This window comes from Setaria italica, chromosome IX, assembly GCF_000263155.2.
Source record: "Setaria italica strain Yugu1 chromosome IX, Setaria_italica_v2.0, whole genome shotgun sequence".
Classification (NCBI taxonomy): domain Eukaryota; kingdom Viridiplantae; phylum Streptophyta; class Magnoliopsida; order Poales; family Poaceae; genus Setaria; species Setaria italica.
In genome coordinates, this window is record NC_028458.1 from 34805966 (window position 1) to 34878054 (window position 72089).

General features: G+C 41.5%; 3 protein-coding genes across 4 annotated transcripts; 2 read left to right on the plus strand and 1 right to left on the minus strand.

Moving 5' to 3' along the window:
* Positions 1–22967: 22967 nt before the first annotated feature.
* On the plus strand, positions 22968–29708 carry LOC101776470 (inositol-tetrakisphosphate 1-kinase 1). Of its 2 annotated transcripts, XM_004983430.2 has the most exons (10): positions 22970–23444; positions 25469–25550; positions 25769–25801; positions 26392–26512; positions 26886–26978; positions 27742–27861; positions 27939–28115; positions 28369–28424; positions 28506–28590; positions 29174–29708. In XM_004983430.2, exons 1-10 carry the CDS (start codon positions 23269–23271, stop codon positions 29266–29268), a joined length of 1038 nt encoding a protein of 345 aa, XP_004983487.1. In that variant the 5' UTR covers positions 22970–23268; the 3' UTR covers positions 29269–29708. The 2 variants fall into 2 exon arrangements, 1 of the variants encoding a protein (XP_004983487.1); XR_002675874.1 differs by lacking the exon at positions 29174–29708 and having other exon boundaries at positions 22968–23444; positions 27939–28205.
* Positions 29709–40099: 10391 nt separating this feature from the next.
* Positions 40100–41922, plus strand: LOC101776874 (homeobox-leucine zipper protein HOX15). The gene is made up of 3 exons (XM_004983431.3): positions 40100–40692; positions 40797–40876; positions 41112–41922. Exons 1-3 carry the CDS (start codon positions 40324–40326, stop codon positions 41404–41406), a joined length of 744 nt encoding a protein of 247 aa, XP_004983488.1. The 5' UTR covers positions 40100–40323; the 3' UTR covers positions 41407–41922.
* Positions 41923–63860: 21938 nt separating this feature from the next.
* Positions 63861–69781, minus strand: LOC101777282 (calmodulin-interacting protein 111-like). The gene is given in 11 exon segments (XM_012848802.2): positions 63861–64228; positions 64317–64507; positions 64619–64693; positions 65067–65493; positions 65608–66080; positions 66675–66882; positions 67612–67801; positions 67888–68410; positions 68413–68698; positions 68784–68945; positions 69306–69781. Coding segments are annotated over 11 exon segments (2979 nt in total). The 5' UTR covers positions 69621–69781; the 3' UTR covers positions 63861–64099.
* Positions 69782–72089: the final 2308 nt, after the last annotated feature.

Below are 72089 nucleotides of genomic sequence, written 5' to 3' on the forward strand. Positions count from 1 at the left end.
GGTCTACATGCACCGCGTGCACGGAGGGAGGAGGGAGCAGGATGGACGGTGGGGTGACGACATCTGCCGAGTGGACTTGCCTGTCGGGTTGAGTGAGAGAGGGAAATAACGGTGGGAGGGACAGAGGGGAGACGACATACCGGTCGGGCGCTGGAGCAGGGCAGTGCGGCTGTGCGCACCGCCGCGGGCTCGCTGGAGTGGCATTGATTCGGCGCTTCTGGCAACCTCCGGCCTCACGATTGGCACAAGGAGAGAGGGGAGGGTGAAGGAAAGTCGCCTAGCATCCTGGGAAGGTGGCAAAAGGGGCTGGAGGTAGGGCAGCCACGGGAGCCACGAGCTCAAGCTCTTCTATGAGACTTGGCTCGGTTCTGCTGGGCAAGGGCAGAGGGTGGCGCCTTTTATAGCCTTGGGAAGGACTTGATTAGCTCAATGGAGTTCTTAATCCACGACAAAGTCCGTAATGCGATCAGGGCGGCTAGGGGTGATGTATTGCGTGGGGGGGTAGAGAAATGGAGAGGTGGAATGCTAGCAGTGGGGGAGGGAGATGCGTGGTCGCAGTGGGGGGAGGAGACAGCACATGGCCGGGGAAGGGGAGCTGCATAGGGAGAGGGGGAATGGCTCGGCGTGGTAGTGCGGTGGTGCGGCACGGCGACGCTGGGGAAGGACGTGAAGGTGGGGATGAGGATGGCAGGGGGGAGGGCTGAATGGGGGCGAGTGTTGACGCTCGTTATCGACACACTTTTAGTGCCATTTAAGTGGTGTTTTCATACATGTTCTTATACTAACCCGCCACTTGACACTTGAAATAACCTCATTTTCGCATATGCATTGTATTTTGGAGGACATTCTATTTTCGTAGTAAATTGGACTAGATTGGAGCATAATTGGACAAGGTCCTGGACAAGCAACAACCCAGAGAAAGATGAAGGCCAACGGGCCTAAAAAGGGCCTAGGCCGAGCAGCCTAGGGTCCTCACGGCCCCGATCATGCTCATTCTTGGCAAGCACTCCTCCAACATTACTTAAGGGCTAAGTTTCTGAAGATATGGCAAGAAGAGTTCGAGATCAAAGAGGATCAAGCGGAGATTTGGAAAGTTATCAAAGATCAATCTCATCCCGAAGCTATCGACGTGCCAGGCCTACATGCAAGTAAAAATAAGCTTCCATAACATCAGAGGAGACTTGGCGATGAAGAAGGGCGTGAGACGATGAAGGTGTTGGAGGTATGCCCTAGAGGCAATCAAAGAGATGATTATATTCCATTGTATCCATGTTTTATATTGTGTTCCTTGAATATCCATTAAAGGCTACTTGAATTGATTTGCAATTATGTGAATTGTGTGTGAAACTCTTTACTTGTATGGTTATTGTAAAAGTTGTGTCTGAAACTTTTTACTAGCACATGTATTAGTTGATGACTATGTTTCACAAGTCATGGACATGGAAATGTCAAACTAATAATGTGGGCACGTGTAGAGACATGTGCTAGGACTGACCCAACACGAGTTACATAGTTCTCTCTTTACACAACGTGTAGGCTTTGTCCTTAGACCTGAGACTGTCGCATGTACTCAAGATGTGGATCGACTTACTTAGAGGCTATCAAACGCTACACCGTAACTGGGTAGTTACAAAGGTAGTTTTCGGGTTTGTCAAGAAGCATGCTGTGAGGCATGGTTAGTCAAGATGGAATTTGCCCCTCTCTATTTGAGAGAGATATCTCTGGGCCCCTCGAGTGATCGGATCCGGAAATGCATGGCCATGCTACGTGAGGTTAAGAGTTAACCTAGAAAGGGATTCCGAATCACGACATCGACAAAGAGTGGTCAGCTTGGAGCTAAAACAAATATCGTGAGGCAAAGAAAATAGCATGTACGTGATGTTGTGATGGTTCGTCTGATATGATCTTCATGTGCATATAGGAGTTAGTATGTCTTGCTAGAGGCCGCTACTAACTATTGGCCGAGTAGGAGTACTCAGGCCATGTCTATACGTATATGAACCTATAGGGTCACACACTTAAAAGGCTGGAAGCCCAATTCCAATGTGATCTGAATTGGACCAGGTTTAGGAGCACTAATGGGCCTCAGACCTAGAGGCCCGTTAGGAACCCCTATATATTGAGGGTGGGAGGGCGCCCTAGGGTTTAATCCCTTTTCGCACCAGCAGTAGCCGCGCCTCCCACGCCTTCGCCTTGTTGCAACTCGCGGACCTAGTAGTCTAGCTTGCGACACTTCCTACCTGCACGTGTGGATACCTTGGAGGTGTTGCATCTGCAGCACTTGGACGAGCCGCTTTACGAGAGCTCCGACGAGGAACCTGACGAGCCGATGACGAGCCTGATGAGCCGCGGCACAAGGAGGGAGTCGCTGGACGTGGACGAGCTGCTGAGGAGCTGCTCGACATCGACATGTTCGACTACACTGCGTCGACGTGTGATCGGCTTCACTGCCCCGGCGAGTATCTACAAGTTCCGCACATGTACGTCGAGTGGTAATCCCGTGATCTGTAACGACAATTTTTTCTTGGTTTACGCGGTAGAAAATTTTATTTTGCACTAGCGTAGCCTACCTCGTATCCCAATAGTGGTATCAGAGCCGTAGTTGTTTTGTTATGGATTCGGGATGTGTGCATATGGAGATATGCGATTTTTCAGATTGATCTATGACCTGGTTTCGTGTTCTTGCTACAATGGTTGTGTAACGACATACTCCTATCGGTTGGATTTCCGCCACCGGAGTTAAGTGATACACGTAATGCCAGTTGCAGCGAGTGAAGATCAATATGATTGGTCAAATTGAAACCTAGGTTCATACGCCAGACATATATGATGCGCAGTAGTCGATTAGATCAACTACTAGATCGGATTATTCACCGAGATCATGCATTTCGGCAAAACGGCCGTATCTTTTCGGTACGATCTCAGATCGAGGTGAATTTTATATGAAAATTTATCTACAGAAAAAGTTACACATGAAATTTAACCGCTTCGCCGTTTTCGGCGAAATTAGATTTTTTCCAAATTTGGCTTGGAAGATGGAGTTTCAGGCCTTTTTAAGTTTGGAACGTTAGAACACCTAACTTTGTTTTGCAAGATTTTATGATCGGTATGGCCCCTGTGTATGTGATGCATGTGTATAACTGATTCGTGACCTACGTGTCACGCGCACGACAATACGGTTGGAACCATATGTATTGTCATATTAATGTATTTAATGGCCTGCGTGCCAATTTGTGATGATCCGAGCAACTATGTAATCTTCTTTACTAGCTATTAGATGTAAGAGCGTGTACTAGTTCTTGGAGGACTCATCACTGGAAGGATGGTGCACATGGATCATGGAGATGGAGATCATCATGGTGAACGGGTTCTATGGAGATGGAGATCACCAATAGAAATCGGGCCATACTGTGTCACAACTATGTGCATGCTATTCTGTTTTGTTTTTTACTTTTACATGTTGTGATGTTAGAAGTAGAATGATCCCTCACAAATTTTAAGTTAGTATGCTCTTCCAACTAAAACTTGCACCATCCCATGCCTTGTACAATTGGTGTTGGGTCTATGAAATTAGGGTGCCACTAGTTTTCCTTGACTAGATGGGTTTGTATCGGATACTTAGACGCATAAGGGTTGGTTTGCTTAACAAGGTCATCTTAACGGTTAAGGACCTTGAGGCATAAAGGTTGGGTGTTGAGACATGGAGATGTCACCCAACAACAGGAGTCATATGTGATATGATTAGCAAGAAGTTTGCTTACCGATCTACCTTGCATGCTAGCGGTGATGCTAAAGCTCACTAGTAGACTTGTTAGTTATGGATCCTTAATCACTAAGTATCAATAGAGGGATACTGATGTTAGTGGGAGTACATTCTATTAAATAGTTTAATGTGATCTGCTCTGTCATGGTTACGTTTGTCTTAGTATTTTGCATTATTATTTTGTTGTAGATGGCACCTAGCAACACCACACTGTTTGCTTTGCGTTCGGTCCTTGAGAAGGATAAGTTGAATGGAACAAACTACTCGGATAGGATCCGTAACCTGAGAATTGTTCTCATGGCTGAAAAAAAAGGAAGATGTTCTGGACACCACATTACCAGAAGAACCTGTTGATGATGCACCTGCTGCTATTAAGAATGCTTACAAGAAAGCATGTGATGCTAACCTCGAAGTAAGCTGCCTTATGCTTGCTTGCATGGAACCCGAGCTGCAGATGCAGTTCAAAACAAACCATGAGGCACACGATATGATCGTGGCGCTTAGAGACATGTTCCAGACACAGGCTAGGACTGAAAGGTTCAATGTGTCCAAAGCCTTTGTGGAGAGCAAGCTAGCAGAAGGCGCAGCAGTAGGACCACATGTAATCAATATGGTTGATTACACTCAATGGTTGGAGAAGCTAGGCTTCCCACTAGGCCAAGAGTTGGTCACTGATTTCATTCTTTCATCTCTTCCATCTAGCTATGGGAACTTGATCTCGAACTACCATATGCATGGGACGGAGAAAGGTCTGAATGAACAGTGTGGCATGCTTAAAATAGTAGAGGCTGATATTAAGAAAAATGCTAGTAGCAGCCATGTGATGGCTATACAGAACAAGCCTAGCTTTAAGAAGAAGGGCAATTCTTGGAAGAAGAAGGGCAAGGCTGCCAAGCCAAACCCAGCGCCCAAGGTTAAAGCTGGACCTACTCCAGACAAAGAGTGCTTTTATTATCACGAACTTGGTCACTAGAAGTGAAATTACAAGCAGTACCTAGCTTCGTTGAAGAATGGCGGAACTAAGAGTACTTCCACCTCAGGTACGCTTGTTGTTAATGTTATAGACAATATATTTCATACTGATACAATTATTAATTCTTAGGTATTTGATACCGGATCGGTTGCTCATATTTGCAATTCGATGCAGGGACTGATAACAGGTAGAAGCGTGGAAGGAGGAGAAATTGATTTCCGCGTAGGCAATAATGCAAGAGTTGCTGCGTTGACCGTCAGGACGATGCAATTCCACCTCCCATCAGGATTTATTATGGAGTTGAATAATTATTATTTTGTTCCTAGTTTAAGTTGAAACATTATGTCTCCTTCACGCTTGATAAATGATGGTTATTCTTTTGTGAGTGAAAATAATGGTTGTGTGATCTCTAAGAATGATATGTTTATGGCTTTTGCACCTATTGTGAATGGATTGTTTGTTTTAAATCTTGATGATTCACCTGTCTGTAACATAAGTGCTAAATGTCCTGGGCCTAATGATTTGAGTCCAAAGAAAGAAAAGCAAAGGCGATGGAGCCACCGCTAGTAGATCGAAGACAATTAAATTTTTTTATAAAGATATCAGAAGAAGCCAAGAAGATGCTACCACCACTATCGAACTACGACCAGGCATTAGTCAAGGCTGATGAGAGGCAAAAAAGGAAAGGAAAGTCATCTTTAAGGGGTACTATCCCCCACCTCAGCCATCTACCAGAAAAAGACGCTCAAATGATAGCAGCAATGCCCTTGGATCAATAAGAACAAGTAGTGAAATTCATACAGGAATGTCCCTTTCTGAATGTCTAGGGCAAAGTGAGATGCTAGCTGCGCAGCCAGTTGAACCAAAATGGACCTTTGAGCTAGGCAAGTCTCTGGTAAGGCCTGAGTTGGTACGGAAGCTATCAACAAAGATGTACAAATTCCATGAATGGTACATGAAGCAGTCTGCCATTGGCAAGGAAATGGTAAAACCGATAGATTTTTTAGGCAAAGACGAGAAAGTCCTGTGGTTGGAATTCAAGGATACATACGAAGTGTACCATCATGATCGATACCCTTGGCATCTCTCTCATCAGCGCCTGGGCTCTGTAAGTGTTCGTTTATCTATATGTAAATTTTGGCTCATATCATTATTTTTTATGTGTGCATCATCCTACTAACTTTGTCTTCCATTTTATGTAGGATGCTAATTCAGATGTGCCGACGAGAAACGTACTTCCATGTTGGCTTCATGGATCCACCCCTAGTTAACCAACACCAGATATAGGATTTTCCAGAGAAAACGTTGATGGAAATACACAATTTCCTGGACAAATAAAATTACAAGGAATACATACTACTTCCATACAACTTCAACTAAATGTGTGTATACCATTTAATTTCATTTTCTTTTTCCTTACCTGAATAATGTTAGTTAGCTCTAATATAAACATTTACGTACCCAGTTTCCACTGGATCCTCCTAATAATGGAGCCTGATAGAAGCCACATCATTGTCTTCGATTCGTTGAGGAAACCACCGAAGGAGTACCAAGACATTCAAGACATGCTAGACTTGTAATAATTCTGGACCTTTATCTCTATGCAAAAGTTTGTTTCCTAAATTTTCACCTAATACTGTATCATTCAATATTTTAATCCATAGCGCATGGGGACAATTCATTAGGAAACACAAAGGTCCATTCAAAGAAAAACTTACATGGAACACAGACTTCCCGGTACATATGAAGTTTGCATATTTTGTACATTCTATAGCACGAATATTTCATAACTTGTTTTTTCCCCACTGAAGTGCTTAAGATAGGAACCTGGGAATAATCTATGTGGCTACTACCAGTGGCGGGCCCACTTAGATTCAATGGTATTCAATTGAATACCCATTATTTTTGCAAAAAAAATTCATATATATAGTGTATTTTAGGTATATGTATGAAAAAAACAAAAATATAGAAGTAGCACAGATATTTCACTCAAAAAGGCCCACCGAAGGCCAACTTCGCTCTCTCTCGACTCGCCCAACTGGCCAACTGGCCCATCCGGCCCATCCATCCCACTCGACTTGCTCCCCCCCCCCACGCCTGAGCATGCACACGCCAGGCAGCCGCCGCCAGGGATTCACGGCGCGCGAACCCTAGCCTGCGGCCGCGGCAGACTGGTGGTGGCGGCCAGGCGGCGGCGCGGTGCCCGGCGGTAAGCGGCGGCTGGGGGGCGGAGGCGCGTCGGCGGCGGGCCGCGGGCAACCTGCGCGGTGCACGCAGTGCGCCTGGCGCCTGCACGCGCACGGAGCTGGAGCGGCGGGCTGGAGGCTCCGCGGCGGCCGGCGAGCAGGCGGCGGCTGGGGGGGCGGAGGCACGTCGGCGGCGGGCCGCGGGCGGCCGGCGCGGTGCGCGCGGCGCGCCTGTTGCCTACACGCGCACGGACCCCGGAGCGGTGGGCCGGCGGCTCCGCGGCGCCCGGCGAGCAGGCGGCGGCGGGCACGCTACTGCCTACTGGCCGCCGGCTGACCCGGCACGGGCATGCGGCGACCGGCGAGCTGGCACCAACAGTACTGCCCCCCCTCCCAACCCCCAAACCTGTGAATCTGTGATTCTGTGAATTGCTGATTGTTTGTGAAATTGAGGTAAGCATTTTCAATTGTTTGTCAAATTGGAGTAGCACATCAACTTGCAAAATGTGGATGCTCATGAATTTAGTTCAATGTGAAATTGTAAATATCTGATAACTTGAAATTGTGTAACTTTTAGGTTTGAACCATGAAGAGGAAGGGTAGTGCCGCTATTGATTTGAGGATTTTCATGGCAAGGGCTGCTGCAAAGAAGAGACAACCTGAACTGAAGAATGTTAATCAATCTTGCAATGAAAGTCAAATGCAAGTAGTGTTATTCCAAGGACAAAGTGGTAGTGAAACAAGCACGATACCACCTGAACCTGTGAGATCTAATCAGCCACCAGAGCATGGTACAACAGAAATTGGTGAATCCATACCCGTTGAAGAAAATGATTCTAGTGATGAAGACAAGAATGATTATGGCATTGAGCATGATCCTGGATTGAGGGCTCCGATCTCAAGCTATGATGTCAATGACCAAGATTCAATTAGAAGGGCATACAATGCATTGGAGCCATGTCAACCAAAGATGAAGAGGGCTGCTTTTCCGCAACATGATTGTGGAGGTATGCGCTGCTTCCAACATAAGTGGTTTGTTGAATTTAAGTGGATTGAGTACAGTGTGGATAAAGATGCTGCATTTTGCTTTGTTTGCTATTTGTTCAAAGATAGCTGCAAATTTTCTGGTGGAGATGCTTTTGTTGTTGAAGGGATTAGAAATTGGAATATGAAAAGGAGAATTCATAGGAATGTTGGTGCTATCGATAGTGCTCATAGTGAAGCTGAAGAGAAATATAGATTTTTCATGAGACCTAAGGCATCAATCCGTGAATTTGTTGCATCAAACACTGCACAATTCAAGGCTAAGTATCTAGCTCCCTTGACATGGTCACTTAAGTGCATAAGATTTCTATTGCGTCAAGGGTTGGCTTTTAGGGGTCATGATGAAACAAAGGATTCACTCAACAAGGGAAATTTTCGGGAACTTTTAGCATGGCTAGCAGGAAACTTTGAAGAGGTTAATCTGGTGGTATTAGAGAATGCACCACAAAACTGTCAGATGATAGATCACAAGATCCAGAAACAACTCATTGATGCTTGTGCTCATGAAACAACCAAATTTATCATAGATGAAATTGGTGATGAGTGTTTTGCAATTCTTGCTGATGAGTCAAGTGATGCATACCTACTGGAACAATTGGCTCTTTGTTTGCGTTTTGTCAATTAAAAAGGAGAACCAGTTGAGCGGTTTCTAGGTCTTGTCCAAGTTAAAGATACTACATCATTGACTCTTAAAGAAGCAATTCAGTCCTTGCTTATGAAATATCAATTGCCCCTATCCAAGGTACATGGTCAAGGGTATGATGGAGCTAGTAATATGAAGGGTCATGTTAATGGTTTGAAGAAACTAATTATGGATGAGTCCCCTTCTGCTTATTATGTTCATTGCTTTGCCCATCAACTTCAACTAACACTTGTAGCGGTTGCTAAGGAGAATACTGATTGTGATTGGTTCTTTGGGCGGGCAACTTGCTTATTTGTTGAATGTTCTAAGGATGTCTTGTAAAAAGATCCGCATGCTTCGCATTGCTCAAGCTGAATACATGATTGAAGCATTGAAATTGGGTGAAATTGAAACCGGGCAAGGATTGAATCAAGAGATGGGCTTAGCAAGGCCAGGTGATACACGATGGGGATCTCACTATAGAACTGTAATGCATGTTATGTTCTTGTATCCTTCAATCAAGAAAGTTCTTTTTAGGATTGAGAATGAAAGTAAAGGGGCTGAGGCTAATGGGGCTCAAACTATGCTCACAGTATTTAAGTCCTTTGAGTTTGTTTTCCTGCTACACTTGATGAATGAAATATTTGGATACACCAATGACTTGTGCAATGCTTTGCAAAAGAGGGAGCAAGATATCGTAAATGCAATGGATCTTCTGGAGTTCACAAAGGTAGAACTGGATGTTTTGAGACAAGATTTTGTATGGCAAGAATTTCTTACCAAGGTCACTTCCTTTTGTGAGAAGCACAATGTTAAAGTTGTTGACATGAATGGGAAGTATATTCCTATGCAAAGATCAAGGCAGTTCTACAGAGGTGCCATTAATTATCACCGGTTTCATGCTGATATGTTTTTGGGTGTCATTGATAGACAAGTTCAAGACCTCAATAATAGGTTTGATGAGGTAAACACAGAGCTACTTAGATGCATGGCATCATTCAGTCCAGCTAATTCCTTTTCTGCTTTTATTGTTGAGAACTTGGTTAAGCTTGCTGGGTTCTATCCACATGACTTTGAATTTCAAGAAATAAACCAGCTTCATTTTCAGTTGCACCACTATATCAATGATGTCAGAAATGATGAAAACTTCAAAAATTTGAGAAGTCTAGCAGAGTTGTCTATGATGCTAGTTAAAGAAGGAAAGGTTTCTCGGTATGACATTGTTTATAAACTTCTCAAATTGGTGCTTGTTCTCCCTGTTGCAACTACTGATGTTGAGAGGATCTTTTCTATAATGAATTTGATAAAGAAGAAGAGAAGAAGTAAGATGGGGTAGAAATATTTGAATGGTTGCTTGGTCACGTTGATTGAAAGGGAATTCTTCATGCAAGCTAAGGATAAGGACATCATCGCTCATTTTCAAAGCATTGCGGAACGGAAAGTTGTCCTATAGCTTGTAAGTTGTAATCTTTGTTACCATTTTACTATTTTAGCCTCTATTTATTTCACATGTTGCCACTTTGATATGTTGATCATTGGTAGCTAGACAATTTCAATTTCTGATAAATTTTATTAATCAATGATGCTACTACCACTTAATTATTATGTGTTATAAAACTATAATTTAGTCTGTCATTTTTTTCTTGCCATCTTCAATTTTGAATACCCATAGTCCAGATCCTACGCCCACCACTGGCTACTACGTCTGTGAGCACATGCACAGTTTTGTGGGACCCAAGGGACTAAAGATGACGCCGCACAACTTTAAAGTACATAAAATAAAACTATTAAAAGTTAATTATTTTTTAGATCCTTATATTTAATTGTTCATGTAACATTCACATACTTCCAAATTATAGATGTAGAATATTCAACAAAAACTCTTGGAGAAGGAAAGAATAGGGGCAATATGTGAAGGTCTCATGGGATTCCTGGTGGACGAGGCGGTAAATCCACAAGGAGAATTTTATTACGATGGACGAAAATTAGACGCACCGAGCAACACCACGACAGGAAGATCCAAGGAATGACCGGGGCAAATTTTTGTATATGTATACTAATTGTATAAATACTATGCTAAGATTTGTATAATATGCTAAGAATTGTATATATAGTAATTGTATAAATACTAGTTTGATTTTATTATAAAAAAATCTTAATCACTAAAGGGTACATGATACATGAAATTACAGACGCCATGCAGGCAGGCGCTTGTAATTTCACGCATGCACTTTAGTCCTGGTTGAAAAAACCAACCGAGATTAAAGGGCACCCTTTACTCCCGGTTGATTTAAAGGGGCCTATCATGCGCCTGGCGTGGCAGCCCCTTTAGTCCCAGTTGAGCGACCCGGGACTAAAAACCTCCCCTTTTTGTTTCGATTACTTAATCCCGGATGGATTTTCGAAAGATTTGGCCCCTACCAACCAGGACTAAAGGCGAGTTTTCTACCGGTCTGTATAATTCTGAGGAGTTGACCATTTTTTTGTTTCTTTGTTGTTACTGATGAATTATGCTATTTGTGCTAGTACACTTCTAAGTCCCATGCATTTCAGAAATTGAAGAACACACTGCCACACTGCGTCAGAATTCATCTTTGGTTTGGCCCACACTCGTTCCCGGAGAGGAAGGCTTGGGCTGGATTCCTCTCCAATTTTCTTTACTTTTCTTTCTGAAGATAAAAAAGTTCTCTATAACTTTTCTTTAAGTGGAAAAATATTATCAGTTAAATAAAAAGGATCCCACCTATCCAAGCACCGAATATATACTGCATTGAAGGAGAGGAGCAAATCAAAGTGGAAATGTGGAATCAAAATGATAAACAAATTCCTAGCCGGAAAAAAGGAGGAGATAAACAAGTGTACCCTTGCGGATCAAATAAGTTAAAAATCTCATTATCTCAATCGATCTTTTCTTTTTTTCCCCAGAAATTGGATTAGTGACAACATGTGTGGCTCGGTCCATTTTATGATATTTCTTTCTCACCCTCAATGATTATGTCTCCATAAATGCATGTCAAAGCCCCAGAAAATTAATGAAATGTCTGCTCGATTGATACTTTGCGCTCCAAATAAAGGAGTTGAAAATCACAGGTCAGGTTCCGAATGAAGTATCACCCCAAACCGAGAATCTCCACACAGCTGAAAAAGAACGGAGAATCTCAATCTAGGTCAACTCAGCTTTTCTATTCTTTTTCTAAAATAGATAGGTCAACTCAATTCCATAGTTTATGTATGATGTGATAGTGGAGGTGCGTGTTTCTTATTGCCTCCAAAAATAGATAGGATTACGTATTTAATTGACCATTTTCCACAAAATTCATGTACTGAAGAAACCAAAGGTGACCGGTCCAATTTTAAGGACACCTTCCAACAGCAAAACAGTTACCAATTAATTAAAATTAGCTACGAATATTGGAGGTAGGAACCAAATAAGAAAAAAAAGGTTTCTGGCAGCAACAAAATTCATGACAAAAATAAATAGCTCGTGCAGCAATAATTAAGAGAAGGTCTAAGAACTTCTTGTGATTGAAGTTGTAGGTCGTCATCTCCTAGCAAGGAATGGTGGCTGAGACACTGTTGCATGAGTCATAATTTGTTACTCCCTCCGTCCCCCTCCGTCCCAAATTATAAGGCGTTTTGTGTTTTCTAAATTCATACATTTTATTATACATCTAGAATAATATATATCTAGGTGTATAAGTAAAATCTACGAATCTAAAAATTCAAAATGACTTATAATTTACCACGGAAGGAGCAGTAAATAGAACAAAAGAAAACGAACGAGGCAGTCATGCATTGCAAATGGTCCATGTGGTGCAAGTCGAAACGATGGGGTCTCCCACATCTAGGCACTGAAGATGTGACCTGCATGGAAAGGATAATAAGGATAATGAGAGGCCTTTAATCAGTCTAATTTTTATCCCGGCCTGTCTCCGCAGGTTCATTGCCTGCCGCGCGCTCCCACGTACGTCTCTCCAGTCCCCACCACCCGGCTGGCCTCTGTCTCGTCGCTCTCGACCGCGTACGTGCGCGCGCGTGCTTGATGGTAACAGCGCCACATGATTTGCTCTTCATTGGACGGCTCCCAGATTGGCCAGATTTTCTACACATCTTTCGGCTGGATTCCACTTTTATCCGTGAAAGTGTTGCAGCCAGAAAGTAAACTCCAGCTTCATGATTTTTTCAACTATTTTGCATAAATTAGATTTAGATGTCTTATTCTTAGCATTATTTGCATCAATTTGATCAATTTTATGTCATTGCTCAGTACTTGGTTACATCAAATTATTCTTTCAGTGATAATTGACACACCCGTCGACACAACGAGACACCTTTTTAGATATCCTGGTCTAATCTCTTGGAGGTGCTCATAACGTCAGGGTGTTTGTCCATGCATTCTTAGAGCACATTGTGTTATGCATGTACAAAACTATCTAAAGAAATTTCTATGACGAGCATATATTTTGTGCAAATAGCTAGCCTAATTAAGAACATGTATATCAAAACATATATATACGAACAAGGTCCTGACATGTTATGTTCATTTTTTTATAAACGAATCAGGCATGAGAGCTGACGATTATATTAAAAAGAAGGTGAGAGTACAGACCATGCAGTACAACAAACGACAATAACTAACCCAACTAAGTAACTCAACAAACATGTAGTTCATGTTTTTACACATATACCAAAACATTTATATGTCCACCCCTATCAAAATTCTCTAGCTTACAAGACACACATATCGAGTTATCTGCAGAAAAAATCTCTTCAAAGCAAGCAACGGATCTTTGGCAAATCTTTCATGCACATCCACATCCCCAAGTGATGCGCGCACGTTAGCAAGTGAAAGGCCGCCGCAGCTATCAGCCACTGTTTTGAGTGGATGTGTGACTCACATTGTCAACATTTCCTGCGTAGGGACTACCTCTTTTGTTTTGCTTTCCTTTTTTGCGATGCATCACATGATCAATGAGAAGGACATATTTATAGTCAAACGGGTCCTAGTCTCAACTATATTCATTTCGAGAACATGTCACTGCTAGGGAAAATACCGTTAGTATCGGTTGGGAACCCCCTTTAGTACCGGTTTCAACCGGTACTGGTAATTTGGTAATAGAGGGGGTCCTTTAGTACCGGTTAAAATAACTAGTAATAAAGGGTACTAAAAAATTAAAAAAAAACAAAATTCCCCACCGGCCCTGCCCCCCGCGGCTGTCCCACCACCCTCCGCCATCGGGCCAGCCGCCACCCGCCCGCCCTCCACCTCCGCCTCCTCCCGCCGCCGCCAGCTGCCCTCCGCCCGTCCTTCGCCGTCCTGCCGCTCCACCCCTCCACCTGGCTCCGCTGCCTTCCTCCGCTCGCCGCCACCGCTCACCTCGCCCCACCGCTACTCCTCACTGCGCTAGTGAGGGGCGAGTGGAGGGGGGAGGGGAGGAGAGGCAATGGAAGGAGATAGAAGATAAGATAGAAGTCGGGGACGGATGAGAAATAAAAATAGCAAAAGGAGATTGGTTGGCGTATAGAAGGCTTTAGTACCAAGTCAAAATGCAACCGGTAGTGAGCTTCGGAATGAAAGATCCATTTCCTAGTAGTGTGTGTAAGTAATAAGGGCATGTTTGGAACTCTTTGGCCGTGCTTGCCTTGCCTGGCTGGGCAAGAACGGATGTTTGGATGACTTTGGTAGCTGTCTTGGTGTCCGTAAAAGCAAGCTTTTTTTTCTTGCTGGCTCAGGCAAACCGGATAAGCTCTCCGCTGCTGGCAAAGCCGCAAAGCTCGCCTTGCTTGGCGAGGCAAGGCTAAGCGAGCCGGCAATAAAACCAACGTGCCCTAAGTTTTTTTTCCTTGCTTTTGAACATGCACCATAGGAGTGTGCATGCTCACATCATACACCTTTGGAGCATATACCACCACATGGAGGCACTAAATTTGCAAAAGCACGCATCGGCGCATGTAGTATGTGTAGACTTCAATCTTTTAGCCCTGGTGGCGTTCTCCTCCAATGGCTCCATAACCCAACTATATTGATTCTACAACTTTAGTTCTTTCGTTGATGGTGTACAAAGTTACACTCCCTCCCTCCGTTTTAAAATATATAGTGTATCATAATTTTAGACAAACAATTTTTTAAGAGAAACAAATAGTTAAATTCATGTTTTGTGTAAAAAAAAGATGTATGGGTACGTTTGGATTCTCTCGCCAACGCTCGCCCGACCAACAAAGTAATTGGCATTGACCTGCTCACACTCGTCCATCTGTTTGGATTAGCCAATTGATGCCAATAGTTGATGACACAACTACAAGCCTTCTGTCACTTAAGCCCTTCAGCTTTTCTCACCAATTGTGGGCGGAACGTGGGCGCCAATTTTTTGGCGAGCCAACATATTGGCGGGGCCAGTTTGGGCTCAATCTAAACAGCCCCTATATTTCACAAAGCTTTTAACAAAATATTGGATTCGAGTAATTGATAATGCATTGTTAGAGAAATTAGTGATCAAAAGTATGCTTAGATCGACTTCCTCAAATAAAATAGAATGGGCCAGTATTCTTGCTATGGTTGGTGTTTTGTGGACAATTGTACCATAACGGAGGAAAACATGTGCCACGACCGTTAATTAAGACGTGTATTCTTAACATGCATGGGTGACTGTAAAAAATGCTACTCGCACGTAATCCCTACCGTAACAGGCAAAGCATGTGAGGTATCGTATCCCTGCCTGTTTATAACATAAAACAACAAGGATAATAAGATAAAAAAGAATCCGCCATTCATGGAGCCTCCACAACCTCATACCTCATGCAAAGCCACTTTGCCTTCCCAACTAACACTAATTACTAATAGCAATTCAATAAATTTTATTTTGCCCTTTATTGTCCAAAACTCTAGCCAATTATTTGCACATCTAAATAGCTTCAAATAAAAAATCAATTAGAAAGTTGTAGGTGTCATCGAAATCTATAATTTTCATATAAAAATTTGTCTCCGTTAGAATGCATGCGAAAAAGTTGGGAATATTGTAAACAAGTCGTAATTCAAATTATGACCGAAATACCAGCATCGATTGATTATCTGTGCCAATTTGCAATACAAGCCGGAACAAATAGTCACAAAGGGGATAACAATTCTGGTGCTCCAGCACCTTGAAGTACTCCAAAAAAAATCAAAACGTACATTAAAAATTCAACTAAAAATATGGATGGATGCAAAATTTGGGATTGAACAAAAATCTGTGCAAGGAGAAACAAAAAGACAAATCAGTGTGCGGGTTGCGCAACCACTTATCTGCTCTTCTTTCGCTTGAAAAATGGACGACGGACTGAAACACGTGCAGTTGCTTAATAAGATGCAATCACACAAGCGACCGTATCGGATCGTCTTCGAGATACACGGCCAACACACACCACTAGCCAAACTGCACTTGTGTTACGCGCGAGTGAAGCCCCGTCAACGCCTCATCAGGATACATATATACATGCCATGCATCACGGATGGACTCATGCTTAAAACATTAAAAAATATCCATGCATGTACAAATATGTTGGCACAAAGATTTTAACCTTGTTGAGGCCCTACTTGTTTTAGCTAGCAGATTGTTACAAATAGGTTGGCCCAGTTTGCTGGTTGTTACAATCTGTAATCTCTCGATCAGGTCTAATAATCAGATTGTAACAATCCACAGTCTAGATCGTGCACTCTAACAATCTGCTTCCTCCAGCTCCACCTTGCAAAAATTATAACAATGTGTAAGCTGCAATCCACAATCTGTTAACTAAAACAAACTGAACCTGATAAGTGGAGTTTTATTCTCGCAAATTCACCACCTTAGATGATGTGGTTCCATGCGGGTTAGCATTATTGCTTTTATGAATATGTTTTGATCTTGATTTTGTACCTTATTAACTTGAATTAATTCATGAAAACTAATTAGAGTGACATTTCTTTCCCGGTCAACTTTTCTTCAATATCCAATTTGAAGTATCTGCCTGTTTCACTTGGGCCTACTTTTATCTAGCTCTTCAGTTTAGCTGCCTTCCACTTGGCAATTGGGTAGTATAGTTCAAATGCACAACCTGTCCTTACATATATATCCTCCAAATATCTTACACTCATTGCCCCATAATTAGCTTTGAGTATGTTAAGAATGTTAGGTACATGTGTTCAGATAATTCAAAGGAGACCAATAGCACTATGGGAGCTGTTAGTATTCTGGTCAATGAGGAAAAATATGTAGAAAAGGTTTGCTCTAAAAGGTGCACATCTTTTTCAGTTACAAGACATGGAACCAAACAACTATTATTGCTCCCTAGTGACAATAGGGAGGAGGTCTATTTTATAAATGCATGCATGCAAGTGGCGGGTGCACTAGCAAATGGGAGTGGTAGGCACACTATTGCACGCGGCAAAAATGGTGCTCGAGTGCCTTTCTAACCTGGATCCATGCTTATCCACAAAAGCAAGAAGTTGCAAACTCAGCTTTTGTTAAAGTTGTAGGATCAGGTTCCCCATTTTTATTGTCTGTGACTTTGCATTTGATCAGGATGGATATTCACCAAAAGCAGCCATTTATCATGGGGTTGCCTTTTAGCATGCATTATCAGTATATAAAATAGTTTCAATTACCAGTCACATGAAGCTTTCTGTCTAAGTATACAAACCTTTTTATGCTCCAAAGTGGAAGAATAAATTACACCGTCGAGTGTGTGATGCTTGCCTGCTGAGGATGGTTACTGTACTGCTCCTACCGGAAAACAAGCATTTGAGAAATCATCTAGAGGGAACCTTGAAAATCATGAACTGTTTGGATCTCTTAACTTGACAAGAAATTGAGACATGTATTATCAATTTGCAGCTTTGATCAATGATAGAATAATCCCTAACTTTGGACGTTGGAACTTGGAAGAAGTTCTTAAACGGCTGTTAATATGTTGAGTGAAAGTTTCTTATACTTCTAGCTGGAAGTAGAGATATTTTTTTCTACTCCCTTTATCCATCTATGTAAGTAAGATGCATTATAAAATTTACATAATACTATATCAACATAGGGGCAGCTGCCCACCCTATGGTGTTGCTCAATCTCAACCATCAGATTGGAATAAAAAACTTTGAAAGATATATTTTCACATTCGACTTCTCTTATAATGTCAAATCTACAAAATTGGCATTATATTAAAAGCACTTTGAATTTGGAAATATGAATTTTTTTGTGAGGATTCAAATATGAATCTAATGACACTTGACACAACTTTAGGAAAATGCGCCTACATATAATACGCCTTACATAAATGGATAGAGGGAGTACCAGGCTACCAGCTAGTAGTAAAAATAATTATTAGGAAAATGCATACGGACTTAAGGGCCTATTTGATAGAGCTCCATCTGACTCTGATTCTCCATGGGAACAGATTCTCTGAGAGAAATAAATTTGTGGCTGAAAGTGATGCTCTTTGATTCTCTAGCATAAACTAATAAACTATTAAAATCAAGATGGAGAATCACTCCATTCAATCAGGAGAGCCTCTTATTTCATTTTAGATAATCACTTCACAGAATCAACAGAAAATCTCTCCCTCTCTGAAAAACTGTTTGGCAGAGCTTATGCTGAATTCAGCAGAGAATCAGCTCTGTCAGCTCCGCCAAGCATGGCCTAATTAAGTTGTCATTTTGGTGCAGACTGTGATTATGTTTTGGGCTTTTAGCAGCGGTTCATGGGCAGGGGAGTGTGAACAGTGGTGACCTCTCTCTCGCACTCACGTCAGAACCACTGAACCAGCATGTCTCTCTGTCCCTCTCTGCCGTGTGTTGATTTGGCTGGCGACAAAGGTTGCCATGCTGCACGCACTCATGCCTTCGTCGTCGTCTGGTTCCGGATGTGCGGTGGCAATGTTGGGCACAGCGAGCTTTGACATATCTTGAGGGCGATGTGTCGTTTAGGTCAACTCTGAAGCAACGTTTTTTGTCCTACAGCATACACTCTGAACTGTACCGCAACAAAATTCAGTTCAGTCACCCACGTCAAAAGGAGACCCCTCGCGTGCTTCCACGTCTCCGTGCCGTGGTGGCGTGGTGCTGCTTTCACTTGCTTTACCTTTTGACAAAATTCATGCACCAACTTTGGCATATACAGGATTTTGTGTATATCTGAGTATAAAATTCTTAATATGAACATGTACCCCACCTTTGCATTTTTATTAAAGGTCCTAGAACTCTTACATATAATGATTTCCAAATTATGCTAGTTATTATAAGATTCGATCTTACTTAAAGCAAACTCAATCTGGACTATGATGAACATGAAGAAGCATCTTATTAGTTGCTCTACTTGCAAACCGGATCGGATTCGGCCCGACTTATCAACACCACTTATTAAATCTATGGAAACCAGTTACTCCGATCTGCTTGTAGTAGTTAATCTTTGTATAATGTGCAACTAGCTTCAGCTCTCAACTTGTAAGCCAAGTCTTACAAAATACTACCTCTGTTTTAAAATATATGACACCGTCAACTTTTTACTCAAACTTTAACCACCAATATTTTAATAATTATAAATTGTGCGAAGCTAGCTGATGAGCTTGATTCATCCATCTGATTTTGACACACTTGAGAGACTACTAAATAAATGTCCGGTGAGCTATAACTATAAGAAGTTAATTTGTTTTGTCACCCAAAGTAGCATTTAACTAATTTTCTAAATTTAGTTCTTGACTTTTTTTACCGACATATTTCCATGAACATGCTAGGGTCTCAGTAACTCAGTTCCTTGAAAGTGCACATATGTCCGGTTTTTTTGTGCACATACCCATGTGGAAAAAAAACTAAGGATTTGCTTTACTTTAAATGAGATGCTTTTATAAAAAGTGGCCCTTAGACTAATGCTTATCTACACCACAATCCACAAGCTTTACAACTTTTAGAATCCACATTTTCAAAATCCACAATATCCCTATAGCTTTTAAGCTTTGGTAACAAAAGGGCAAGCTCCCATGATAACTACGGAGTTAAGAATAGTCTTGGAGAAATTTTATTATGAAAAACATGTTTTAAAAAATCATATATATATATATGATAACAATGGAGTTAAGAATCGCTTTGGTGAAATTATATCAACTTACTGCTTTCCTCGCGTAAAAGAAAAGAGAAGAAAAGAAAAAAATACACTACTAATCTAGTCTCAATAGTCACACGGCAAAAAGTATTAGCTTTAGATTAATGGGCATAATACTTGGGTAGAGAATAGGAGCGAGTGTTAGCGCATAACAAAATTAAAATAGATTCTGGATTAGCTTAATAAAGATCCTATCATGTAATTCATCATTCGTGTACCACCACACAAGCTGCTCTGCAGAACGGATGCCGCAAGAGATCAGACATGAAAGGGGGGGTCTCACGCCTGAGGAAAATCAGCAATCGGTGCGTGGGCCCTGTCTTAATCAAACGACGCGTGTACGTGGGCTGGCAAAAAAAAGCTGGTTGCTTTTTCGAAAGGCCCATGTGTCCAGCGTGCCAGCCTCTACAGTCCAGACTCCAGACCTATGTTAAATTCAGGTCAAAAAAAAGGGGACAAAATGAAGAAATAAATACTCGCGAATTGGGAGTTCCTTCTTGCATCGGCCGCCATGTCTATATTTTTGCTAATTGTTCTAATATAAGACGAGCGGCGTGTGTCGGCGGACAGCAAAATATTTATGATATTCTTTTTTATAGATGGTGGCAAAGTACAACTTTACGTAGATGCACCCTACACACCCACACCGCACGCACACCACTCCTCATACGCAAGTTAAGACCTACATTCTATGCTCACACTCATATACCCCCTTGAAGAGATGGTCTCGGATACCAATTCACAGCATGTGTGAAGGCCACTGCAGTCCCCCATTGGGGATTGAACCTGCGACCTCCAGGGGATGCCGGTGCTGCTGGGACTTCTGTTGACCAATTGGTCGCATGCCTGTTCGTAATGTTTATGATATTCTTATTAATTTTAATATTTGTAGATCCAGTCTCTTAGATATATTTATAGAGACTCATTGTGTTTCAAAAAAAAAATAGTAGTTGATAATTAAGATATATGTCCTATTATCTCACGTGTCAATATAGATGTCCAAATTACAATTCTATCTTAGAGCATCTCCAGCATAACCCCATTCCTCAATCCAACTACTATATTGGGAGGGTTGGTGAAAAATAGTGCTCCAGCAGACTTCCTATACTTTTCTTTTTTCCCAATAATTACTGGAACAAACCAATAATTCACCCAACTCTCCCTAAATAAAGGAGGAGTTGTGACTCTCCCAGTATAGTAGTTGCATTGGGATGAGATTATCGAAAAATTGCAAAATCAACTCTTCCAATGATAATGAAATAGATATTGGGATATCCCCCACTAACTAATTATTAGGAAATATTTATTGGGAGATTGCTGGAGATGTTCTTAGAATTTTATAACTTTACAGTTAGAATTAGAGACATAATTCTAAGATTGTAGTCAATAGAATATACTATATGATTCCTACGCCTTTTATGTTTACGATCCTATATGATTGCGATCTTACTTAAAGATTTCTGATTCGACTTATAAACTATGATGGCCACACTTAATTTGGCATTTACAATCTCTCTCTACATATATATATGTAATATCTATAAGAGCATCTCTATTGGTGGAGTCAACCACTATATGTAAGAGAGATGCATATATCATCAAAAGATCTCATAATAGATAACATTTTCAATGGATCAACTATAGCACATTCTTTAAAATTCGGTCTACTTATAGAATAGCGCTAATATTCGTTTTCCCCTCTCTCCATTAAAATTTCCCGCCACAAAGGAAAAATACTGATGCAAGCTACCTTACACCTAGAGGATTTGACACTGTTTCAGACGTCATCCTAATTTACAGGTTCAAATATTCATAAATTATAAGTTAGTATCAAGCTATATAACCCACTCAATCCATTAAATGGCGGGAGTAGAAAAATATCATGCTAGTTTAAAACAATGGGAAAGTAAGTACATATATTTCCAATGTAGCCTGTGGACCAGGACATGGTCCTATCAATTTCCTGTTGAATAAATGGGTTCATAAGAATTTTGGACAAAAATCTAATTAGTTAGACCTCATGAAAATTTACCTTATATCTATCTCACTACAAATCTAATATGACCCACTTCAACAAGTTTCACACACACTAACTCAAGTTGACTTTAAAATGGAAATATAGTATACATTTTCACAGAGCAGCCACAAACGCGCTGGCACGCAAACACTGTAGTACCATAGTTTTATGGATGAAAGAAATTTTCAAGAAATTTTCTGCGGTAACTACTCATGCAAAGAAAACAATGTAAGAACAATAAAGCAGCTAAATATATTACCATGGCAAATGAACTTGCAGAACATAGTTTGTGTGCATAACTTTTTTAGAATAAAATCAAATGAGTTATCTCTTGAAATAAAAATAGAATCTAAAGAGGTGTATGATTTTTTTGACCAAATTCAGCAAGGAAGCATCTACCTATTTTTTATTATTTTTTATTCTAGATCCGTTTAATTCGCTCCAACGATGAGTCGAACTCGCGCCTGCCTGCTGAGCGCTACTCAGATGCTCTAACCACTAGGCTAGAGACCCTTTCACAGAGGCGTATGCTATTAATAACCGAATCGGTACTAAATAAAAGTCCAAATGTATTGTATGCTTAATCTTATTCTCAAATGTCTCTATTTGTCAAATTTAGATACTTTTGTTTTTGCGAATCATAAATTTTAGGTACTTGATTTGGAAAATAAATAAATTGTATACTTATGCATAAAAGTCAGTGCAACTATTAATAGCAGTGCATAAAAGTGGAGAGGAATGATTCTTCCAGGAGGGAAAATTATGCCAAAGAAGATTCTTGTGCCATTATATATTTTAATATCCATAAAATACGTGAAGGAATATACCCGTGCATAAAAGACACAACTTGAGGGAGTTATTGTATTATCGTGCTAATGCAGCAATTCCTTATGTTTCTATGCAAACATATGTTTCTCAAATGCACCAAAACATATCGAAAAATACTGGTATGTTGGAAATTATGGTAGACAATAAATTGATCATTAATATGTTGCATCTTTTATTTTTTCGGAACATATAAATATGTAGATTTGATAGAAGATTTCAATTACGATTGGCCGTGCATATATGCAAGAGGATAGGTTTTCTTCCTCAGCTGGCTTACACCAAGGATGTGGCTTCCTTGCCACAATGCCACTAGTGGTAAGAGGTCAGAGTAGAGAAGAAGCCACAGGGCTGTGCACCCGCAGAGGATCCGAGCAGCAGCCTGCAGCCCCGTGCCTGCTCCCTCCGTCATCTACAAATACCGTCCTGCTCTTCCTCCGCTTGCTTCCTCTCTGCACTCCCTCCACTTTCTCTCTCTTCCCCTCTCTCCTCACTCGCCTCGCCATTAAAACGCAAAGCTCCAAAAACAGAACACTCTGCACAAGAAAATCGTCTTATCTTCTCCCTGATCCCAACCTCGAACCTTCCATCTTGAACCATCCCAGTCCGTGAATTCCTTCCCCCCGATCGCCGCCGGATTTTCCTGGATTTTTTTTCCAGATTTTTTGAGGTATTTTTGGTTGGGGGGCGGTTCCATTGCCATTCCTCGGCGGGGATAGGGTTAGGGTTTGTTGGGATGAGGGTGCACGGGGAGGTGTCGGACGACGAGGAGGCGGCGGCTGCGGCGGGGGAGCCGGTGCCGCTGACCCCGCCGCCCGCCTCCGCGGGGCAGCAGCGGCTGGTGGTGGGCTACGCCCTCACCAAGAAGAAGGTCAAGAGCTTCCTGCAGCCCAAGCTGCTCGCGCTCGCCAGGTAAACGAGGAGACATGCTGACCCTCCCGCGTCAAAGCTAGAATCTTTTGTGTGGTTGTCCCAGGAGAAGAGGCGTGTGATGTGCTGTGGTGGCCGATTTGGTTGACTGAAAGAGATGTGGTTTCTGATTAATTTGATTATTCTGGAAAAACGCAAACGAAATTGTGGATTGATGGTTGGAGGCTTAAGTGCAAGTCAATTTGAATATCCAATTTGCATTGCCTGATCGTATTATGTTGTCCCCCCTCGTTGGAAAATTCTCAACGGGGAAGTGAATTTTGTTGATTCAGTAGGTAGGAAATGGGGGAAGTGATTTGATTTTTAAGGTTTTGGATGGAATGGAATGGAATTGACTGTATTCTCTAGTACCAAGGAGTAGCCATCAGCCCATCACATTGAAGCCTTATGATCTAGTTGGAGTCAACTAGTCAAGTGGATAGTGAGAGTAGCTACTGCATGAGTTATCTTAGCTAAAAACCGGGGGTCATACTATTTTACTAGTATTGGAAGGAATCTAGGGGCTTGACTGTGAAATGTTGATCCTGACACAAGCTATCAGTGGTAGTCATTACTTTTCTGTTGCGTTGACCCTTTGCATAGCTTATTGCTTTGTTGATATGGAAATACGGTCAATTTTGTATGCACATCGCATTTGGTTGGTGTCTGAGACTCTCATATTGGAATATTCTTGTGGATAAGCACATCACATGTCTTGGGCATGCCTTTAAGATGACCACTGGGGACCAAAATAATCTGTCCAGGCTGTTGGGCAAACTCTAAACTTCCTTGAATGAAGCCTCATTCCAACTGAAACTATTATATGGATATTTTGACTTGACCAAGACTTGATACATGCTCAAATTAACAAAAGATGGTGGAAAAGGAAATAAATGAATTGAAACAGGGAATGCCTGTTTGTTAGAAGAGAATTTTTTAAAATTTATTTTGAAGCAAAGATTGTATAATTTTTGTGTGATTCTAGAAGTCTAAGCATTTAAGCTTCGAATCAACTATGATTGCTTTTCTAGATTTATTGATAGGCTGCTTTGTTTCTGAAATCATGTTCAATCAGGTGCATTTAGTGATTTGTTTCCATTTAGAGGCTTAAGCTGTTTCAAGTACCATATGAAATGTCTGTATAAGTGCGGTTGTTCTCAATGCTTTCCATGTGGTAGCTTTTAGTATGAATATTATGAATGAGCTTGAAATCGCATATTTAGCTCCAGCATAGCTAATGTTGTGAAGTAAACAAAATAAATTTTTGTGTGCTAGGTTTACTTTTGTTAGTAGAACCATTGCTTTGTATTGTGAGGTTTATTTCATGCTTTTCCTAGCTAGCAATACAGCTCCAATCTTGGCTGCATTCAGGTTTCTATCTGAAGGAAGGAATGACATGCAAAACTAGGGAACCTTGATGGTTCTGTTTGCTGATTTGTTAATTGCATTTATGATATGTTACCTCTCTTACATGAAAATAAGAAGGGCTGGATGCTATGGTGTAAGTGTACCTGTTGGCTTCCAGCACATTAAATTGTTAGGTTAGTGCGCAGCTAATGTATAGCGAAGCATATCGGTCCAATTTCATACAGCAGATAACATGCATATGAGATTCAATATACGCATTATTCTTTGCTATATTTAGAAGAACATGTAGTTTCTAAATCAACAAACCTTATAGTAAAACTTTGACGATAAAAAGCTTCATTCTGCTACCACCAGTCTATATGATTTTGTGAAGTCAACCTTGAGTTTCCTTTGAAGAGGGTTATACATTATTTCTTGGTTTCTTCACTTGAAATCAAGTTAGCCTATGTTACATCCTTGCTACTTCAATTTGTAGGTATCTATCTATTAAGGTGTGCTGTTGAAGCTGCCTCAATAAAATTTCATATGTTGCTTTGGATGTTTCTGCTCTTTTTTCTCTTTTGATGTTTGTATAAATATGACTAATATGTTCTTACCTGCCTTGTCGTTATGCTATTGATGAGTGTTTTGTACTGTTTTGCTATATTGCATTTGTTCAGGAAGAAAGGCATTCATTTCGCATCAATTGATGAGACTCGTCCTCTCTCCGAACAAGGCCCATTTGACATCATTTTGCACAAGGTCCGTCGTTTGGTCTTTATCTTGAGATGATATTGCAGTTTTGGGTATCCTTTATTTCTTACATAGGTTTTGTTGAACATCCAGATGCACTTCTCTGGGCCATACATATCTTATAACAGACTATTTCTGTGTCCTGCATCTTATTTTCAAAATCTGTCATCATGCTCTCTGCTGATATTGTTTGCTTCTAACTCAGTTTTGTGCATGCTTTTTGTCAGCTTACTAGCAAGGAGTGGCAGCAAGTTCTGGAGGTAGGCCCTGAACACCAAAGGGAAAACTTTCTGTGTGCAAAGTGTAGTTGTGTACTCCTCAAACTGGGTCTGCATATAGCGTAGCTACTAAAAAAACTTGGCCGGCGGGGGAAAGACTGCCCCCACGGTATTTCACTAAGAAGAGCTCAACCGGAGTCCGGCCGAGAAAGGTCACGAAAGCTGCCCCCCCCCCCTCCCTGCATAGGGATGCCACCCCCTATGATTCAGGCCTTAACCCATGCTTTGAGGCCCAACCCAGTGCCAACCCTACACGAGGGCCTGCCCAGGCGCCCACCATATGTCGGTTCACTCATGCCAACTAGGGAACCACCACTTTTTTTACCCAGCCTGAAATTCGCTCCCACGGGGATTCGAACCCAGGACCTGGGGTGCTACTAAGGTCACTAGCGTAGCTAGTATCATGTTTCTTGTATACCTCTTTCTGTCTGCAACATGCAATTAGGTATCATGTTTTAGTTTAAAGCCAGATTGCAGAATTGTGCTTACTGCAGTACTTTCATGCTGAACATTCTAAATGCTGAGTGTTGTGTTTTCTTTTGCATATATTCACTTCTTTCGTGTTCTTAAAGGATTATCGTGAAGAGCATCCAGAAGTGACTGTCCTTGACCCACCAAATGCTATCCAACATTTGCACAATCGCCAGTCCATGCTTCAAGAAGTTGCTGATCTGAACTTGTCCAATGGCTATGGTATTTTTTTTTGTAACAGCAATGTTGACATTCATGTATTAGCAAATAGATTTATGTGATGAGTTCTGTTTGTTTTATTATGTGTGTAAGTTAACTTGATATGTTATGGTCTAGAGTAACATAGAGATAAAGAGCAGGGGATGGAGTTAGTTGATTGCTCAAGTTATTGACAGGATAACTATGGCATGGAATCGGAGACTATGTGGGAGCTCTACTTTCTAAAATGCTCATAATGGTTCTCTGACTTGCTTATAAGTGTAATATTACAATTTTAGTAATGCCACGTGTCTGGAAATGAGTTATGCACTTTTATCCTAGGAAAATAACATGTTGATCTTTTCACTAAATTATTGCTTGTGATTAAATATTGCAGGTGAGGTTTGCACTCCACGGCAGCTGGTTATCATGAAAGATCCGTCTTCCATACCTGATGCAGTTGCCAAGGCTGGACTAACCTTGCCCTTGGGTGAGTTATTCACACATAATTGTGATCCTGCTACTCAAAGAGAAATCATGATAATAGTATGCAAAAGTTTCTCATGATAATAGTATTGCATTGAACTTCTACTCAGATATTGTACACTGGTTCATTTAAACTTTACAATAGGAGCACAATATTTATATTTTTGTTGAGTTATTGACAAAATTTATGTGTTTAGTGTTAAATGTGACCTAATATTGTGATGATCCAGAATTGGTAACTTCCGTGTCTTTGTTATTGGATTAGTCTTTTTTCCTGTATTTTTCATTGTTGGGTTTGATTGCTGTGTGCAAAATGTACCTTTCAAGGAAAAGACGCAATTATCAAATGAATTAGGAGTTTCGAATATTTTGCTCCACCTCTATGGATTTTTGTGAGTCAATGACATGTAAAATTATTCAAATATTTTGTTGAAAATGCTTTGCATACTAGCCTGTCAGTGTTTAGTAGTGTGTTACATGAGAATGAAGGTGAGACTGGTCTCCGGATCAAGTATGATAGGGATATTCGCTGTTACTGAACTTTACTCTTCCATTATTCCTTCTAGTTCAACTAATGATGAGTCAACACTAAATGGTTTGGAAATTCTCTGGTAATTCCTTTAGGTTTCACCTCATTTATTTTTCATTCTAGCATGCTGCATCTTCTATGTTTATCTATTCCTTGTTCATGTAAAGCTGTAACATGTTCAAAACAAGACATGGTCAAGTCCTGAATGTTTCTGTTGTCAACAATACCCCTTTTGCAGTTGCCAAACCATTGGTTGTTGATGGAACATCAAAATCTCATGAGCTATCCCTTGCATATGTGGAGTCATCGTTGCCTTTGCTTGATCCTCCTCTTGTTCTCCAGGAATTTGTCAACCATGGTAAACATTTAATCTTCTCCCGTATATACTTGTAAAACATCGGTCTATATTGAAACTGAATTTTGTTGTCTGTACAGGTGGGATCCTGTTTAAGGTATATATTGTTGGTGAAACTATACGTGTTGTCCGCCGGTTTTCGCTTCCTGATGTCAACACATATGACTTGGGAAACAATGATGGCATCTTTCGGTTTCCAAGAGTTTCCTGTGCTACAAATAATGCAGAAGATGCAGATGTTGACCCTTCTATTGCAGGTAAAACTTCTGCGCCGGTGAAGTCAATTAAATCTGCATTGGTTTAAGCTATTGCAATTTGCATGCTCCACCTGAGTCCTCTTGGTTCAGGTATAACTGCCCAGATGAATGACCTATATCACTATATGCCATTTTTCTATCCTTAAAGTAACTTCCACTGAAGTTGTTCAGTCTCTTAGAAGAGGTGTCAACTTATTGATTTCCCTGTTAAATATATGTTTGCAACTGGTCTAACTTATTGCTCTTATGATAGAACTTCCTCCAAAGCCACTTCTAGAAAAACTCGGCAAGGAGCTTCGACGCCGACTGGTATGAGTAAATCTCATTATGTATTAGCCCAATACAACACTTGACATTTATGTGCTCGCTTGACACTTTCAAATATACCAGGGTCTTAGACTGTTTAACATAGATATGATTAGAGAACATGGAAGAAAGGATCGGTACTATGTCATCGACATCAACTATTTTCCTGGTATGTTGCCTCTACTTCCCTCCCTGTGTGTTTGTTAAGTCTCTAGCTTTGTGTGGATTATAGCTTTTGTGCACAAGTGGGCTATAGTGGATGCAGTTTGTAAAGTCTCTAGCTTTGTGCGGATTATAGTGCCTCTGTTTCCCCCCTCAATGTATGTCTGGGGCATAAACCTTAGTTTGGATTAGATTTATGGACAGCATTTAGCCATTTTTGTGTAGCAGCTAAGCATATTGCTGTTGCTGCATTTGTAGTGGCCACAGTGCGCCATTTTATGTGCATGTTTTAGCAACAGATGCACTTCTGGGTGAAATTTAAAGACATGCAGAGTATGACCACAGCATGATGATTCAGAAGAAATTCACATGGTTGGCTTTATTTGAGATAAGATCATAACAAATTCTTTTGGGTAAACTTACACATTCCATGATGAAACTATTGCATAAGCTTCTTTTACCTTTTCAGAACTGCTCTCAAAGCATATCACATGACCATCAATAGGAACACTCACAATTTGTTGCAAAGCAAAGTGTCATATTGCTATCCTTTGTTGTGTTTTTTGATTGTTGTAGCCAAAATTCTGCAGGGTACGGCAAGATGCCAGGATATGAGCATATATTTACTGACTTCTTGCTAAGCCTCGTGCAAAGCAAGTACAAGATGCTTTTAAGCGGGAGCTGAAGCGTAGAGAAGCTTGCCAAGATGGAGACTATTGACAGATGCCAAACAGCCATGTAGCAGTGGTCGGTGGCAACTAGATAGATTTTCCATATTGTACATAGCAAGGGGATGGGGGTTAACCTTGACAGGAAGTGCATATTAGAAGTCAAAGGAGAAATGCAGCATGTGGGCGGGGATGATATGGGAAGAAATGTTCGTTGTCCTGTTGCCAACCTGTGTAAATCGTTAAACTGAGACCCTACCTTGGCTTCTTTGCAACAAGATGTTGTAGCTAGTCCTCATCAGATGCAAGGCGTGCATAATCTTTGATAACCTGATGCTCTGTTGTGGTTGTGGACACCTTGAAGCCTCGAAAATCTTTCTGAACTTAGAAGGTAAAGGCAAACAGAACTCATGGATTCAATTACCAATTGCTGCTGAAGGTTACCTTGAGACATTCATCATTGCGTTGGTTGCACATTCCTAAGCTTTTGGTCTGATTGCCAATCACGTGTAAATTGATTCGTAAACAGAGAGAGATCATGTATAGCTTTTGCAGGCACATATTGATGCAGCCACCGATCTCAGACGTCCAAATCTTACAACAGCTGTTACCAAACCAAAATGATGGCATATGTTTAATAGTAGACTATAACACGGATCATGCTACCACGTTCTACACCTGTCTCACTCATAACAGCCAGGCAAGAGGCATTTCGTCCTCCAATATGATGGTCACAGCATCACTAGTTCAGAACCCTGAACTTTTATCCTTTCCGCTCACTAGTCAGACAAAGCTGTGGATGAAACTTACCGCAAAACCTATCCTCTTTTACCGATTTTTACAATAGCTAGGTTTTTTAAGATGGCCTTACAAAAAAAAAGATTTTTTTAAGGTGGTACAGTGACAGTCAAATCATCCTTCTAGTGCGCATATATAGCATTTGATGACACCACTGATAAACCGTTTTCTTTAGTTCATCAGTTAAATCAAGATCACTATCTTGCTGATTCACCAGTGCCACTTCTTCAATTATGAGCACTGATGTGTCTGGTCTTCTAGTTCTCTGTCTCTGCCTGTCATTCGTTATTTGATCAATACTACAATGGCCTATAAACTCTCCTGGAAGGGGCTTGAGGATCAATTCAAAACTATATGCAATTGCTTGCACTAAGATATCGATACATGCACCATTGAGTTTCTATCCTGTTTCATTGAAGAATCAGTGTGTAGATGAAGCTAGTGCAGTGAAATTGCTCAGGCATGAGCGAAGAATATGAACAGAGATTCTTCAGAGATGACTACCTTGTTGCCTGCATCTGAGAATAAGACCAGAAATTTGAAAATAGGGAGTAATTTCTAGTTTGCATTGGATACTAGCTAGGTGAATCATCTAGACCTAGTTTGATTTTTGAAGAGGAAATCCCCAGTTTTCTCTGTTTTATTTACACTTATATGATGGTAGCTACGAATTGACTGTTGTATCATTTTTATACTCTGAAACATGGACACATGGAGGTTAAACACACATATTAGCCAGGACCAGTATACCTGATGCCTACTTTTGTTGAGAGATAACACAATTAATGTATGAAGTGTCAAGCAAAGATTTGCCAGCCCATGCTTTTCACATTCAAATAAATAATGATGGCTATCAGAACATTATCTTCATCGGTCAAGATCACTTACTTTATCTCACACATTACGCAATGAGCATATCACATACGAATGAAGTTAATCCGCAACCTTTAAATTTTTTGTTACTACCTACTTGATCCAATCATCAGGTTTTCACCTCACGAATCCACAACCAAGTCAACACTCAGCTTTTTCGCAAAGAGGATAAGTACACATCAACTGTTTGTTAACTTCAACGCTTTCAACTAAATGTTAGGTCACGAAATCTTTTAGGTACCAAGCGTGTGGTGTTGCATCCTTATGTCATGATTGTTAAAAACAATTTGTTGAAACAAACAGATCAACTCTATCCAAAGCCCCTTTCTGAAAACAATATTTTACGAGAACTTTCAGCATGCCCATATTATTGGTCTTAGTCATATGCTATGGCACAAATGAACAATTACATAATAATGGAAGTTGTTTTGCTCTGCTTTAAGGGCTTCTCAATTTGGACTGTACCTGATGATAGGTTGGCCACTGCGACCAGCAGACACAAGGCAAACAGCAAGATATGGTCCTAATGATAGGTTGCTATTAGCAATCATTGTCCTGTTTACTTCGTCCAAGACATAAGGAATCTGATGCCGTTTAAACTAACGGTGGATGCTAATTCAGATTTCTATCATTTTGCTCAATGGAGCATCCATCATGATTTTACAGGAAGGGTGCTTTATTCTTTGAGATAATTATTGCTGAAAAGTTAGCAGTTACAGCAAAAATATAAAAAGGACAACAATTATAGTGGGTTATTATGTTTTTTTCTTGTGCACTCAATCTCTATGGATGTTATATTGCTCAAGAGCAGACAAATGTCGTACGCCTATTGCTGCTATGTCCCTCTCTCTCTGATACAATATCTGGAAATTCTCCCTCTGCCACATCATGCTACTTGTATGTAGTATATATCTGAAAAACTATTCGTCGGCAAGGGATTCCTCAGGGCCCCATGCGATCCAGCATTTCCGTGGTAAGATTATTGCATTAATAATCAAGGCACTTTTGGGGAAAAGCACTTATCTTTTTTTTATTGATGCCTTACCACCAAGACACATTTACTTTTGAACTTGAAGAAAGACTTCAGATAAATTAAAGGGGAAAATCTATATTTTCCCCTTGATTTGATGCCTTATTGCCATACTACCTTAGTGGAATTCATGGCACTAGTTCATACCGATGACTAGGACTTTTTTCTCTTTACTTTCTCAATGCCAGGTCTTGCTTTCGAAGAAAATCGATGAACAAGCTGAACCTTTTTTTTTTGGGGGGGGGGGGGGTTATTTCTTAGTCTAGATTTATTTCTTGCTCAAAAAATAAGTCAAAATATCGGCACCAACTTATTCACTATCTTTCTTTTTGCGTTTTGAGATGTATGCATATTGACAGTGTGTAGAAAACCTTTTCTTTTTATAGAACATATATAGGATAATTTTGCGTTCCATTGCAATAAGAAAACGGAGCACAACTATCTATAATAACTCAAAATGCAGTGAGCGCTTCATCAAGTAGCCACTCGGCAGAAAGGAAAACATTAACTTGTAACGTCCATTTAATAAGTACTGTAATGGCCCAGCTCTTTGGCATAAGTTATTTTTTAACTTCAAGCACAAAAATGATATGTTGGGAAGAAGTATAATAATTAGCTCTCCATCAATAGGCAATCCTAGCAAACAAATGAAAAAACAAGTTGCATATACTACACATCTAACATCATAAGTCCAAGCAAAAAATTCTCTAGTACAATAATTGAATCTGGATCTTGTGCAAGATAGCTATAGGTATAGAATTAAAATGACTGACAGACAATTGGAGAAAGAAAGAACAATATGTCACACACAGTTACATTCCAGCTCTATCAGTTAGGCTAATGTTTATGTTCTTTTGTGCTTGTAAAAGTGAACTCTGTGGTGAAGCCATGAGTCATACATGCACTGAAGTGTTGATAATTACTAGCGCGTCATCATGGATCGAACATCTTCCAATATGTATGTTGCCAATTCGATCAGTTTCCAAGATCATTGAACTAAGCATACTCTAGTAGCAATATTGTATATATTGATCTACTGACCATTAGACTACAACAATAGATATATTAGCCACTAAATTCTTGCATGACTAAATTATCTGCACCTTAAAAGTCAAAGATCTAATAATGAAGTTTCTTTGTGTGGGTCATAAAAGAGATCTAGTTGGGGAAAAGAATTGGTTCCATCATTTTCCTCACCGGTTATCTTGGCTGGCATGGTCTGTGCCGCAACAAGATCTGTTGACCACAAGAGCTGGAAACATGGTGCTAAGGAAGGAGAGGTGGTTGCTTTGCAGTTGGATGGATCATTCGTTACACTACATTCAGGTGTTGGGTTGCAAAGACATTTTACAAGGTGGGCAAGAGGCCTCCATCACAGATTTGTGGAGGATTTGGTGATGGTGACTGCAGTGTGATTCAGATCCCATCTGAACATGGATTGGAAATTGATCTGAACCCTTGTCCTTGTCTTCCCAGCAATGTCAATTTCATCATCGTTATGAGAGAGAGAGAGAGAGTACCATGTTGATGTTTAATCTAAAGTTATTGACTAACAAGTAAAAATCTAGTTCCTGATACTTGAGGCAACTGTGTGAGTATCATGAATAATCTTCGGTCATTGTCTGTACCATGCATTGATCACAAAAATTATCAATTTTCATGGTAACTATCTCAATAATTGTTATTGAAATATATGTTATATATTTTTCATAAATTATGAAATCAACCAGTTAGGTCCCAAGAGGCATGCATGCTCTCTGGTTACATTGATGTTGAAGGCTACATGACGGGACACGTCCAATGTGATTGATTTTCAATAAAAGAGGCAACTAATGTAGTGGAGAAGCACTTCATATCAATTTCTCTCTATTAACTGTTTAGTTGATTAGCTGCTAATCCTGCACGTGATAGACTGTGGAATTGTCGGCAGATATGAATTCTGGATTACAAATCAGGGAAATTTAAAAGAATCATGACATAATGGTGAAAGTAATATTCCCTACAGATCAGGGGAATTTAATTTTCTATGCAGATTTAGTAGGTAACTTTTAAGTTAGGACATCTCATTAGATTCGTTTTTATGTCACATAAATCCCATAATCACTTCAGTTGACACAAGTAATGTTTGTTCTGTGATTTTGTAAAAGTGTTGTTCCCTAAATGGCTAGCACAATATCAAAATAAATTGGCAATTGTCCGCCAAAAAGGTTGTAATGAGCTGAAGGTTGTCCACAATGGAATGTGGGGCCAAGAAAACTTTAGGCTTTTGCAGGACACACTCATAAAGGCCCTCCACGAAGCATCCACGATGCTTCCTCCGAAAAAGAGTTTTGCGTATAAAGCACCACTTCCATCAGCACAAAACAAGGTCCAACCCCTATGTAACACCATTTTTCTTCTCCGTTCGAAGTCATTATTCTTGTAATAATTAGTTAAACATATTAGTGTCTTGCTATTTTATTTGGCACGTAAATGTTGCACTCAAGTTATTTAGAGTTGCTTCTTTGTTATTAATTCATAGTTCAGTGCAAGAAATACATAGTATAGCGAGCTTCTTCATTGATATCTGAGCACCGAATACTTATATATGCATTTAAATGATATTCAGTGAACTTGTCGCACAATATATCTTAAAGTACCAGCCAGGTCCTTCTTTAAAAAGAATTAAATAGATTTACAAATAATTAAAAGGGCATCATAATAATTTCTCACTATTTTTTACTTGGTCCCACCAATTTAGTACTTCTTTTTTAGTACTTCATTGCACTTTCTTTGTCTGCACCATTCGATTTCACCGGATGAACGACTCTCATTTTTTCAAGCATTCTAAAATTTCTCAGTATCATATATATCATAATAGGCAAAATTACAACAAATATGGAACTGTAAAACTTAAATTTTATAAACTATGAACAGTTATAAGGATGGTATATGGTTATTAAACAATTAGATCCTTATTTATATTATATTATATACTTAATCTCCCTGAACCTTTATTTAGATGCTAAAGCTTTGCACTTCTTTCATTTTTTTTTTGAAAAAATGCAGTACACAGACAGACTCAGATACATCCACCCGTCATGAGTACACAGGCATGAACATCCTGTCACTTTTTTATGCTTCATGGTACTCTGGTCACAAACATGCATACACACTCACCACTATAAATACAAACACACGCAAACCTTACCCCTATAAACACCTCCAAGAGACTGAGCTAACATGCTGTCGACGGGCACATTGACTACCCTGAAAGTACATCGCTATTAGTTCTTAGAATAAATCTAGTAAAATTTGAGCACATGTGCTGATTCAAAGACTCAAACTCGGGTGTGCATGTTCCACCATGAGAAACCTAGCCAGCTAAGCTATGTGCTTAGTTCATTGCACTTCTTTTCCTTATGAGTACATTGTGAGACTACGTCAACACTAGCGCTGCACTACCAACGAGCACATCGCCTACCACTCAAAGAATAGCATAACTAATTCCAATCAAGGAAAACATAGTCACTCCTACTAAGTCTAAGTTCTTAGTCAAATTTGACTTTTATAAAATCAAAATATGCCTTACATTACTGGACAGAAGGATTATATTATTTCCATACATTATATTTACTTAATCATATCTACTTTTCCCGTTTGATAGTCGATCTCATGATGCATGATAGAAAATTATTTTCTATATATCCCACACCACCATGATAATTGGAGAAAAAGTGATCCACAAACCTACCAAGAGTGATAAAAGAAATGGTTGAATGGTAGCTAGTGGCACTACATGATATCATCATGGTCACACATAAAAGGGGAGGTGTCCATTGTGTTTGGACTTTTGGATAGGGATATGCATGTGTGTGTAATTAGGTGTAAGTTGGTGACAAGGAGAGCACGGGAGGAGAGAGACTTTTGCAGACAACATTGGTCGGCTGAGGTTTTTTTGCTGGGGGGAGAGAGAGAGATAGCCAGATAGAGGAAGCAGCTAGGCAGCTATTGAGGGACACCATTGGATTAGACAAACATATGAAACCACCTTATCTTTGTGGTATTGGTGGTACTCACCCAAATGACCAAGATATATTCAACCTGTCTCTGTCTTTTTCATCACCATACAGAAAGTTTCATGATTGCTTACTCCTTTTACTCACAAATTCTGATCTTATGTGGATACGTACATGATAGCCACAGTTCGCTGTCAATTTTATTTACACGTTTCAATGCATATTGCAGAAACACCAATACTCAGCTGTGATTTATGTGCAAGCATGAATTTCAAAAGTACCATTTGCAACAAATTTTATTTATTTTTTGTTTTCACTGGTTCAGTCACGAGCCGGAAAAACAAAAACAACCCTTGGTAATACTTGTCCTTGAACTTCACCAGGACTAATTTTGGGATGGACAGACGAATTCTACTTTTGCTTTAGAATTCTTGATGACGATATGCGTGAACTCTAATAAAGCTTAGGTATAAAATAAAATATTAAAGTTGACAACAAACAGAGAAGTAGTATACACAACCGAAATACTATATCCATATACACATATAATTTGTCAATACAGAATAATAAACGCGTGCTTTTTTGCACAAAGAATCCCAGAGCCGAAGAGAGAGGTCGTTGTCGGTCCAAGTCATCATCCACCATCCAAAGGAGATCGAATGTTACCCAACTGCATGATGGCAAATCATTGGTAGGGCCACACCAAATCCTCGTCAGCGTGTGGACGTGTCAAAACAGCTGTAGGAGACGTCAAGCAGGATTTTCTTGCTTAGCTGAGAGGCAACCTGAGGGCATCACGCAGGACTTCCTCTCTTTACATTATCCTTTAAAAAATAGGAGAAAAACTGAAAGTCTTCATATTCTTTATTTTTCATTGACGCAGCATGCATACAATTCATATAAAGCACATCTTTACAGTTTTTATTTAAGAAAAATGTTGAAAAATGGGAGCTTTAGTTATTAAGGTTTTCTCTAATGGTGAAACCTAGCTTTCTACTGGTTCGACTCTCCTATTTAGCATAGCTACTTATATTTATGGGCTATTTTTTCAGTAATAAAAATCATGACCGTTGACATCGAGGTGGGTGTGGTGATTTTGTTAATATCAAGATTTATATGCCGACATATTCTTAAAGGTGTTTATAGTGGTAGGATGTGCGCGTAGATTTTATAGAAAATAAGCGTGCATGCATGCATGTGATCATCTGTGTTTGTTCTGTGTTTCGAGGAAAAAATATATTTTTCTAATAATTTCTTCAACTATTGTGAAGCAACTTGTCATGCGCTATATATCTCATATGGGGAACAAACAATTTAGCAGTGCTAGATTTAGTTTGATTCTCGAGTAAAGCAGTGTTCAGTTTACTTTGAAAACTCCGGTTACCTGGGGAACTCGATCCTTAACACAATTTTTTATTTGCAAAATTAAATATCTAGTGCCTTCTTATGAAGTCGATCAAATGAATTCTTAATTAAGTATTAAGGGAAAAAGGGCCAAAGCACCTTAATTAGTTTGTTAAAATATGGTTGCTTACGTACGTGCGGATGCTGAGATTATATATGAAAGAAGTTGGGAGATGGATATGTGGCATATATTATATATAATATCGTGGTCAAGAACTCGGCGAACTATATAGAATAACAGCTCAACTACTTAGCAAAGTCTATACACTAGTAGCACATTAGACGCGTGACACATGGACTTGTCGTTTTTGTGAGGCAATCAACGATAGTGGCGAATCTAGGAATACTCTCAACCACATGATTTGTACTTTGAATGATTGCATATCCATGCCCAACAAATCGATACACTGTGGACATCAGGAGTCAACATTGTAGTTATATATGATTAAGATGAGGAAGGCCGGGTTAATCATTGCACAACTTATATCAATACTGAATTTTCTAGAGGGAAATAAATAACCAACCCACGGATTGTTGCTTGCTCAAAGGAACAAGTGGATCACACTCAATCATAATGTTGGCTTGGTTGTTCCTTGGCAATAATTAATTATGATCACCACCTGACACTAATTAATTAACATCCCTCTTCACACATGCATGGCTGGACATACCAAACACATATGTATCATTGCCAAAAGTGAGGGGACACAACCAAATTCTCAAATGATATGTTCTTCCAAAATCCCTAAAACCGCACCAGCCTTTTCAGTACCGTGGCAGTTCACTGTGGAACATCAAGATCCTAATTCCTTACATGATTACATGCTACCATCACCCTTCCCATATAGCCAAGACAGTGAGGCCGTACTTCAGTGGTCACCATACCATCATGACCTCTCCCCATCCACCACAAGCTAGTATGTGTGCATAGTGTGAAGCAAAGGCCAGGCAATGGATGGGGCCCACTCAATGCTTTTCGATCCTTGTCGAGAACATGAAAACGATCAATTAAAGATTTATGTTATTTTGTTCATGTCAAAAATTGATTTTCCGCTGATTGGGGGCCATATTAACTTTCAAAACATGACCCCCCCAACCCCTCTGATTTCTGCAGGAATGGAACTATTGCTCTCGCCATCTCGCGTATTGCAGGTTATTATTGTATACTGTAGTATGTATTTTATTTATTTGTGCAATTACAATATGCAGAAGTATACAAATTGACCACTGCTTTGCTTCTGCAATTTGCATGCATATGAGACCAGTGGAAGATTATCGATATTTCTAGGAGAGAGCCAATGGAATAAAAGCTTTCCTGAATGGAATTAGGAGAAGAGCCCACCTCACTCAACCATATACACCTACATACCCTAATTGGGGAATGTTGATTGATGATATTGCAATTGTGACTTCTGAACCCCCATCATTAAAAAAGTTGTTACAAAATGAGCTAACCACCAGTGTCCCACATCAGACAGACCTTTCAACTGGCCCAAAATTCAGAGTTCCATGTGGAAAGCAAATATGTGGTGTGTAAAGAGGGCAAGCCTTACCGAGAACAAAGCGTGATGGAGCAATCTTGGCAGATGGAGTAGTATATGCTAGTACTACCAAACAAAAGTTACTTTGGAGTCACGAAGCATATCAATGTTCGTCCAGTAAATGGGCACAGAGGTCTGGTTTGGCCAGTGCAGTTATCGATGAGTGCCCATGGGCACAATCACCACCATACATACTCGTGTAAAACAAAAACTAGTATTTAATTTAATTTGCAACTAATACACGCTACTGGAGAAGTGAGCATTCATCCATGATGTTAGTATTGGAGAGCTTTTGTTCGGTACTAATGCACGGAATTAGTACCGGGTTCAAAATTTTGATCCCAGAGGCCTTTTAGTACCGAGTCACAACACCACCCGGTACTAAAAGTTACGGAGACTTTTAGTACTGGGCAATAACACCAGCCAGTACTAAAAGTACTTTTTAGTATCGGTGGTGTTATTGCCCGGTACTAAAAGTCTCCGTACAGGTTACTACTTACTTCAAAATAAATGCATATCTAACTCCATCACCAGTGCTGTATATATGAGATGGTAAGGAAGGTTTGCGTGAGTCTTGATGTCGTGGATTTGAATCTCACGGACTGCGTACGCGCATATTACGCATGAAATTCGTGTGACTTCAGATTTTTTTTATTTTTTGGCGCAAAGCCACCCACCGGTACTAAAATGTGCATTTAGTACCAGTTGAACTGCCTGGTAATAAAATGCATTGGATTTAGTACCGAATGAGTGATATGATCGGGTACCTGGTACCAAAGAGGATTCTCCACCGGTACTTAGAGGTCGATCGTCCATAAAAATAATCAAGGGACCTTTTGTTTACAAACACTAGAAAAAACCCTGATGTGCAGATCCTATATATATCATACCATATGCAAGCTTCAATCATCTAACCATATGCTAATGAGTGAGTGATGACTACAAGGTAAAGCCACTGGAAGAGCTGGAAAAAATGAAGAAAAGTCAGTAGGTGCATATATGCATGCAAGTATAATAATATATAAAGTATAGGACAATGGAAAAGGGAGTCCACATACTCTTAGAATATATGGACTCCGTTCCTGCTTACAATTCATGTACCTTTTTCATTTTTGTCAACCTCTTTAAGTGCTGAGTGCATTATTGTGTCTGTGTTTTCTTGTTTTGGCTCATGTGGCTTGCCTGCCTCCCCTATATGTATGGGTGTCCATCCTCCTCTTCTCTCTCCCCCTCCTCTTCTTCCTTCTGCGCCCTCACACACATATTCTCTCCTCCCCCAACCATTCTCTCTCTAGCTCTCTCTCTCCACACATACACAAAAGCGCAGAAGCAGCTAGCGAGCACATGCACACAGGCCATAGGTAAAACTTTCGCAAGAAACCATTGCTTGCGTTATCTCCCTGACTTAGACAACAGCAGAAACTCTGTATGGAGCAAGAAGAGGTCGGTCTAGCCCTGGCCCTCTCCCTCGGCTCCTCCGGCCACCACGAGCTTAAGGAACAGCCCTCGCCGTCGTCGCGCTCATGGGCGCGGTTGGAGCCGTCGTTGTCGCTCAGCCTCCCAACCAAAGACAGCCGCCTGTCGGCTCCGGTGAGGATTGCTGCCGTGAAGAGAGAGCTGCCGATGGAGGAGGACGATGAGGCCACCGCCGACAGGGCGCTTTACTCGGTGGCGTCGTCGGCGCTGGTAGCGGCTGACGACGACGAAGGGTGCAACAGCCGGAAGAAGCTGAGGCTGACCAAGGAGCAGTCGGCGCTGCTGGAGGACCGCTTCAAGGAGCACAGCACCCTCAACCCTGTAAGCAAAATTATTAAAATATATCGTGTAAAAATTGAATTGTCAGTATTTTTGGTTTGTATTCTCCCCTTTGTTGATGCATGGTTGATGATCTCTCTGGGCAGAAGCAAAAGGCTGCTTTGGCAAAGCAACTGAATCTGAGGCCGAGGCAAGTGGAAGTGTGGTTCCAAAACAGAAGAGCCAGGTTAGTCAGTCATATTCACCTCAAAACCCCTATCCATATCTTTTTTCCTTCCTTTTCCATCATACATATTCTTGCCAATTCTAATATAAAGAAGCAATTCATAAACTCTCTCTGATAGAATTTCATAAACCAATTAATCCATCTTATATTTCCTTTCTGAAAAAAATTATCTTGTACTAATAATCTATTGAACAATAATTAATTAATCTTGATGTGCATGCATGGATTGTTGCAGAACGAAATTGAAGCAGACAGAGGTGGACTGCGAGCTTCTCAAGCGCTGCTGCGAGACGTTAACTGAGGAGAACCGACGCCTCCACCGCGAGCTCCAGCAGCTCCGCGCCCTCAACCACCCCCACCCAGCCACCTTTTTCATGCCCGCCGCCACGCTCTCCATCTGCCCCTCCTGCGAGCGCCTCGCCGGAGCGCCTGCCACCACCACCACTGGTGCAGACCGGCCCAAGGCGGGCGGCGGCCCCGGCCGAGCAGCCCATTTGTTCAGCCCTTTCACCCATTCCACTGCCTGCTGAACGTTTCGTCCATCAATTCACCCATGATTTAGGCAATAGCAAATCATTTTAATCATTATATGTATATATATACATATATTTTTAGCTAGCCATTCTATCTCTGCATCATCGATTATTCGTCATCATGTACAAGCAATTGATTGGCCATAGATTGCATATATTCCCCTCCCCTCCCCCTTAATTCGTTAGCTTTGTTTTTTCACAAGCTAATGAAATACTAGCGTGTGAGGAGGATGGAGCACCACGCATGCATGCATCTAGGGAAAAAAAATGTCTAGCTTGGTGTTGCTGCTGCTATAGGTAGTATTGTGGATGTTGTTGGTGTAGCTATAGCTTTAGTAGTTGTTACTGATGAATTTCCTTTTATTAATTGTCAGTCAGGGAAGTATCATCATTAGATGATGATGACATGACACCACATACACATCCCAGTTTATTTGGATGTGAATTCATGTATATATCCATATGATGTATTTGTTTCACCAACTCTATAATATATTGATTTGTTTTGAGAAATTGTGTGCGTGTATGCGTGAACCCGGATAAAGAGAAATGAAATTTTCGTATTGCGGTTGAAGAAATCAATTATTTTAGTTTTCTAATAAAAAGGTCAATTTCTTACAAAAGTCTACATCGATCTGATGATAAATAATACTTTTTTGAAGAAACCAGTTAGAGATTTATATTCGTTTTGTTTTGTTAATATAAAAAAATAAGGGGATCATTCTTACAAGAATAATAATAATAATGATATTGTTTTCGGGTGATGTTCATGATCGACCAATCGAGTTAATCTGTTTAGCGTGTAAACTTTGATTCGGAGCAAGTAATATATCCAGATCCCTCTAGTAATAAGGGGAGAGGCACATATTATGTGAGCAAAGACACGAACTAGTCGTGATACACCAAAGGAGGTTGGGCTGTGGTAGTTTAACTTGCGAGGCATGCGTTGCATGCATGTGTGGGTGTGCATGCAGGGGGCACAGACAAGCAATGATCTTTCTGTTGAGACACACACCATCCGGGCTCCTGCCTCCCAATCTCTTGGCAATTTCTTGATGACCCCGTCACCTGCGGGGGACGGCATCACGAATCCTCTATGCCAGTCATGCACGTCTGTTCGATGAAAGTCAGTACTCCCTCCGTTTTGAAATATAGGCCGTGACCGTCTCTATCATACATAGTCTCCATTGCACCACTGCTGACTAAAGCGATAAGTATTTCGGTGCAACGGTTGCACGTTGAAATGTGTTTGGAATTAGTAGTAGACTCGTTCAAGGCATGTAAGTTCCCATGGGGCTTCTGTACCTGAGCTATAGTCCATGACATCATCCTTGAGTACTGACAGTCACAGAATATGCAACTTGTGTGCTAGGACCATGAAATTTTGTATGGGCAGGCAGCTCACATGCTTGAGATCCAGAAACCATTTTTCATGCTTTATAAGGCGTTGAGACTGACATCGTCCATGCATACGGATGTCTAGTGTTTGAGTGTGTGGTGAAAAGTCTTGGAAAGGAGGAGGGCTGGAAATAAGCTGGCGTGTAGGGGAAGTCCAGAATGATGGGTAAGTCAGCCAATAATGGCTGATGTAGAATCGCACATTGCTTCTCAGGAATCTTCTCTACGTTGTTGTACTCTTTCAGGAGATTTGAAAATGCTGACTGCATATACCAAGTCTACCAAGAACACCTCATCAATACAGATGCAAGTGAGAACCCACAGAGCGCGGCTTGTCCACGCGGCCAATTCTAGAATCGTATCACAAAAAAAAAATCAGAACCAAATTAATTCCCTAAAAGTCTGATACCCTTTTAAGAAAAGTTCGAGAGAAAATTTGTGCCTAAAAATGATGAGTAAGTCAGGCAAATCTGTAGCTCTTCAGGAGATTTGGAAATGTTGAATGTCTACCCTGGACACCTCATCAAGTACAGATGCATGTAGTCAGGGTTCACAATTTCTGCGGAATTTCGCCGAAATTTCACTGGATCCCGAAAAAAGTGTGTACCGGCCAAAAAATTTCAGCCAAATTCATCTCCGGCCCATGACCTGAGCTAATCCGGCCCAAATTCCGTTTCCCCGCCAGCCCACGTGCCATATACCCCCATCCTAACCCTAAATTGCCCCCAATTCCTCTTGGCTCGGGCTCTGCATTCCTTGCGGCGGCGGCGGCGGCTGCTGCTCTCTTGCTCGCCACTTGGCACCTCTAAATTTTATCTACTGGAATTGTAAACACTGCATGCAGTATAGGCACCTCTAAATTTTTTCCTCCAATAATAACATTGACGAGGATGGATCTAGTGAATTAGGGTTTACCATGGGCGTTTTTTTTTCTACCATCCATACATTCCATGTGTACAGGAAGTAGATATTTGGGGGAAGTAGTTGCCATGTACTCCCTCCGTCCCATGAAGGGTGTAATTCTAGTTTTTCTAGGATAGATTAGTGGTGGCATAAGAAGACTCTAATACCCTCATTTTTGGCCACATGCAATAAGTTTTAGCATGCAAATCAGATTTGACCACTTAATTTAGGTAGGTAGGTAGATTTATTTTCTAGGATTGTACTTTTTTGCGGGATTTTTTCAAAAGGTAGGATCACACTTTTCACGGGATGAAGGAAGTAGTTGTATAGCTCGCGTACATCTTCTAGTCTGTTGTAGTTTGTTGTAACTCCAGATAGATCTTCAATAACTTCTCCCGGATACGCTCAACAATGTAAGCCACGATAGCGGCTCTTACCACCTCTATATTAACAAAGGTGCGGTCCAGAATGGGGTTCAATGCTCCCAACACCTCTGCATTCTTTCGTGGTAATCAGAAGTTCAGAACCAACACATGAAAACAGATCTTATAGATCCAATCCAGGAAAGGTCCATGGCGAGCTTATCTAGTACTGCCATGGTCAACCCGCTCCTTGGCAACGTTGAAGCTGAACAAGATGAACCATGACCTCTGGAAGGCATAGGTTCCTACTGTGGTTTGACAGGCACCTTCACTTGCCTTTTTTCACTCAAATAATTTTTGTTTCAGTTAATATATAGCATACTGAGGGTTCAGGTGGGTCGCTGATGTCTGTGCCTTGATTGGATACTATTGGACTGAAGTTGAGTGGGAGGGACAGGAGAAAAAATTAAAAATTAGTTCATTTTAGACTCATCCCTTCGTTCCCTTCCAATCCTCTTGCCTTAGATGGAGCTTCAAAAAGATCGAGGCCAATCTTTTCAAGGCCAATCTGGCTAGCACCTAGTTAGTACACACAAGAGAGTGGACTTGGACTACAGCTAAGGCCGTTGTTTCTAGCACATGTATGCCAAAGTAGTAAACTTCCAATCCATGATGTACAGCCTATTAATTAAGCTCAAGTACCTCTGCTGATGAAGAAAGAAAGGAGCTTATTTCCGCTTGGATATGTCTACTTGCCCAGGTACGACATAGTACAAACACGTGGTTAAAACAACTATATATGTTGCAACTTGCAAGGGCAGCACACGGGTGACACCTAAATAGTCTGAAAGTGTATTAAAGACCAAAAGCAACGTTCTACTGCTAGACATTTTTGGCTTAATTGTATTGGAAACATAAAGAGACCCTTCCCACATAAAGATGAGATCAAATCAAACAATTGATTTTACCATGCCGAAGCCTTTGTCGAGATGATCAAAACGGACGTATGGTTCATTCAATTATGAATCCATATGAGAAAGTTACGATGACCAGAAGATGCCGCTAGCTAGAATTTTGAAATTTTCCGGTAATTAGTGGAATTTTTCAGTAATTAGTAAAATTTCCAATAAAATCTATGTCGAGTTTGTTAGAAATTTCCACCATAATGGAAACTTTCAAATGAAATAGAGTTGTAGGCAAGACCTTTCTACCCTATATAAATATAAATGATGAAGATCATCCACAATTGGTTAAGGACAAATTTATTTTATTTCTTCATTTCCCTCTTTGCTTTTCCAACCCAATTGATGTCCTTAATTATCCTATCTGTGTACAACTTATCAAAATGCCAAGTCTAGGCCAAGCCTTTAGTGCAAGCGCATCTTTCGATTCTTGGTCAGAATCTTAGCCCTTAAGTTGAGTAGGCGCAAATTGTGTAAGGTGCGCTTTGAGCGCCAGCTACTTATAAGGTTGGGATCTATGTCCTAGATCAAGTAGACCCAAAGGCATATCAAGTAGTATAGGGCACACTGATGGAAAAACGGGCATTAGTTTCAGTTGGATAGGCTCATATATCTCGAAAATCCAACCGGGACTAATCTTTCGAGACTAGACCTCCTTTAGTCCCGATTGGTATTACCAACCGGGACAAAAGGAGCCACGTGCATGCGCCTGCATGGCGGCCCCTTTAGTCCTGGTTGGTATTACCAACCGGGACTAAAGACTTTTTTTTACCCTGAATTCTTTTCCATATTAATGCTAATTGTTGATTCACTTATATATATACACCTATACATATACATCCTTAGCGTACACTACTTACATGTATATGCTCGTATTGTATGCATGTCGTATATATATTTTATGATAGTATATGCATAATATTAATTATAACTACTTTATATACAATTCTTAGTATATTATACACATCAAACTAAACTAGTATTAATACAATTACTATATATACAATAACTTGCCCTCATAATTCTTAGGATCCTCCCATCGTGATGTTGCTCGGTTTGGCTACTGAATGTCCATCGTAATAAAATTCTCCTTTGGGATTTATCATCTCGTCCACCAGAAATCCTATGAGTGCTTCTTGGATTGCTAAAAGCCTTTTCTTCTCCAAGAGTTCTTCGCGAATCTGCCACATCTGTAATTTGGAAATATGTGAATGTTACACCAACAATTAAATAAAAGGAGTTAGAAAATGATTAATAATTAATAGGTTTATTTTATCTGATAGGATATTGTACCTCACGAAATGGTGTATGTGCTCACAAACGTAGTATCCACATAAATTATTCTCTTATTCCTGTCTCAAGCACTTTAGTGGAAAAAAATAAGTTATGAAATATTCGTATTATAGAACATACAAAATGTGCAATCTTCATGCATATCGGAAAAGTTGTACTGAATGTAAGTTTCTCTTTGAATTAATCACAGTGATACTTACGGAATCATTTCCATGCGCTGCAAATTAAAATAATGAATATGATACAGTGTTAGGTGAAAATTTAGGAAACAAACTTTTGCATAGAGATAAAGATCCAGAATTATTACAAGTTAAGCATATCTTGAATGTCTTGGTACTCGTCCTTTGGTTTCCTCAGCAAATCAAAGACAATAATGTTGCTTTGATCAATCATAATTATAAGAAGAATCCAGTGATAATTGTGTACATAAATGTTCATATTAGAACTAACTAACATTAATTAGGTAAGGAAACTCATACTTACTTAAAGTGGTAAGGTACTAGTATGTATTATTTGTAATTCTGTTGCTCCAAGAATTTATATATTGCGTCCAATGTAGACTTTGGTTGATCCCGTATCTGCTTTTAGTTAACAAGAGTTGGGTCCATGAAGTTAACATTGAAGTAGGATTCTCGGCGGCACCTCTGAATTTGCATCCTACATAAAATGAAAAACAAAGTTAGTGGGATGAAACACACACACAATAATGAGCTGAGCCAAAATTAACATTTAGTAAACACACACTTACAAAACTCAGGCGCTGATAAGAGAGACATCAAGGGCATCTTGATGGTACACTTCATAAATATCCTTGAATTCCAACCACAACAGTTTCTCACCTCCACCAAAAAAATCAATTGGTTTAACAAGTAGTGCGAACAAGACCCTATCATTGGCCGACTGCTCCATGTACCACTGATGGAATTCATACATCTTAGTTGTGAGCTTCCGTACCAATTCGGACCTAATTAGAGGCTTGCCTAACTCAAAGGGTCATTTAGGTATAGTCTTTTCTGGTGGTGGCAGTTCGTCTTGCCCTAGAACTTCAGCAAGCGAGAGACCTGTATCTGCTATAAACTTAACGACCTTAATTTGTTGTTCTAAAGGCAAAGTTGCTATTTGTTGAGCTTCTTGATCTGCTTGCTGATCTTGCTGGCCGAGCTAGGGGACAATACGACTGGACGATGACTCTCCTCATTTCTTCTTCTACCAAGACTTAACTAACGAATGATCATAGTTCGATAGTAACGTCTTCTTAACTTCTTTTTTCATGCCAATAAATTTTTTAATTTGGCTGAATCTACTAGCTTAGGCTCCATCTCCTTCGATTTTCATTCTGTAGCAATTTTTTCAATCCACTCCCTCTTCTTCGCTTTTCATTCTGCAGCAATTTTTTCAATCCACTCCCTTACATGTGCTTGCAATGCCTCCTCCAATTCCTCAGGAGTCATATCGCCTGCTAGCTTCTTAATAGGTTTAGACTTCTTTTTTCTTCCTCGGTTCTTTCACCTATGGCACCATTGGCTTGGAAGACAGTGGTCGCGACTTCTTGACAGGTGCTGCAGGTACTTCCTTGCTCGCACCAGACTTTAGTCCAGGCGCTGCAGACTGTGATCGAGCAGGGGTGTTTTGGTCATCATCGCTCCCGCCTACAGGATTTGATGGTGCTGGAGATAGTGATCGAGCAGGATGCGACAGTCCCGATTGTGACGACGGTCCTGGAGGTGGATGTGTTGGAGATGACGGTCTTGAGTTCTGAGGAGATGGTGGTTGCGGGGGATCTATGGGAAGAAATGATGTCTCATGGCTGGGGATGATGATGTAACATTTGCGCCATTGAATGGTACCGTGAAGTGCATCTCCTAGAGTCCTTTCCCCATCACCTCCCGGGAGGTCGAGCTCTAAGCCTTCATATTTACTATCAGAAATCTGCTCCACCCCAATGCTGGAGTAGACAGGTAGAATCGACATGCTATGGCTTGACTGTCCTAGCAGGATTGGTAAAGCACTTCCGTACGCCACCTGTACATATAGGAGAAATAAAAAAGTTATTAAACTCCTGAGGCATGGATCAATTGAGATAATTGCATAAATTATATATATGTATACCTTAATAGTGAAGTTGCCAAGTGGTCTGTACAACTCACATGAGGTGTGCTGAGTGATGTCATCCACAGGGTACCGTTGGTTGTCCTGTGCAACCACGGGTAAGCTTGGCCTATTCTCATCGGGGACCTCTGTGGAAGCATAGCTGCTTCAGCGTTGAGAAAGGCTGATGACGACGTTGGGATCCGATAGTGCTCCAGATTGGGCCATTTCAGTAACTGCCAAGGACACTCACCGATTAATTTCTTCCTGCATTCTTACATCTTATTCATGCACTTTAGCTTCTAATATGTGCCGTTACCTCTCCTCTTGCTATTCCTTTCTTCTCTTCCAGCTTCTGTACATGTCGATATCCCTACGGAAAGCAAACTTCCATGGAACCACCCCGAAGCCTCGGCAACGTCATGCGTGTTTGGGATTCCCAAGCGCCAAAGTCAGCTCATCGTTCTTTCTATTAGGCTTGAACTTTCTTTGTTTAGAATCTTCAATGTTTTTGATAAGCTTGAGGGCCTTCTCTCGTATTGTTTCGTTGAAAATAATTGTCCGATCCTCAGGGCTAAGGGTGCCTCCGTGAGCGTAATACCAATTCTTCGATTGATCGGGCCAGTCAATTGTCATTGGTATGATACCTCGATCGATTAGGTCTTGTTCCATCTTTCTCCATTTGGGAATTGCACTCCTGTAACCACATTGCCCTAGACGATGATGGTACTCCTTCTGGGCATTGTCTGAGTTGACATGAACCTTGTTCGCACTATCTTCACTCCTCTTGTATTCCAGAAATGAGTTCCAGTGATCTCTTAACTTTGGCTAGTCATTAAAATCTGGAGTTCGGCCCTTCTTGATATAGTTGGCATCCAGATTCTTGAAGGTCTGAAATTGGGTTGCCATCTTCTTGAGCTTCCAGTCTTTCACAACTTTTTCATCGACGCCATTAGGAAGTGTGAAGTGTTTCTTGACATTTGTGTCTATGGGAGCATAAATGGATCATCTTTTTTACCCTTCCATTCTCGAATGCTTATGGGCATGTTGTCCCTTAAAATAGCCCCGCATTGACTCATGAACTTTCTAGCGACTTTTTCGAGAGCAATTGGCTGGCTCTCTTTCGTCACTTCGGTTATGTGAAGCCTTCCCTCCATTATCTTTGTACGACCTCACGGCTTATTTCACTTCATCGACCCAAAGGGCTAAAAGTTCAAGATTCGTTAATTAGTACATAGTAATAATGAATATGAAGTAATAGATGGGGTAAAACAATGAAAATGATATATACCTCACCGGAACCTTCCATCATGGCAATGTCTTATTCCACATTGTCATCAACGGACATGTTGAGGAACATATCCGCCTGGCTACCCTCATCCTCGGTGTAGGTTCTTGGAACATTTGAGCCACTACCGCCAGCAATAATCTACTCCATTATATACCTTTCATCCTCTTTGTCTCCCATCTCAACTAATAATGACATTAGTTATACACACATGTAATCATAGATACATTAAATTAAAAATTGTATCAAGTAGTACAATTAATGTATAAACATGAAATCATAGAACAATAATAAAATAAAAGAAACTTGTGAAATATACACATGAAACCATACATTAAATTAAACACATGAAACCACACATTAAATTAAACATATAAATTGAAATATATAGTAAATTATATATAGTAAATTTTCTAGAATTGAAATATACACATGAAACCATACATTAAATTATATACACATGAATTGAAATATACAATAAATTAAATTATATAATCTACCAAATATACACATGATTGAAATATACACATTTAAATTAATTTTCTAGGAAGTTCTATTCTCATAAAATATACTAATTTTCTAAGTATATACTGATTTATACAATTTTTCTAAGTATCTAAACTAATTTGTACAATTTTCTATAAGTATTTAAACTAATTTGTACTAATTTTTCTAAGTATTTAAAGTTATTTTCACAATTTTCCTAAGTATTTAAACTACTAATTTGTACTAACTTTTCTAAGTATTTAAACTAATTTGTACAATTTTTTTAAGTATTTAAGTACCTCGCGGCCGGGCATGCTAGGGGGCACCAGCGCCGGGGCAAAGCGGCGGTGGACGGCAGAGCGGCGGGTCGGTGCGCAGGGCCGAGGGATGGTGGGGTGGCGCCGCGAGATTGATCCATGACGACGACAATGGCCAGTGGCAGTACACGGTTGGGCATTGTCCTGGTACCGCCAGGCTCACGCGCGGTGCCATGCGGCGGCAGAGAAGCCCTTGGCTGGGGAAGGAGGAGGACGTCGGGCCGACAGGGCGTTGCTGGGGAGCCGGGGCGTGGAGCAGACGGCAGCGGTGCAGCGGCTGGAGAGTGACAATGATGGCGGAGGAGATGATGGCGGTGACGGATCGAGGTGACGAGGAGGAGGGTCGGGATCGGAAAGGAGGCGGCGCCATCTCCCGACCGGGGTGTGGTGCCACGTGAGGGGAGGTTGGGGGAAGGCACCGGGGGTGCCGCGGCGTGCGGAGGCAAGGGGAGACGATGACATCGAGGAGGACGGGGCGGATGAGGCGGGCCGACGGCGGTGGCAATGACGGGACGACGGCCGGGAGATGGAGCAAACGAGACGGTCACGAAATCTTCTAAGTGCGGGAGGAGGAAGATGGCGCGGATATTTATACCTCCCCCCACCGGGACTAAAGGGGGGGGGGGTCTTTAGTCCCGGGTCATCTTACTACACGGGACTAAAGGGGTTCCCACGTGCGGGAGATGAAAATGGACCCCTTTAGTCCCGGGTGGTATTACCAACCGGGACTAAAGGGTATTGTCGCTTTTCACTTCCCAACGATTCGATTAAATTGATTTGGTTTTTTTATATGTTCTAAATTGATTTTATACTTCTATTATCCAAGAAAAGTCATAATATCCAATATTTTCAACATGCAAAAATATATTAAATTATCAAATAATTATTTTTACACTTTATTGATTAAAAAACTCTTGTAATAAATAATTTGATCATGAAAAATTTATCCAATTATTTTAAACATCATAAAAATTTTGAACTTGTTCTTGATGGAAGTCCCGATTTCCTCCCCTTTGCATTTCCGCACAACCTTATAATAATTTGATCAAATAATAATGTGATGAGCCGATGAGCCAAAACTCAAACAAAGGATGATCATATCTAGTGCATTACATAAATGAGTTTTTTCATATCATTAAAATATAATAGAAATGTTTTGATATATGACCATAGAGTATTACAATGTACCATTAAAAAACTTCTTCTTTGGCTAGCATAATGCTTGGGTCAACTTCGACAGCAAATGGAGGCATGCCATCAAGCTGATCATAATCATTAGATTGGTTTGTTTGTCCTCGACTCCCATGATTTTTTTTTTGCCTAGAAGAACTATGTGGCTAAGTACGGAGCCTCTTCTTTGGATAGCAGATGCTTGGGTCATCTTCGACAGCGAATGGAGGCATGCCATCAAATTGATCATAATCATCAGATTGGTTTGTTTGTCCTCGACTGCCACAATTTTTCTTTTACCTAGAAGAACTATGTGGCGCTTTGGCTCCCATGGTTTTCTTTATCTTCTAAATTTTTCTTGGGTTTGCTAGACATGTCCTTCACATAGAAAACATAATGCACATCATTGGCAAGGATGAATGGTTCATCATTGTATCCAGTGTTGGTCAGGTCCATACTGATCTTTCGTTACGCCACCTCTAGTCAGCTTCACCCATTGGGAACGAAACAGAGGGATGTTCACTGGTCCGTATTCGAGTTCCCATATCTCCTCTATGAAACCATAGTACGAGTCCTTGCTCCCGTTGCTGTCTATGGCATCTATACGAACACCACTATTTTGGTTGGTGCTTGCTCCCGTTGCTGTCTATGGCATCTATACAAACACCACTATCTTGGTTGGTGCTTTTTTGGTCTTGAGCTTTCGTGTAAAATGTATAACCATTTATCTCGTAACCTTGGAGTTTCACGATTGTGCTAGAAGGTCCCCTAGCTAACCAAGCGAGTTGTTCGTGAATTGTGGAGTTACCCATAAGGTATTGACGCAACCAAGAGGGAAAATGTAACACCAAAAATTCCATCATGAAAATAATATAAGCAACAAGTGTGTTTAGTCTTTCTTTTCTAAGGACTAAATAAATTACTTTAATTAAATTACGGTCTTTAATAAATGAAAGAGCACTTGAATTTAATTTTAGAGGCAACAAGTGCTTGATAGGGTTTTATCTTTCATTTTGGTTTTGTTTGAGTGGTGTTTGCAAGTTTAAAAATAAAATAAAATCTCTTTTTCCTTTCCAATCCAACTAGCAGGCCCAATCTTTCCATCTCTTTCTTTTGGCCCATCTCGTAATGGCCCAATTTCCCTCTCTCCCCTCCTTTTTCCTGCACCGGCCACCTCCCTTCTCTCTTTCGACCCGCTAGCAAAACCTCTTCCACCGGCCCAACTTCTTCTTCCCATCCCGCTGATAGCCTGGGCCCACTCATTAGGTTGTTCTTCAATCTTCACCCTCACCAGCTCCTTCCGCCTGGCGCCACCGGCAGCGCCTCCCCACCTGCCCAAGCCCCTTCAGCTCCTTGCGCCGCACCTCCACGCGCACGCGCTGCCTTCCGTTTCCCCTTTCCCTTCCAGTAACCGGCGGATCTCCACTACCATGGCCATCAATGGCCGGCCGACCATTGGCCTCCCCCGGACGCCCCTTCTGCTCCTCCTCACGTCCTATAAAACCCCCCAATCGCCTCCACCCGAGCTCCCCTTTCCGTTTCGCTGCTCACCCGCCACTTTCTCGCGCCATATCGCCACCACCGCCGTTGGGATCTTGCTCGCCGCCGGTGTCTGTGCGCCGCTTCTGCCACCTCTTTCCAATGAATCAACCGCCGGTGAGAACTCTAGGAACATCCGTAAGATCTTCCCTCACGTTTCCCCTCCTCACCTTGGTCCCCAGCTTGCCGGAGTGCCGGCACGCCGGCCAGCTGAACTCCCTGCGCAAGCACGCGAGGTTAAAAACAGGGATAAGTCATTTTGCATTCTACCCCTTGGAGTTTTTGTTTGTTTAAGTTCTTATTCCTTGTGTCTTGCAATCTTGTAGATAACCCCTGCAAAAACTTGCATTCCTTTATTTTAACCCGAGCCATGTAATTTTTCATATCTAACCCCGTGTTTCTTTGTTTTCGTAGGCACTATTCGTAGAGTCTTGTGAAACTTCCTTGCTAGCCCCTGAAATCTATAGTTAATTCTGTTTTAGCCCCTAAAACTTGTTTACTCCATATCTTCATCGTTTTAACTCTGATTTCAGCGATTCTCGCGCTCACGCGACTGTCTGTGCATGAACATTAGTTTTAGGAGTTTGTTTTCAGTCTTTTGTCATGTTTGGTGTACTTTTTTATTTATTGGTTGTTTTGCTTGTGTGATCGTGTAGACAAAGTGCCGTTCGAGGAGTCTCAGGAGCAGCCACCGTTTGAAGAAGAGTTCCCTCTGTTTGCCGTGGAAGGAAAGTGGTTATCTCCCTCTGCATATTCTTTTTTGACCCAATAATATCATGATTCATCACTTTATTTATTTCTTGTATGTGCATAATTTGACGGGAATTCCTACTAAGAACTTACCTAGTTTTTAATCCTGATCCTAGAACACATGTTTAATCATGTTGGGTAGAATTGCTTAGTTGCTTAATTTTAGGATGGTAATAATATTTTTGAGAATATTAATCATGACCTTTATTTATGTTATACCTGTGTTAATACAAGATCACTTGATTTAATCAGAACATGGAGAATCACCCAGGAAAACAGTACAACCACAAGAATTACCATGGCTCTGATCTTGGCTAATTAATTAGAAACTCTAGTTTGAAGCAGTCTTACAGAAAGGGCAAAAGGGTTGGCGGTATATGGGATATAACACCCGCTCTCTTGAGGAGTGGGCTTCGCTAAGACGTTGTACCCACTAGGGGGCTGTTATATTCTGCTACCGATCCGGAAACCTTAGCGGACTACTTCTTACTAGGGAATCTTTGTAAAGACCTTGTAGCGTTCCTATGCAATCACACCTCAAAAGTGTGGTATTGTGCCAGGCCCGCACAGCATGGTTGGGTCCAAAGTTATTTTGAACTTTTACGCGACTTGTGGGTAAAGATGTGCAACCTCTGCAAAGTGTAAAACTGATATATCAGCCGTGCTCACGGTTAAGAGTGACCTGGACCCTCACATGATAATTGATCTTAAAGATGAGAATAAATCGTGGTTCCTTGGTTTTGGATAATGTTAATGCTTTATGCCTAAGTGGGTTGGTATAAACTTACATCTAGTAAATAGGTGCTATTAATAAAATTTGACCAACTAAAATGCAAACCGCTTATAGCCTTTGAGCCTCTCCTTGTGAGCCTTGCATGTTTCCCCCACTTGCTGAGTACCAACCATAAGTGTACTCACCCTTTCCCAAATGCTGTTTAGAAGCTTGTGACGATGCGGAGTTCTTCGACAACTTCGAGGAGTTCTAGGCAGGCGTTCACCAGTCAAGCCTATGGAGAAACTTCGCTGTGTGTGTGCGTGTTAAGTTATCAGTGAATGATTAAAAACCTTCGTGTCTACCTCTCAGAGTGTAATAAGTTATCTTTTGTTCTATTTACGTTTTGAACACTATCTTTGATGTATTCACTTATGAAGTCAACATATGTGTGAGAACGGATCTTGGCACACATATGCGATGCATTTGATTTTGTCCAAAAATTGGGTGTGACAGAAAAGTATCCATGTGATGACGTATAATCCAGGCATCAGATTTCATCGGGTAGTGGGAAAATAGAATCTACTTGTGTTCCTCGATATACGGAACCACATAGGATGATTATTGCAGAACCGTGAAGTGTACTTTATGGAACAAATCACTATCATTGCTCAAACTTGATTTCCTTCCAAGGGTGCCCTTTCCCCATAGCCTCCCCTCATGGTGTGATACTGGAACCTCAATCAGATTAATTGAGTCAAAAAAATTAACACAAAACTCAATGACCTCCTCTGTTCCATATCCCTTGGCGATGCTTCCTTCTAGAAGGGCATGATTAAGAACATAGTTTTTTAGACTGATATGAACCTCTCAAAAGGCTACATATTATGCAGGAATACTGGACGAAGAATAGTAATCTCTTTGACTAGGTGAACCAAGAGGTGTGTCATAATATTGAAGAATGATGACGGAAATACTAACACAAAGTTGACAAGACATTGTACCACATCATTCTGTAGTTTTAGTAGCTTGGTTGGATCGATTGCCTTCTGGGAAATTGCATGGAGAAATGCGCATAGGTTTACAAGCGTCAATCATACATTCTCTGATAGAACACCCCTCAGTGCAATCGGAAGCAACTTGGTCATCAACATGTGGCAATCATGGGCCTTTAGATTTATGATCTTCTTTTCTTTCATATTTATTATTCCCTTTATATTCGAAGAGTACACATACAGAACCTTGATACTATTTATGCAGTCAAACATGCTATCCTTCTCTTCCTTGCTGAGAGTGTAATTGGCACGACGTAAGTAGTGTTGTCCTTTATCTCTTTTTTCCGCATGTAGGTCATCTCGTTGCTTCATACGTTTCAGGTCTTGTCGTGTTTCCAATGTATCTTTTGAGTTACCATAACAACCTAGGAAGCTTAGCACGTTTACGCAAAGATTCTTCATCAGGTGCATCATGTCTATTGCATTGCGGACCTCTAGGATTTCCCAATAAGGTATCTCCCAAAATATAGACTTTGTTTTCCACATGGGTGCATGTCCGTTATCATTGTTCGGAACAGGTTCGCTACCAAGATCCTTTCCAAAGACTACCCTTACATCCTTTATCATCTCAAATACACGTTTTCCATTCCAGTGTGTGTGTTTTTTACGATGGTCTGCCACCCCTTTGAAATGGATCACTTTCTTTCCTAATGGGTGGTTAGCAGGAAGAAATTGATGATGACCCATGTACACGACCTTCCTACAGTGTTTCAAAGATATGCTGTCTGTGTCGTCTAAACAGTGGGTGCAAGCCTGATATCCTTTGTTTGTCTATCCTAAAAGGTTACTCAGCGCAGGCCAATCATTGATGGTTATGAACAACAATGCTCATAGGTCAAAGCTATCTTGTTTATCCTTATCCCAAACATGTACACCTTCTCCCTTCCAGAGCAGTAAAAGTTCATCAACCAATGGTCTTAGGTACATGTCAATATTGTTGCTGGGTTGTTTTGGACCTTGGATAAGCACCGACATCATAATGAACTTCCGCTTCATGCACAACCAAGGAGGAAGGTTGAACATACATAGGGTCACAGGCCAAGTACTATGACCACTACTCAACTCACCAAATGGATTGAATCCATCAGTACTTAAACCAAACCTTATGTTCCTTGCATCACTTTCAAAGTCCGGGAATGCTCTATCAATTGATCTCCACTGGGCCCCATCAACGGGGTGTCTTAGCATGTCATATTGCTTACGTTCTTCTTTGTACCATCGCATTAACTTAGCATTCGCCTTGTTTCTGAACAAACACTTCAAACATGGTATTATAGGGAAATACCACATGATCTTCAAGGAAACTTTCTTCTTGGGAGGCTATCCCTCAACATCACTAGGATCATCTCACCTGATCTTATACCGCAGCTCTCCACACATAGGACAAGCATCTAATTTCTTGTATTCATCACCACGATAGAGGATACAGTCATTAGGGCATGCGTGTATTTTCTGAACCTTCAATCCCAGAGGGCAAACAACATGCTTAGCTTCATATGTTGTGGATGGAAATTCATTATTATCGGGAAGCATGTTCTTTACAATTTCAATATCCCCCAGAATGCCTTATCGGACACACCATTTTTTTGCCTTCCATTGCAGCATTTCCAGTGTGGCATCTAGTTTTTATGCCCCTGCTTGCAATATGGGTACAACAATTTTTTATTATCATCTATCATATGCTGTAACTTTTCTAATTCTTTCTCACTTTCGCAGTCTCTCTGTGCATCCCGTAGTACCTGACCAAGATCATCAATAGGGCCATCTTCTGCAAAGTCTTCTTCATTAGCCTCGTCCATTGTAGTATCTACAAAAGCTTGGCCTGCAGCCCAGTCCGAAAAGTTGTTATCATCCTCTTCTTTTTTGCCATCTTCCATTATAACCCCTGTTTCACCGTACTTGGTCCAAACCAAATAGTTAGGTATGAAACCGTATCTAAACAAGTGGCTGTAAAGAGTCCCCTAGAAATAGTAGTCCTTCTTGTTACTGCATTGGAAGTATGGATAACATATGAATCCCTTGTCTTGCTTGTTGGCTTTGGCCACTTCGAGAAAATAATGCAAGCCATCAACGAACTTCTTGGTCCATCTGTCCGTATTGTATATCCATTGCTGGTCCATCTGCATCATATTACGTGAAAAATGGACATAGGTCTTCGTATTAGATAAAGAACTTTATCAATATTGATAATTTACACCAATCAACCTTCATAAAGATAAAAACAATTCATATGAAAATTACATCAATCAACCTTCATATCATTCACTAGGTCGACAAAAAGAAAAATGCTAGAATTCTGGAACAAGACAATAAAGACATATATACACTAAAGATTACAAACGCTCCTAGTGAATTTCACGTAGTCAATAATCCTAAAATAATGGTACAACATAGCAGAATGTTCGCCCTCCAAGCCATCTCTGCACATGACTCAATCTTCTCCGAAGTCTATGGAGAGTCACCTCCGCTCCTCCAGTACAAGAAAATAATGGTAGAACAGAAGATCTTCGAGTCCACATACTCTGGCTGAATATTATAAAGGAATCTTGAAATAATTTTCCAAACATATTTTGGAGCAAGTGCCATATTTTCATAATAGAAGTATGGTGGTACACAATAGTCTATCCAGGCAAAAGATCTATTCACTAAGCATAGCCCATTTTGGCAAGCCAAAATCAACCAAAAGCCGATGGATCAAGGTCAGTGAATAAATCTCTACCTCTACCTGAACAGGCTATTGGGTCACCATACTTCTATTATGAGAATTTGGCTCCAAAAGGTGTTTGGAAAACTATTTCTAAATTCTTTTATGATATTTAGCCAGAGTTCAAAGTTCTTCTGTTCTACCATTACTTTTGAATTTTTGACTCCGTGAAGTTCACTATGGAGCGTCTGTAGTCTTTAATATATCTTTGTTATCATGTCCATAATTCTAGCATTAAGTTGACTGGTGTAATTTTCATGTCACTCAAATTTAACATGCAAACTATTTATTTACCTAATTTTATTGCAAGGACTAAATATTAAAAACACATTTACTCTATTTTTTCTCATACCTAATATTGATCAAGTTCTTTATCTAATACAAATCATATATAACAAGCAAGCTATCCATCAAATTCTAGCTCAAAAACATATATAAAGACAAAATTCTCTCCATTCTCCCTGATTCTAAAGAACTCATTTTTCTCTATCTCTAAAGCATAAAATAAAGCATAATAACAATAAATGAAGGGACCTTTACAACACTTTGGATGAGTGAAATCCCCATGAAAATGAGGGAAAAAATCGAGCAACACCTCTCTAAGCTTGCTTGCTCGCCATGGAGAAGGAGCCCGAGCTCTCGGTCTGATGAGTGGCTCGAGGGGGGGAGAAGGGAATTTTTATAGGGCGGACGTTTAGTCCCGGTTGGAAAAAACAACCGGGACTAAATGCCTCTCATTTAGTTCCGGTTGGTGTTACCAACCGGTTGGTAACATACCAACCAGGACTAAATGAGAGGCCTTTAGTTCCAATTTATTTTTCCAACCGGGATTAAATGCCCTACCAGATTCTCTCATCCATCCTAGCTGTTACAACTGGTACTAAAGGGGGGAGCTTTAGTCCCGATTGATATTACTAACAAGGACTAAAGCTCTCGTCGGATGTGGCCGAAGGTGGTGGCCGTTTGATTCTGGACTAAAGATCCTTTAGTGCCGGGTCAAAAACGACTGATACGTATGCAGCTGGATGGAAGGGCGTTTCTCTACCGGTGGCCCGTAGGTAGGGAAATCATCAGATCAGAAGAGTGACTTTTAGTTTGATTATTATTGTTTTAAGAGATACGATCGACCATCTCATTTATTTCATATTTGTGAATTTCTGAACTATGTAAGCAGCCGGCTACGTTGCTATCTAAATCAATTTAGTGCAGGGCAAATGGTAAACAGCATACACAGTTAGCGGTAGAAATTGTGCTTAAGTGGGTTCAGAGATAGGGTTTGGATAAGGAGAGGGAAATCAAAACAATATTTCCGTAGGCATGTGAATTTTAGGATCAGTCTGGGCCATGCAAAAGCCCATCTTTCTTTAGGTACAGAGTTTCTGCCTCTGCCTTGGTCAAGAACATCGGTACTCCGGGTATATCCATCCAAGCGAAGGCCCCCACAATAAGAGGCTGTAACGAAGGGAAAGAAGGGGTGTAAAACCAAGGTGACAAACAATGAAAGGGAAGTCAGGGACGACTGCTTTGAATGCCATAATTAATTCCAGCATAATCCAGTCTCAAGATCCAAGAAAACTCCACAGTAGTAAACTTTTTGAATTAAATACACTAGCTAATTGATGGACGCCATGATCAGCGAGCACGATCAGAGAGGTGCCATGGCAGGCAGGCGTGCGAGAAGATCACGCTCGTAGGTGCAGTATCTGAAGGGCACCACCGCCTCCATGCCCCTGCTGCTCCGCTGCACCGTGCACACCACCTCCTCGGCCTCCAGGTCGAGCACCAGCACCACGCCGGCCACTTGCGCCGCCACCGCGCCGCTCCTCTCCCCGGCCCACTCCAGCTGCATCATGCTGCGCAGAATCCACGTCGGCACTGTGAGCGCCGGCTGGATGACCGGCACGAACCTCTCCACATCCACCGCGGCACGCCGCGTCCACTGCCCAGCCCGTAGCACCCAGACATTGATCACCAGCCCCTGGGCGACCAGCAGGCTCAGCTCGCCGTCCGGCGACGACGCCAGCAGCTGCTGCTTCGGGCCGCAACAGTAGTAGTGCGGGAACAGGACGTGGTAGGGAGGGAGCAGCACCGTGCCCACCTCCCCGGTGCCGGCGTGGAACGTCAGGACGGTGCGGTTGTCCGTGCAAAGCCAGTGGAGGACCTCGCCGCCGGCGCCGAGGATCACCGGGGACGGCCGCACCACTTCGCAGGCCTGAGGTCGCCCGGAGCGAAGGCGTCCGAGACAGGGCCCCACTCGCCGTCGTCCGGCAAGAAGCTCTGCGCTTGGACGGTGTGGTTGAACCGGAGCCCGCTGCCCCGCTCAGGTCCACGACGACCAGCCGGCGGAACAACCGTCCGGCGCAGCCGCCGGCGCCGCCTTCGTTGCCGAGAAGCAGCAGGCCGTAGGACTGCTGGTGCACCTCCGGCGGCGGGAGGAAGGCGCGGCGCCCGGTGAGGGAGTCGTAGACGCAGAGGGCGGCGCGCTCCGCGAACAGGGCGCTACGGCGGAGGACGAGGAGGCCGCCGCGGGACTCCACGGGCGTGTACCTGTCAAACACATCCGGCGCGAACGGCGTCTTGACGCTGATGGTGGAGGCGGCGTCGGACGCCGGGGTGAAGGGCGGCGGGCGGGGCGCGCGCTCGCCCTCGTAGTGGCGGTAGAAGAGGCCGAGGAGGCTCGACGGGCGATGCGGCCGCGCGCGGCGGCGCTGGATGAACGCTGGGCTGAGGACGTGGCGGCGGAGGAGCCGGCATGCGGCGGCGCAGGCGATGAGCGTGGCGGGGTCGCACCGATCTACAATCTCCAGGACGAGCTCCGGCGGGAGCGTCGTCGTCAGCGCTGGCGGATTATGTTTCAGCTCATCTTGCTATGATTGTTGCAATCTGCATGTTACTCAAGTCTCGTGCAATTTCTAAATACAATCTTACGTGCGGAGTATGAAAATATGCCGGAATCGCTTGTCAGAATCAATCGCCAGACGAAAGTGACAACACTTCAGTACTTACTATCGACCTGATTTAATTCATATACCGGTGCTGCTAGCGATCCGGACATTTGATGGAAAATTTCCCATAAGACGGTCTATTACAACATAGAGAAAGAGAAGTCGCAACATCAAGATTTACCTTTTGCAACATAAAACAACAACGATTCGTTGGCATCCAATCGTAAAGATTCTAAGAAAAAAATTTACTGCAACAAATGGAGATGTTTCCTGCAACATCCAATTCGAATCCCCATTTTTAGTCGAAGAATCGCACACCTTATGCAACACAAAAATATTTCTTTGCAACATCAACAAAAAACCTACCATTTTCAGATCGATTTTTGCAACATTGGCATACAGGAACATCAACATCTCAAACTATCCTTTGCAACATCAACTCAGAGACTTGTCGAAGTGCTCGCTAGGCATGTAGCGCATCAGCTCTTGAGGCCTAGCTTGAGCTCACCAGGGTGCTTGCGGTTCAATTTGTAGATGGAACCGTCAGTAGGCATGAGCTCTCGCAGCTCTACTGTGCCAATCCCAACTTGATATCGAGCAACATACGAAGAAGTTTGTTAGCGTAGCTCGGTGGCACCACATCTATGGCAACCTGCTTGACCTCCACAGGTTGCTCGCTGCGGCCACCGCGCGACCTTCGCGTGGTGCCGCATTTGGTGCTCGTCAAGGCTACGGCCGTGCAATCCATCTGTTCATGGAGGAAGAATAGAGAAAGAGAGAGAACGGTTGGAGAAGAAAGTGCTGGAAGGGAGGGGATAAGGTTTGTGATGGGACGCGTGGTGAAGAAGGGAAGGGGGACAGGGGGCGCGTCAGCGTGTGGGCAGGAGGCGTGTCGGGTGGGCAACGATAGCGAAGCGACCGATTTTTTTAATCTCTCCGAACGTAAAAGTCCTAGCATTACCGATTCGTATAACAATTTCTCTATATCCATTTTCCGAACCGGAAGATATAATATATTTATTTCTATAAATCGATTTTCTGCATTTCGAAGCTAGTCTCAAAAGTGTGACTGATCCTAGAAAAATTTTAGGTGTACCTATGAATGATTTATGTACTAGTATTCTTTCCGCATCCCACCTAACCAACTAAAACTCCAAATTCCTTCAAAGCTATGCATGAACATCACCCAAACAAGTAGGTATAATTTGTTTTATAAAGAAAAAAGTCAACATGACCCCTAATGTATATGTGCTAACTTACTTGAACCCAAACCTATAAAATCATATATTATTCACCCTAAATTATGTAAAACTGTGCAAATGATCCTTTAGGATAGTTTTGTGGGCTGTTTTACCCTGTGGCATGCCATGCTGATATGGACCCACTCGTCAAGAAAAAAGTCCCCGCGACCCCGCCTACCTCCTGCCTCCATTGCGAATGAGTAGCGAAGCAGACATCCCAACACCGCCTGCGAGCACATCAACCTTGGCGGCACTCCAGTCCACGACAGATGGGATGTTTGGTTGCTGGCCACAATTTGCCATACCAAACCTTAGGTAGCTGCCCCACCATGGCTAGCCACACTTTGTGGCAAAAATAGATTGTTTAGTTTGTAATTAAGGTTTGGCAAAATTATTATGGTTGGTGTTCGGATTCCTTCCACAAATATTTGGCAAAAACTTGTGGTTGATGTTTGAATTCCTGCCACATGATGGTATAAGCACCTCAATATCATAGTGGTAAGATTACCACCAAGGTTACACTTAGGAGCTTCGATTGCTTTTCCTCCCGCTTCCGCTGACGCAGCACCTGTGTAGGATGAGATTCTTCAGATATGCATAGATGGGGGAAATCATAGGTCAGAGATAGTTGTGGTGAGAGAAGAAATTAGCTGCAGCCTGCAAAAGTGCACAGCCTATGGAGGGAGGAGTCAACGTGGAGCTCAACGAGCACGGCGGCGCGAAAGCGGGGCAGCCATGAAGCTGAGGTGGGAGAGGTCGAGATTGCTGTGACTGCGGTAAACGGAGGAAGGGGAGCACTTTTTATCGCGGTAGGAGAGAAGTTTTCGACAATGTTAATACGTCATGGAGAGTGTGGCCTTAAAAAAGGCCACGGCACGGTGGGGAAATATGTAGCGGGAGGCTTTCGTAGCTGTGGCGCGCCTAGGTTTATTTTTCAACCAAACGCTAACAAAAAAAAATATTTGTGGCTAACCTAAACTTAGGTGTGGCAGCTCGCGGTTGGCCACCAAGCAGCCCCACTGTCGCACACCGCTATCGCGGCCGTATCCAGCGAGCCGTCGAGAGCTCGAGGTACTTTCAGTAGCCATGGGCCACGGACGAGGTACATCTTCGTGATTTATCATATGTTTAGAAACGAACGCCGTACAGAAAACGAAGTCCAATTATTCCAGCACGCCAACTAGAGTAAATCCCATCAACACCACCATTGCTGTAAGAATCCAGCAAGCAACGACACGGGAGAAAAGTTTGCAAGAATACATGCCCCTAAAATAAGCAAAATAACCCCATGTCACAAGTTACAACAAAACTCTGCAATTAATATTTTGCTGAATAAAGGTGATGCAGAAGATGAGATGAGGAATCACTTTCAGGATGCAACAAAATTCATGTGATTACATTTTTACACCTAAGGATACCCAAAAGGAAAAGAAAAAAAGGAGTAGGTTCAATATGTCCACCATTATTACGTTCCCTTTTATGAGCCATCCACGAATCTGCGGTAATCCTCTCCAAGTTTTTGGTAAAACTTGACATCGGATGGCTTTATTTTGCTGATTGCGAACTCGAAATGCCTCATTGCTACCTGTTTGATGTCAAAGCTCTCCTGTTGAAAAATTACAGTAGTTTATCAGCAAACTTCTGCTACTGGTAGTGAAGCTTGTTACCAGAGAGGGAAAGAATGAGTAGCATACATCAAGTGCCGCAACAGCAGCTTCCCTGCAGACAAGCTTTATGTCCGCACCAGTGTAGCCTTCTGTGAGCCTAGCAAGTTCCTCTAGATTCACGTCAGGGCCGCATGGTATGCTGCGAGTATGAATGCGGAAAATATCTGCACGGTCAGTTTCATTTGGCGGTTGCACATTGAGCAACCTGTCGAAACGACCTAGGGTATACATCATTCAAAAAAGTCAGACTAAATGAGCGAAGGAATCACACTATGTGTGAACCAAGCAATGCATTTATGTTAAGCCAAAAAATAGACCCAATAAACAACCTGGCCTCGTAAGTGCAGGATCAATTTTGTCAGGACGATTTGTAGCTGCAATAACAATTACTTTCTCGTCCAAACCTGTCGCCACAATATAAAATTATGCATCATCAAAAATATAGAGACCAACAGGATCTTGTAAACCACAAAATAAGTTGGATAGCAGGTCATCAACAAATTCCAACTGTGGATGAGCACAAGTGAATGGCTAAGGCTCCAGTTAATTAAATCATTGACTGGACACATCAAAATCAGATATTTCATGCTTATGCTAGGTTTATGTATAGTCAAACAAAGTACAGTACTGTTATTTGGCAAACCTCTAATCATAGCCTAACACACCTTAGTGGGTAGTGTTAGTGAGATAAGCTGATAATAATGTACCCTAAGGAAAATTTATGAACACACATGAAACATCAAGAGAGGAATTTCCTAATGAAGTGATAAAACTCACCATCCATTTCCACAAGCAACTGAGTGAGGACCCTATCAGCAACAGACGTGCCATCATTTTCATGCCCACGAGTTACTGCAAGTCCATCTATCTCATCGAAAAATATTATCGCCGGTGCATTAGCTCTTGCTTTTGCAAATAGCGATCTCACTGCTTTCTCAGAGTCACCGACCCATTTGCTAAAAAGTTCAGGACCCTTAACTGCAAGAAAGTTCAATTTTGCTTCAGAAGCTGCAGCGCGAGCCATCAAGGTCTTGCTGCAACCTGGTGGTCCCATCATTAGCAATCCTTTGGGGGGTTGGATCCCTATACGTTTAAATGCTTCTGGGCGTTTCTGTGGCCAATGGATGGCTTCAATTAGCTGCTGCTTGACACTGGCTTGGCCACCAACATCTTCCCAACGCACCTTTGGAAGCTCAAGCATCACCTGTACAGAATATGGTTGAGCAATTGGCATTGTTTTCCCACAAGTCACATGTATATATAGGAACTATCATGATAGAAGCACACAGTTACAGCCTTGGGTGGATAGAATTGATACCTCACGCATTGCACTTGGTCGAACTTTCGTTTTAGCCTTCTTAAAGTCCTCAGTGTTCACTGACAATGCTTTTTCATCTATCGCATCATAAGACTCACTACCTTTTGTGTTCACATCATAAGACTTGCTACTTTTTTCGTTACTATTTGTGCAAGGAGCATCATCCAATGACATGGTTGAGAAACATGCCGGTAATAAGCTTTCTTGATAGCCTGAAGGATCATCAGTATCCCGTATACACTTATCTACACTAGAGTCAGGATGACCAAGTTGTATATTCAAATTTTCTTTTAGGCTGATATAACGGCGAAGAGCACACATTGCAGCCTCATTGCATAGTGCAGCTAGATCGGCACCTACAAATCCATGGGTCTCTAGAGCAACAGACTTAAGTTCCTCATCATTGAGGGAGTGGTAAACTCCAATTAGAAGGTGTTGAAGTATGTCCATCCTCTGTTCTGGAGATGGCACTCCTGCAACCCAGTGAAAAGACAACAAACCATGGTCAATTTGGTTTTAGACTTATATCATTGGAGAACCATGCTAATTCAACATTAGGACAATTAAGTTTGATGCTATTAAGTGCAGGCCGACATTAGTTTCAAAAAAAAACCTTAACTGGCTATTAAACACGTAACAAGATCACCCACTAGGAATGACAAAACATGTACAAGGCAGTCCATTCCTCTTAAGTTAAAATTTTTGGCCAATCCTAAAGGCATGATGCAAGGCAGTCCATTCCTCTTAAGTTAAAATTTTTGGCCAATCCTAAAGGCATGATGCAAGGCAGTCCATTCCTCTTAAGTTAAAATTTTTGGCCAATCCTAAAGGCATGATGCTTGTCCACAAAATCAAGCTTAATGCATGAAAACAATGACAGATTAGCTCAAGGAGTACTAAAAAAGGTGCTAATGGCAAGGCCAGGATTCGTAATGCATTCTGCACATGCATAAGCTATGTTTTAGTTGCAGGCACTTTAGCATTAAAAGCATGATATGAATGTGGAGTAGACTACAGCCACGCCCCTTTATTTAAAAATATATATGGATAACATCAGAGAATTGTACCTATTTCAATTTCCCTATCCAATCTTCCAGAACGTCACAGTGCAGGATCAATACTATCAGGCCAATTCGTTGCAGCGATTAAGAGAACATGATCATTAGGGCCTACCTCATCCATCAGTTTTAACAGAGTAGCCACCATTCTAATAGATAACTCCTCACCCCCTTCCATCCTTGATGGAGCAATTGCATCCAATTCATCAACAAATATCTAAAAGCAGCAAAGATACATGAGATAGATATGATACTGTTACAAATGGCAACATGGTGGGATAATAACAATACTTCAAATACATAGTATTGCTCCTTACTAAATAAATACTTCAAACCATAGATAATAAGTGCATAAAAATTTTAATATACATCAAATATGCAAATTTCACAAAGAAAAGCAATGAGTGAACAAGACAAAAGACAAGATGTTCCCAAGTATGAGTTGTGCAATATTAATATAGGCAAGATAACTGCTCTGGTAAAGTTACTTAAGCAATGATATTTAAGGAGAAACTAGAAACAGCCTTCAAGCTAATCTTCTCCTTGTACGTACAGGGTGCATTTTGCATTAAGAAGAATATATATAGCCAAGCATAGTGATTTGCCACCATGGGTGTGATAAAAATAGTGGAAATAGCTACAAGTTCAGTTTCATGAATTTCAATGGAAGATGCAGTTTTAAGACTTAAGAGTTGCAGAGCGCATCAAGATATTATGACAGATTGGGCACAACAGTACTACTCTCCAAAAAATTAAGTTGCCAGTATCATTCAAAAACACGAGTCACAAAAGTCAGTAAAAAAATATTGTTCTTTTTCTAATGCATCAGGGGATTCAGAGTAATTAAAGTAATACCTGTGAAAGAGGTATCTCTATTTGGATTTTCTTTTTTTACAGTTGACTTGGCAGTAAGATAATGCAGCTGAGCATTTGAAGAAAATCTAACCACAGCAGGTGCAGCTTTCTTTGCTGAACTGAAAACATCATACAGAGATTTCTCACTTTCTCCATAGTAATGACTAATGATCTCCGGCCCGTTGATTGTAAAAAGGTTGGCTCCTGCATCATAGGCACAAAAAGAAGCAAGAGAGGTTTTCCCGGTTCCAGGTGGACCATAAAGAAGAATACCTTTATATCTGAAAACAATCAGTATATTACGAAATTAGAAGAATGAATATTATGGCTGAAAATCGAGGGAATTGTATATCTGTTTACACAATACCTTGGGAAACCAATTTGATCAACAAGTGAAAACGAAATTATTTCTTTTATGGTTGCTGACTCTTTAGATAACCCACCAAGCATTGGAGCGTGATTGGAATCTTCATTTATTTTATTATCATACTCGTAAACTTGCGATGGTAAATCTGTCTTATCTGAGCCAAGCTTCTCAGTGCAGACTGAATCAGACAGATGCACTTTTGTAGTTCTATCCACAAGGATTGAAACTAGGGTTCCCCCCAAGTTAGATGAATCTTCTGCATTAGGCAGTGTATTCCCTTTCTCATGCAAATCATCTCGAGCATAGCTATCAATTTTTGCTCCCATCACCACAAACAAGGACAGTTTCCCGCACATTGAGAGAGGAATAAAGTTCCCTTTTAACAAGTGTCGACCATTAAGCCATCGTGAAGCTGAAGTCTGCAACAACTCATTAACTTTCTCGTCTGCTAATGCTGATCTCGTAGTGGTTGGATCCAAGCACATTGAAGAGCCACTGTTGGATGCAAAGTCATGGGATTCCTCCTATGCAATGTAGTAAAAGGACTCTTCTTAGGTGTCTCCATAAGCATTTCATTTCTTTCAGAGAGGTAGTCAGATTCTGAATGAATGCCACTGGAAGATCCAACCTCAGGTGGAATTAGGCCAAGATAAAGGTCCTTACATTTTATTACCCGTAAAATATCTACATCATCACTATGCTTTGGGTCCTGAGATGTACACAAGGGGCTAAAAAACAACGGTCGACCTACTGATGGGTACCCCAAAACACAAGCAAGATCCCAAGAGAGCTTGATGCCATTCTTGTGAACCTAGAAAGACACCCAGCCAAAAACGTTATCAGTTCGTTACTCTTAGCATTTAGAAAGCAGGAGAAGCAAAATAGAATAGACATACCTCACGTGAAAGGAAAACTGTGGCAACAACAAAGTTTCTTCCAGCTTCACCACGTAGAAGATCATTGTCCACATCAAGATCAAAGAATCTGTTGCACTCCTTAAACAAATCGTCTAGTGGGAATCCATCTAATTGGTCACTTCTCGAAGAAATTAGTGACACCTGCAAACAAGGAAACATATCTCAGCTTAGTCATCATTCAAAAAGGACATACAAACAAGTAACCAACATGTTTGTGCTCCGCGGAAATTCTGAAGTTACTTTCACGATCATTAAACAGCACACACATTAGTAGGCGCACACTATCAGGAATGCTACCAGTTGGTAACTGCCAGTAAAATTAGAGATCCAGTCACAACAGAAATACAAATTTGAGCAACAAGGTCCAATACCACGATTCCTTGAACTGATTCTAGCTGTATGACCTGATTGTATCTGCATTGAAGGTAATTCACAGAAACAAATAGTCCAAAGTTGAATGAACAGGCCACAGGCACAAAAGGGGAGCAGGCGGGAACTTACGGAGACGAGGCACCCGGGCCGCATCCCGGCGCCGACCATAGCGGCCTCAGAGAGCCAGAGCCTCCCCAAGCAGCCGCCGCTGCTCGTGCCCCTGGAGGCCACTTCGGCGACGGCGCCGGCGAAGCAACCCTCGCCGCCGCGAGGCACGAGCACTGGGAACCGCGCCGCCGCCGCCGCGGCGATAGACGGTAGGTCGACGCTTCCCTCACCGTCGCCGCCGCCGCGGTTCTCGGGGCCACGGGACGAGCGGGTGTGCGGGGACGGCTGCGGCGAAGCCGCCGGCTGCTGCTTCTTCTTGCCCTTGGAAGGAGGCATGGCGGCTGCGGAGGTTTGGAGGTCTTTGTGCTTTCTAATTTTGGCTGGGAAAAAAAATACATGGATGCGCGCGCCGGCGAGGCCGCTGGTGGAGGAAGACGGCGGCTGCCGGCGTCGGGTGGATGCGATTGCGAGGCTTCCGGTTCAGCCCTTGGGCCCAAATAGACCTTCCCAGTGAATGGGTTCTGATCGGGCTGACTCTCAATTTGAAGTTTGGAAGTGTCTCATTTGGCGGCGGATGAATCTCCATCAATGGTGAATTCAACATTTAAACATCTTATAAAAATTGATCACATTTAAGCATCATAAAATCGATCACCCAACATCACATGATACATACATCTACATCAAATCACAAACATATATGATACGACACTCGCAATATCCAAAAATCTCTACTGCAATAGCATATGGTACCTAATGCAACATAGCAATTTTCTCTTGCGCGCAGTGATCCAATCGAGCTGAAGCTGCCTTTTTGGCGCGCTGGTGCAAGAGCCACCGTCCATCCTTGGCCCATTGTCATTTGACCCCAGACCCCTCCATGTCGCGAATTATGATGGAATTGGACGGGGCTGTAGCCGAGCACGCAGCAGCGACAAGCAGGGGTTCCAGGATTGGTGCTGTTGCAGAATCGGGACAACCGATGCAAGGAGGAGGTCTAGCATGCCGGCATGTCACCGGCGCAGTGGTGTCGAGTCAAGCACGTGGTGATTTTATGATGTTACAAACTCAAGCAGATGCCAGTGCCAAGGTCACAGCAGTGGGAGATGTGTGGGAATGGAATTGAAGGAGAAGGTTGGGAAAGAAGGTCTGGAGGGAAGGGGATAAGAAATTTACTTAAAGAAATGAGTGGATAGGAAAGGAGCACAAGCTAGCGTTGGCGTCCGGTTATTTTTTTTTGTCTACCTGGATGTCCGTCCACTAGCATTACCGCTTCTATTTTTCTTCAATGTATCTTCATTTCACTATGTTCCACTAGCATTACCACTTCTATTTTTCTACAATGTATCTTCATTTCACTAACAACATATTGATGTTTTGACGAAGCAAGCTATTGATGTTTAATATTGACATACTTTTACCCCTGTTTATCTTCAATAATGACATGAATTTAACACCTAAACTATTGATCACACCTAATAAACAGGTCATTTTCACATTGCAACATATTTTGGAGGATATGATCGAGAAGGTTTATAGGATTAAGCTAATATACTTACATTGACAAAGTGTTGAAATGGTTCAACATGGAAGAGGCAAAGAAAGGGTTCTTGCCTATGTCACATGGCATACACCTTAGCAAGATTCAGTGTCCTTCGACTACTGATGAGCGGGATTGCATGAGTAGAGCATCATATGCTTCAGCTATTGGATCTATCATGTATACAATGATAAGTACTCGTCCAGATGTTTCATATGCGCTAAGTATGACAAGCAGACACCAGTCTGATCTGGGTGAGAGTCACTGGACAATGGTGAAAAAACATTCTTAAGTACTTAAGAAGGACTGAAGATATGTTCCTCGTCTATGGAGGTGAGGAGGAGCTCGTTGTAACAGGTTACACCGATGCTAGTTTCCAAACCGATAGAGATGATTCAAAATCACAATCAGGATTTGTGTTTATGCTAAACGGTGGTGCAGTTAGCTGGAAGAGTTCCAAGCAGGAGACGGTGGCTGATTCTATGACAGAAGCCGAGTACATCGTGGCTTCAGAAGTCGCGAAAGAGGGTGTTTGGATAAGGAATTTCCTTATTGGGCTTGGTGTGTTCCCATATGCGTCTAGCCCATTAAATCTCTACTGTGACAACAATGGGGCTATTGCGCAAGCAAAGGAGCCAAGGAATCATTATAAGAACAAACACGTAATGCGGCAATTTCATCTCATTCGAGACTTCATTAATCGGGGTGAGATCAAGATATGCAAAATACAGACGGATTTGAATATTTCTGATTTGTTGACAAAGCCTCTTCTGCAGTCTAAGGATGATGTGCACATAAGAGCTATGGGTATTAGATACCTTCTAGATTGACTCTAGTGCAAGTAGGAGACTGTTGGAGGTATGCCCTAGAGGCAATCATAGAGATGATGATATTCCTTTGTATCCATGTTTTATATTGTGTTCCTTCAATATCCATTAAAGGCTACTTGAATTGATTGCAATTATGCGAATTGTGTATGAAACTCTTTACTTGTATGGTTATTCTAAAAGTTATCCCTAGTCCGAGTTCATGAGGACACACATGAATATTAGACTAGCACATGTATTAGTTGATGACTATGTTTCATAAGTCATGGACATGGAGATGTCAAACTAATAATGTGGGCACGTGTAGAGACATGTGCTAGGACTGACCCAACACGAGTTACGTAGTTTTCTCTTTACACAACGTGTACACTTTGTCCTTAGACCTGAGACTGGTGTACTCAAGATGTGGATCGACTTACTTAGGGGCTATCAAACGCT

Excerpts from the sequence above, each read along its gene's own strand:
- LOC101776874 (XM_004983431.3), top strand. The coding sequence starts at position 40,324 with ATGGAGCAAGAAGAGGTCGGTCTAGCCCTGGCCCTCTCCCTCGGCTCC. Across the intron at positions 40,693-40,796 it reads AGCACAGCACCCTCAACCCT|AAGCAAAAGGCTGCTTTGGC; the intron begins GTAAGCAAAATT and ends CTCTCTGGGCAG. Across the intron at positions 40,877-41,111 it reads TTCCAAAACAGAAGAGCCAG|AACGAAATTGAAGCAGACAG; the intron begins GTTAGTCAGTCA and ends GGATTGTTGCAG.
- LOC101776470 (XM_004983430.2), top strand. The coding sequence starts at position 23,269 with ATGAGGGTGCACGGGGAGGTGTCGGACGACGAGGAGGCGGCGGCTGCG. Across the intron at positions 25,802-26,391 it reads AGTGGCAGCAAGTTCTGGAG|GATTATCGTGAAGAGCATCC; the intron begins GTAGGCCCTGAA and ends GTGTTCTTAAAG. Across the intron at positions 28,116-28,368 it reads TGTTGACCCTTCTATTGCAG|AACTTCCTCCAAAGCCACTT; the intron begins GTAAAACTTCTG and ends CTCTTATGATAG.